Raw genomic sequence first — 72,089 nt, forward strand, 5'->3', positions numbered from 1 at the left:
GATATTTTCCAGGGAATGCCTTACTGCTAAATGATGAACTAGCAATTGGCTGAGCCCTCAAGGGTTAACTCTCACAGTCTACAAGGCAGCAGGAATGGAGGGAGGGGAGACAGCATCGCAGACAGAGACACACTGTGTGTGTGTGAGACAGATTCGCATTTCCCCTTTAAGTACACTGCCTTGTTAATTAGATCAGCTTGCTGAGACCCCAGCTGCTGCTGCTGCCAGCAAGCTCCCTCTGTCCTGAGCCCTGTCATGTGTCCCCCCTGCTCTATGGAAGATGGGGTAAGCGGGGTGCAGGAGCAGGGGGGAGGGGGACACCCGACATTAGCCCCCTTCTTCCTCCCCTCCCCCCTGCACAGCAAGCAGGAGTCTCAGGGAGCAGCTCCAAGGCAGAGGGCAGGAGCAGCACATGGCAGTTGGGGGAGGGACAGCTGCAATTGCTAGCCTGCTGGGCAGCTGCTGCACAGGGAACTTGGGGGAGCTGATAGGGGGGCTGCCGGTCCACCCTGGTTCCAAGCCCCCACCAGCTAGCTGCAACGGGCTGCTCTTCCTGCAAGCGGTGGACAAATCAGGCGGCTGCCAAACGACGTTAGAAGGGAATATTGCACAACTTTAAACTAGCATGTTCCCTAATTGATCAGCAATGAAACAACGTTAACCGGGACGACTTTAAGTGAAGTGTTACTGTACATTGCTTTTAAAACAGTTGCCAAGGTCCTGCAATTCTGGCAGTTTCCCCTATTTCCAGATTAACTGGTCTCGCCACCTTTTATTTAATCTTATTTATGCTTCTGACTTAATAATAGCAATGAGCCTGATTCTCTTTCAGATAGGGTCTGATCCAGTGCCCATTGATATCAATGGAAGGGCTTCCACTGATTTAACTGGGCTTTGGATCAGACTCCTATAGTGGTTTAACCTCATTGAGATTACTTTGGATTTATGCCAGTTTAAGGGAGAGGAGGATCAGGCTCAATGCTGTGCCAGTCCACTCAGCCTAACATTCATACCCTGTTCAAATATCTCTGGAAGCAGTTTTTCTACTATCACTCACCATCTACTAATATGAAACAACCCAAGTCAGGGGTCTCAAACTCAATTTACCTTAGGGCCAGTACCAGTCCTCAAATCCTCCCGGGGCCAATAGTGTCACTCATGCTGCCCAGAACTCGGCCCCCCAAAAAACTCTGCCCCCCCAAATTCTGCCCCCCACCTGCCTAAGGCTCTGGGAGGGAGTTTGGGTGGGGGAGGAGGTCTGGGGTAGAGGATTGGGGTGCAGGCTCTGGGATGGAGTTTGGGTGCTGGGTGCAGGTCTGGGCTGGGGCAAGGGGTGGGGATGCAGGAGGAGGGGGTGGGGGTGCAGGCTCTGGGAGGGAGTTTGGAGGCCAGAGGGGGTGTATGAGAAGGGGGAGAGAGTTTGCGGGCTGGGGGAGTGTGGGGAGGGGGTGCAGGCTCTGGGAGGGAATTGGCACTTACCTGGGGCTCAAAGGCAGGGTGGGGTGGGCTGGGGGGACCCCCGCCCCCTGCCGCCCCCGCGCACCGCCCCCGCAGCTTTCCATTGGTCGCAGGGGCACTCAGGGCGGAGGCAGCACGCGGAGGCAGAGCCCCACCCTGCCCCGGGGCCGCAGGGAGGGGCCGGCAGACACGTGGAACGAGCAGGCAGACGCTGCTCAGTTCTGCTGCGCTGCAGGTGGTGGTGGGGCCCTGGGCCATTGTAAATCGCCCGGGGGGAGCACCCGGGGTCCGCAGGCGGGGCTAAGGGGAAGACCGGCCCCAAAATTGCTGGAGCTCCCCGGGCCACATTGCGGAGGTTCTCGGGCCGGGAGTTTGAGACCCCTGACCTAAGTCTATCTTGTCATCTCTTTGTAATGGCACTATTATTAATGTGCATATTATTTTCCTTTATTGCAAAGTGGCATTTTTTCCCCCTACTTCTCTTTTAAGGGGAGAGCACTTATACCTATTCTATCCAGAAGTAAACATCTCACATTTCTGTAAACTTCATCCCTGTGCTGCTGACAGGTCAGCTCAGGCTGGCTGGCATATTTCCTCCTCACATTGACTGCACAGATGCAAATACCACTCATAGGCTGAATTCTGAGTCTCATCCCATTGTTCCCTTTGCCCTGCCACTGTCCTGCTTTGTCAGAGGCCAACCGTGTTATCCTCCATGACAGGAGATGCTGCTGAGACCTTCCCTTTACCTTGAACTCCTCATGACTCCTGTACCACAGTGCTTGAATTGCTGCTGTTCTCTTGCAGGCTGATTTTCTTTGATTTCCCCCCCCCCCCCCGCTTAGTGTTTACTGTCAAGATTTTCATAGACAGTGATGTTTCCTTTGTAGAAGTTCCTTTGTTTGCCTTATTTATTATTAAATAACACTCTTTAGAGAGCAGAAAATAGTTTCTTAGTCACTGTGGCTCCTATTCCTTTGGTTGTACTTTGTCAACTGCTAGTACATTTTCACAGCTAGAGTGTTAGGCTATTATATTGTAGTCATCTAAACTCAGGATTACTACATCTTTGTAATACCCAAGTCTCAGTGATTTATTTTCTCTAAATGAGGTCGTATAATAGACAAAAGTAACATATTGAATATTTTTACTTTGGGGTAGAAAATAATTTTCATGCTGTCAGCCCAGGCCAGCTTGACTCTTCTTAATCCTTTGTGTGCCTCAGGGTATACATGAAAGGCAGGCCAGTTTTAGCTATCATTCAATACATTTAAAAAAAAAAAAAGCCAGATATGATTTTGTGTCCTAGAATATCTCCATTTAGTCTTGATAAAAGCCTCTTTATTATAAACTGGGCTATCCATGCAATGCATTTGAAATAGCCCTGTAGTTACACATTTTTCCTGTGCTGTGTGTTAACATTAAATTAGATTTATATATTAAATACATTTTATTGAGTTTACTGATTAAATTAAGTGATTATTTTTGAAGGAAACAATTAACCCACCTGACTCATACAAAGAGACCCAGGGTTTCAACATTTTTCCTTATCTTTCTACATTTTCACTGTCCTCATGGTCTGCCTCATGCTTTGCTTCTTCCCGAGTTAGAGATTCACTAATCCATCATTTCATTTGATTTTATTAAATGTTTTTCACTGTAAGTGAAGACATTTCATAACTCAGAAGTCAGGTTTTCTTTTTCATTTCTTTTAAATGGACTGGTTATGCAGAACAACCTAACCAGGCCTGAAACCATCCTTTGGCAAAATATTCTAATGAAACAAGCTCATCTCTGTTAATTTTTGCCTTTTGAAAGATTATAAAACTAATGATGAAACAGTGATGAAACCGAATTCTCCAAGCATTGGATTTTCAAAAGAGCTCCGTGTTGCCTTAGCACCCTTCTAATTGAAGTTGATGGGAATTTAACCATTGACTTCAGAGGGACCAGAGTTAGACCAATGCTGAGTACTTCGGAAAACACTACCTTGAAACTATCACATGTGGATAAAAGGCTACCATTTTGGTTATATGGACTTTAAAACATTGGCTAGGCTTGTGATCATCTACAAACAAGTTAAATTGCTGTGATTACTAATTTATGAAAATGCACCTACCTCTGCCATTATGTTCCCATTTCCCTTCTCTCATTTTATTGTTTAGTCACCTTTTGCATATTGTCTGAATCCTGAATTGTGAGTTGTCTGGGAAAGAGACTATCTTTGTATTATTTGTTTGTTCTGTGCCTAGTACAGTGGGCTCCTGTTCTGTGATTGAAGTCCTTAGTTGCTACAGTAGTAAAAATAAATAATAGTATGAAGTTATTCTAAAATTGTTATCTTCGTTGCTCAAATTTAAACTAGCTATAGGGGTAATGTCTGGAGCAGTTTATGAGAAATTAAGCAAACAATTACTCTTTGATTATTGAACACCAGACTATGCCGGAAGATTGACATGCTGCTTCCACAACTGCAGACCACACACACTAACAGGCAGAAATTTGCCTACAGTTAAAAATATAACTATCAAAATGATTTAGTGGAGATATCAGAGCCAATTTTTCTTCTCAGCTACAGTACTGCAATCCCACTGAAATATGTGCTGTAGCTTATTAGAATCCTGCCATATTGCTGGGGAATGAACTAGCTGGTATTCCAGTGGGGCCTCATCCAGCCCAAAATATTCGATAGTAGCGGGAGTGGAGTAAGTGATCTTACAGCGTACATATAACCAGGCCAATTAATATACAATACTTATTTTCATTTGTTTTTGGTTTCAGTATTAAAGTTGCAGATAAGTAGACTTGTGGAAAATAGATTCCACCCAAAAAGACATTTCATTTATTGGAAGGAAAGGAAAACCGGTAGCAGCAGCTGTGGTACAGCAGGGCGATGCCCATCTAACTGTAGAGAGTGACCGATATATACTTGGTAATCAGCATTCATATGCTTGACAGAAAGGAAGTTCTAGAAGTAAAAACTATGCTATGCTGGCGATGCTCTCAATCTCTCTAGTGGGGCCAGCTGTCCTATTAGCATGTCATTTGGGCAGCCAGCAGTATAATTTTAAACCTCCCTTCCCTGGTACCATTTGCTTCAAAGGTATTTTCCTCATCAGGCAAATTGGTTCATAGTCACTTACCCAGGAAAATTACTCCTAAATGAATATGAAGTGGTGAGGATTTAGGAAGTAGCCACAGTTCATGGCATCTTCCATCAGTTATTCAGACCTCCTAATCTGAAGCTTTATTTTACTTTATTCTGCCTTTTCCAAGCAATTGATTAATGGGACACTGTCAAAGTTGTTGGGCCTAGAACCTCTTTTTTTGCTTTGACAATTGTCACACTAATGTGGCTTTAGTTTATATATCCATGAGAAAAATCAAACACCCTTCTTTACGTGTGCCTGACTATTAAGTAGTCAGGGTGATTTGTGTCTGTATATCCATTGCCAAGGCAGAGTTCAGGATATGGTGGGACTGGCACTGACTGAACATAAGAACATAAGAATGGCCAGACTGGGTCAGACCAAAGGTCCATCCAGCCCAGTATCCTGTCTACCGACAGTGGCCAATGCTAGGTGCCCCAGAGGAAGTGAACCTAACAGGCAATGATCAAGTGATCTCTCTCCTGCTATCTATCTCCACCTTCTGACAAACAGAGGCTAGGGACACCATTCCTTACCCATCCTGGCTAATAGCCATTAATGGACTTAACCTCCATGAATTTATCTAGTTCTCTTTTAAACCCTGTATAGTCCTAGCCTTCACAACCTCCTCAGGCAAGGAGTTCCACAGGTTGACTGTGCACTGTGTGAAGAACTTCCTTTTTTTTGCTTTGTTTTAAACCTGCTGTCCATTAATTTCATTTGGTGGTCCCTAGTTCTTATATTATGGGAACAAGTAAATAACTTTTCCTTATTCACTTTCTCCACACCACTCATGATTTTATGCGCCTCTATCATATCCCTCCTTAGTCTCCTCTTTCCCAAGCTGAAAAGTCCTAGCCTCTTTAATCTCTCCTCATATGGGACCCGTTCCAAACCCCTAATCATTTTAGTTGCCCTTCTCTGAACCTTTTCTAATGCCAGTATATCTTTTTTGAGATGAGGAGACCACATCTGTACGCAGTATTCAAGATGTGGGCGTACCATGGATTTATATAAGGGCAATAAGATATTCTCTGTCTTATTCTCTATCCCTTTTTTAATGATTCCTAACATCCTGTTCGCTCTTTTGACTGTTGCTGCACACTGCATGGACGGCTTCAGAGAACTATTCATGATGACTCCAAGATCTCTTTCCTGATTAGTTGTACCTAAATTAGCCCCCATCATATTGTATGTATAGTTGGGGTTATTTTTTCCAATGTGCATTACTTTACATTTATCCACATTAAATCTCATTTGCCATTTTGCTGTCGAATCACTTAGTTTTGTGAGATCTTTTTGAAGTTCTTCACAGTCTGCTTTGGTCTTAACTATCTTGAGCAGTTTAGTATCATCTGCAGACTTTGCTACCTCACTGTTTACCCCTTTCTCCCAATTGGTATGCACTGACTAGAGAAGGGACAAAGGTCTGGCAAGTTAGAAAACATCACCACGAAACAGAGCTCAGTTTGATTTTTGAACAAAGGAGTATGGCTGAATATTTATTGTGGACATTCTCCACTGTTAAAAGTGCTTGAGTGACTTCAATGGCTTTGCACCAGGATAATAAATAGATAAATTTGGCTCATTTTTCTGAGCCCATACAGCCTTATTTAGTAGATCCTTGCAAGCTGGACTCAAAATCAACCGTCTGGCTTGTATTAGCACAGCTATTATGTCAACACTTCCCCTGCGGTCAAACGGAATAATAAAACCATTATCTGTCAAGCATAAGAATGACCAAAACATAGAATAGATTGTATGAGTCTGTTACATTCTGGTTGCGGTGCAACCCAGACCAGTGAGGAATCGTCACTGCCTGCCCTGTAACCCTAGCTGCCTCTGCTTTGCTGCTGTAGCTCCCAATCTGGGCCACTCACAACCAACCTACCAGCACAAGTGCTAAACAACCATGATGCAGCAGCTCTGACACCAGCAGCGCCACTCTGGCTATCACTAGTGTTGGTTACTACTTGCAAAGTGACCCCAACACACTCTCAGTCCCAAATTTCCACAAAACCATGTGCCCAGCCCTCCCTTGGACAGCTCAGAGAAGTAATAAGGTTCAATTGTTCCTTTTAAAAACTGATCACAGCTTATTAAGCTAACTGGGGGGTAAATACATCCTTCCCTTTAAATACAGCACTGAGTTGGTTTATGGTAAAAATGAAATAAATCTATTAACAAAATATATATAGTAAGTGAGATCAAGTATAAAGAATGAAAATAGTTACATGTAAAACAAAACAAAAACCACTCTTCTAAAAGTCTAAAGTTTAATCTGGCAAGATACAGGCTTTATTCAATATGGTTTCTGACACCAGTCACTCTTCTTCCCAATCATGACTGACTTTCCCTCCATCAGGACCTTCCACAAAAGTACAAGGTGCTGGCTTTCTTGTTTTCCTAGGTGAAAGATCTTTGCCTAAGCAGGTTTCTCACCTATATTCAGTTCCAGAGATTTCAAATCTCCCTTGGTTGAAGGACACAAATTTCTCAGCTTGCTCTGGCCTCTTGTGTCTGTCTAGTGGTGGATGACAAAGATAGCTTCTGTTTTTACTTATATCTTCCAAAATTCAATGAACTTGTTTCAAGAGGTGATTTTCCCCTTCCTGCTGTGGGCTTCCCATCCCCCTGTATGATTTCTATGTAAATTAGGCTTCTATTGTTTATCATTCCGTCATGCTTAATTTACATAGGAGACAGGTAGATAGCTGTGACATTCCCTCCTGTCTGGACAATTTGTATAGCCTAATACCAATGAGTATCTACAATGCCTAGGTATCAGTAGTTTGGTGTCAAACTGGGAGACATATCTAGTGGGTTCTTGCAGGGGTTAGTCCTGGGTCCAGTACTATTACATATTTTCATTAATGAAATGGATAATGGAATGGAGAGTATGCTTATAAAATTGTTAGCTGACACCAAGCTGGGAGGGTTTGCAAGTATTTTGGAGGACAGGATTAGAATTCAAAATGACTTTGACAAATTGGAAAATTGGTATGAATTCAACAAGATGAAATTCAATAAAGACAAGTGTAAAGTACTATACTTAGGCATGAAAAAGCAAATGCATAACCACAAAATTGGGAATAACTGGCTAGGTGGTGGTGCTGCTGAAAAGGATCTGGGGTTATAGTGACTAATTCAATTTGTGATCCAACATTGTGATGCAGCTGCAAAAAAGGCTAATATTCTGGGATATATTAACAGGAGTGTTGTATGTAAGACAGGCGGTAATTGTCCTGCTCTCCTGGGCACTGGGGGGAGACCTCAGCTGGATTACTGTGTCCATTTCTGGGCACCACACTTTAGGAAAGATGTGGACAAATTGGAGAGAGTTTAGAGGAGAGCAACAAAAATGGTAAAGATTTAGAAAACCTGATCTATGAGGAAAGGTTAAAAAAATTGGGCTGAGAGGGACCTAATAGTCTTCAGATATAATCAGGCTGCTGTAGGGAGGACTGTGATCAATTGTTCTGTATGCCTGCTGAAGATAGGACAAGAAGTAATGGGCTCAATCTGCAGCAAAGCAGATTTAGGTTAGATATTCGGAAACACTTTCTAACTATAAGGGAAGTTAAGCTCTGGAATAGCGAGGTTATGGAATCCCCATCATTTGAGGATTTTAAAAACAGGTTGGAGAACCACCTGTCGGGTTTACTTGGACTTGCCACTGTGCATGGAGTTGGAGTTGGTAAGTTTGAGGTCCTTCCCAGCCCTACATTTTTCTGATTCTGTGAAAGGCAGTGTGGCAGTCCAACAGCCCTCGTGCATTTGAGACATCTAATGGTCAATGTACACAATATCTCCTGCATCTTCCTATTGACTGGGGCAGCTCCGTGCCTTCCCAAACATAGGGCACAATCCAATCTTAATGCAATTTAGTAGCTATTTTCTTGTTTTGTTTTTTTATCTCATAACATAAAAATACAAGGGGAAGTGAATTCAAAACTAATATTGAAGCGGGACAACATTAAATCTGAGGTATAAAACACTTAGAAATCAAGCAGTTCCAAAACATCAATTTGGCCACATTGCACATATGTAGTTTTTCTACATGAATGTTACTTCATTAGTGCCTTCAAATATCTAGGATGTTTGAAACTTGGTTGAGTTATTGTTGTGTCCGAAACCTTCCAATGTCAATAGGAGTTCTGTCCTTGACTCAAATTAGACTAGGATCTGGACTCTTAACATTTTGGAATGATGGTATCTCTGTTTTATTTCCCAATTTTCATGGTATGCTATTGTTTTTGCATTCACTTATCTTAAAAGAACTGAGCGTATTAAACAGTTGGGAAGCTATGATTAAAAGAAAAACCTCAGAGGATTAACAAAGAAATGTGCAGAAGCTAGAGTTGGCATTTTACTATTAATATTTGATCAATCTCAGAATTAATACAGAGTACCAGCAGGGAGTTGTTTTATAAAAATACTATGTTTGTGTTTAGCTGGAGGCTCCGTATGGGTAAGAAGCTGGTATCTCTAAATATCACAAATGCCTAAGATAAGGAAATGTGTCCTAACAGTGGGAGATAACCATTGGGTCCAAACAGAATCCTGGGAAGGGCTAAATGACTACTGAAAATGTTGTTTCTGATCTAGATATTGCCCCTTGTGAATTCAAAAGGATGTGGGAAGTCCAAGAGCACAGCAGTTTAAACAAGCCGCCTATCATCATCTCTATCCACTGTGTTTACCTGATCTCCTCTCTTTTGTATATCTCCACTAACTCCCCATGACATTCCAAACAGCCAGAATTAAAAACAAACCCTAAAACCAGGGAGACAAATATAAATCGTAGACATAGCTCACACTCCTAGTAATAACTTGGCAGGACTCCTTATCTCTTGCTTTACTGATTTAGAGAATAAATGTTTTTCAAAATTGAAAAGTTCAAAAGGGATACTTAATGAGGGGGAACAATAGCTCAATTAGTTCTGACAGGTGGAAATGACTGCCTAATACAAATACATGAAACCCAGTTTCAGCTGGACTACAAAAATGGCACAGGACATTATTCTCTGAATTGATTTTATTTAAAATGCTGCCTGAAGCAATTATTCAATGAGCTGTTTTCTGCTGAAGGTCTTTATCTCCCACCATCTACCCCAGATAGAACAGCAAAGAATATAAATCCTTCCACTGAAGAATGCTATCATGTTCTTCTCTTTTGGACTACTAAGGACTAACATCTCTCTAAATCTGTATAGTGTAAAAATACCAATATTTTCTAAGTGTAATTTAGGGTTGGCATTTTTAAAAAAATCTGTAGAGCCATTACTGAGGGAAAGTAACAAAGGATTATTATTGCACTCATTGTTTTCCAGAGACAGTAAAGGAAATTGCAAGAGCAGAATAAACTGAGCACTCAACGGGATAAGCCTTTTCTTGAAAACAAATTTCAGCATTATCACTGCATGTTGGAAAGCCTTGCTTTACTGAGCCTGGTATTTCGGAAAGTAATTTTACAAAACAAATATGATTTCTATTTATCAATTCTGGGCGCTTGCACCGTCAAAATGCATAGGTACACTAGAGGTCTCTCCTTTGGCCCATACCAGGTTGTACACAAACTACTGCAGAGTTTTGGAGATGCAAGTAAAAGTGTTAGTCAATTGTGAAACAAAGGCTCATTAAAGAACTCATTTACAGAAATAGGCATCTTTAGTCTATTATGCACAAATTGCTGCCAGGCATTCAAGAACTCTCTGAGAAAAGAAGGCAAGTCATGTTGATTTTACAACCATGATTATTTGTCATTAGTTGTTTAGTACAATTAGGCAAACCAGAAAGGCTACCCTACTTAAGATGAATGACATGAAAAATATCCATTGATTCTTCTGTTTCACACATTGATTTGTTTCTAACTGGAAATGGCTGGACAAAATGTCATGCCATCCGTATGGGACCACTTGTCCACGTTTTTAGCCAATACTGGTCTTCTTGCCTCCTAAAATGAGCCTTCCTTACCTTTGGTATATCTAGCTAGGTTTATAGCTGACACCCTTTATATTATCAGCAAGAAGTACTTAAATGAATACAAGGTCCATTTCATTTTTTTAAATCTTTGCCTTTTGAATTTGGTTAATTTTTCATACTATATTAATTCCTCCTTTAAGACATGAAAGTGGCTTTGGACACTCAGGTCTTAACAACATACAACAAGTAAAACAATTATTAAGGACCTAATCTTCTTAACAGAACTAAAAATAGGTATAAAATATTTTAGAAAATGGCAAAAAGTCTAGTTGTGTATGCTTCTGAGTTCTAATATGGAGTATAAACAACAAGGAGTCCTTGTGCACCTTAGAGACTAACAAATTTATTTAGCCCACGAAAGCTTATACCCAAATAAATGTATTAGTCTCTAAAGTGCCACAAGGACTCCTCATTGTTTTTGCGGATACAGACTAACACAGCTAAGGCAATAGCTTCAATAAGGACTGACCCTGAAAAAGAAAACAGAAGAAGCCATTAAATATAAACAAAAAATAACTTCTGTTATATTTCTGAGATTTATTTCATGTTGGTAATCCATGGCAGAGGAGATGATAGGTAACTAGGATCTCTCTCTCTCTCTCTCTCACTCACTCACTCACTCACTCACTCACACACACACACACACACACACACACACACACACACACACACACAAAATTTGCAGTGACAATGCTTTGCTGGTACAGATGAAATATATGGACTTAATCTGAATCGTTTATCTCTAGCTTTACTTTATTTGTTCATAAATAGCCAATCAAATAAAAGTTGAAGGAGAAGGATCATGGGAAGCCAAAAAAGGGGGGGGGAAGGATTGGGGGGTATATGGGAAGCTATCAGAGGATCATGGGGCTGAGGGGAACATAGTGAAGCATCACATATTAGCCCATATGGCCTGAATAAGTACATAGCAAATATACTATACTGTAATACTTTTATGTTACAGGAATATCTAAAGTTTTAAACAACTGAATATATAAGTTAACCTTATAGTTCAAACCTGCTTTAGGTCAGAATTAAAAGTGACTATGATAGTCTCATCATAGCCACCAATAGGCATTTCTTTGGCACCACAAAAATCATTATACAGTTGAACACCACTGACATGGTCTGCTATAGAGTGATCCAACTCTAGAATAAATGGGAGTTCTGCATGTCAGAACTAGGTGGTGGTAGTAAAGCTGTCTCTTCATGAGTGAAACCCTTCTATAAATAGTAGAACTGATTGAAAATTTGACAAAAATGAATATTTTATTGAAAAAAATTCCCATTTTTCAACCAGTTCTATCATTACCCTGCCAACATGCCCTCAACATTTCCTGAAATAACTAATAGGAGAGTGAGGGTGGTTTAATCTTCATGTCATACTGACTCTTTGCCTTTACTTAGCTCTTCTACCTGACCCTATTTTCTCGCATCTCAGCTCTCTTTGATCTTTTACTCTGTCCCTCACCTTCAATCACTCCCTCATCTTCAGTCCTTTCTCTCAGCATTCAAGTACACACATGCTCATGATCCCAGAGACCCTCACTTGAACCTGTTTGACTTGCATACTACTATATTAATCCCTCCTTATATTTACCTCCTAGCTTCTTGAGCAAACTATCTATTCCTGATTTCTTAAATTCCTGTCCTCTAGTTCTTTTTCCTCAGTCCACTTCAATCTAGCTTCTTCTTTCTCTGTTCTACTAAAAACAATGTCACTAAGAGCAATAGTTCTGACAATGCATTTGGCCACTTTTAACTCTACCCTTTTTTTCCTCTAGGTCTCTGGAGCATAACTTGAGCATTTGAGCTTCCATGGAAGAACATGATTAGACACCAATATCTCATTTACAATTGCTTCCACATTATGAAGATTAGCAGATGTCATGTCCACTTTCATTTGAAACATTTATTACTGAAAAATAGTGAATCTTCCTTGTGAGGTATTGAGTGATTAATGGTGATCTTTCTTTGTTAAATTATGTCTACCAGAACCCATTTCTGGCATCCAATATGCTGAAGTCAACGTACTTACTCATTAGATCCTCAAACAGAAGCATCTTATAATGGTTTCCCTCAGTTACCTTGTTAAACACTTATAGATCTTGGCACAGACTCTGCCCTATGTTTCTTCCATGGACATTATCCATTTCTTGGATCATTCATTTTTAATCATGCTCTAGTCTTTCAATCTGAAAATCACTTTAGCCAATTGGTCTAAAGTGTAACTAGGATTTCCATGGATCATGAACTATAAGCTTATAGTAGTATCCAATTTAAATCTTGTATTCACCAGGAAGCCACCCTAATTCATGAAATGCATCTCTATATTTTTTTCCAATAGGCCATGCACTTTAGTGTGTATTAGAGGCACTAGAACTGGGATATCTCTGATTGTCATTACTAGTTTAATCAATTTAAGATCCAGGATTGCTCTGAGACCAAGCGCTATTGGTGCCTCTCTGCTTATAAGATAAAACTTGTAAACCTTTTGAATTCTCTTTGTGCTTGTACTTTGCGGTGCAAATATCTTGTACATCCTAACTATCACCACCAAACCCAAATAATTTTTAGTTGGTATCTATACAGGGTTATGAGAGCATTAACTGTTTATACACTTTTGAGGTTATTGCATTGACTTGTATGTCATTATGTAATTTAAATTAAACCTGTGCCATTACGCTCCAGTGATAACTTGTGTGATCAAATGGTTGGGTTGGGCTGTAGTAGCTGCTGTTGCAATTCCTGATAAGTCCCCTTTCCCTGTTTATGGCATATCTAGCTTTTTTGCTGGATACTTACCTATATCCATTTTCCCCATATGTGCCCCAGACTCTCCTTTTCACGCCTACCATCTAGGTTTATAGCCTGCCTGCATGCTTCAGACTGTGTGATTGTGACAATCCGTGTGTTCAAACAATGTCTACTGCTTTATTTGGGAAGCTTTCTTACTTGAGTTATAAAATTTTCATTGACTTTGGAAGAGTTTGTTCTCAATGCTATCTTCCCCAAATCATTTAAACCATATTGGCAAATTCAGTCTCCAGCCTGCAATTTTAATTTGGCCACAAACTGTTTTATGGGTCCTGTTCGACCTTCTACTTTGTTGTAAAATATATTGCAGTGAACGGTGGGTTACCTTTTTGAATGACACATTCAAATCTGTTATATACACCCCAGCTCTGTCTCTTGAGCTGTCATGTCTATCCCAGTATTATAAATATTTATATTAATATTATAAGTGTTATAATCCAGCCAGGAATTAGCAGGTTTCAGCATTTTTCTTTTTGTCTTTGGATTTCAGGGCATCCTTGAAAATTAGTTTGAAATTCTTCCTCTCCTCAGAAGGTTTATCCTTTTCCAGTTCATAATAGGCTGCTGGATTCCAGCAAACTCCATAAACCTAGCCAATCATTTTTTCCCCCTAGGCTGCTTTGTAATGGCTTTGTTTGCTTGTCTGGGTTCAATCTACTGGCAATTTTGCCATGAAGAAATCACTAAGTCAGAGACTAAGTATGGAACAGATATTTTACAGATGATATGGTCAGATTCTAATAAAAACCACATTACAACTTACAATAGCACTTTTAGAATATCTAATAATGGATACGATCAGTTAACCAGATCGTGAAAGGCCATCTGTACTATCACGTGATCCCCAATACCATTACATAAGGGAGTTTGCACTGGCGCCACTTATATCTCAGTATACCCTTCTGTTACTTGCTTTTGTGGTTACTCGCCTCTCTCAGGGGTATAGTTTATACAAACATCCAGATGCAGTAGGCCAAATTCAGAGATGATGTGTAAGGAGGATTGAGTAAAATTGTGTGTGCCTAAGAGTCAGTCTAAGACTATGTAAGTTGGTGTAATATACATGTTGGGGGCTGGAATATGTTGTAAATTACATCAATTTAGATTTTCTCTAGAATTACTTATGCTTAGACTTGTCTCTGGATTTGGCCTATCATGTCTAAAGACTGTGAAGGTAAAACTAGATACGATCAACTCAGGATTGAATAAGGACTGGGAATGGCTGAGCCATTACAAACATTGAATCTGTCTCCCCTTGTAAGTATTCTCACACTTCTTATCAAACTGTCTGTACTGAGCTATCTTGATTATCACTTCAAAAGTTTTTTCACTTACTTAATTGGCCTCTCAGAGTTGGTAAGACAACTCCCACCTGTTCATGCTCTCTGTATGTGTGTATATATATCTCCTCAATATGTTTCACTCTATATGCATCCGAAGAAGTGGGCTGTAGCCCACGAAAGCTTATGCTCTAATAAATTTGTTAGTCTCTAAGGTGCCACAAGTACTCCTGTTCTTTTGCCATACTGATTCAGTCATCAGCTTATCTGCCAATTCTAATATAATGTTGACAATTAATATAGTTACATGTGTGAATATGTATTTTTCTGATGTTGATAACCATCTACAATATGAGGAATTATTTTAAAGTTTTGTCTATTAAGAGTTCAGTATTTCCTGAGGCTTATTCTGCACGCAGCATAATAATCTTTTGTTTGTCCTAAATAGTGCTTAAGAGATGGTTTATGATGTCACAGCTGATTTTGATGTCAAACAGAGGTTTGATATAACTTCAACTGTAGAATAATCAACAGAAACAGATGAAAAAATCTCTTGAAACAAAGATTATAAAAAAAAGTCCTTTAAATAAAGAATAAAGGACAGGAAAATGAAAGTAATTAAAAGCAGAGATATTTCCAAATAGAATGCTTTCAAAGTTTACCATTAAGCATTAGCTTGACATACAGTATACTTGTAGATATTCTTAAATCCTGAATGTTGTGGAATTGCTTTGATCAGAGTGCAATATTGGACAGGAGCTCCTTGTTTAAGAAATTAGTTAATGATTCTTTTGCTATGATTCCCTAACTCATTCTTAAGAGTTCTCTCTATCTGTCTCCTCTTTCGTCTTGAAAATTATTTTGTAATTAAATTACCAGATGTAAATTTAAATCAGCAAATTGCTTTCTATCAAGCATCCAGCACTTCTTATTATAAAGCATGACCGTTAACATATCAAAAGTAATTGTGATCTATGAAGCCCCGGTGATCACTAAAATTAAAAGTAGTAGTATTTGATTTCCCTTTGACATCTGTAAATCAGGCCATAAAATACATGCTAAACTAAATCTGCCTACATACTGTCACATAACCATTCATTTTTCACGTTAGAGAGACTTAATACCATGCAGGCTATGCACCCATTGAGTGTCTTGAAAAAATAAGTTATTCTTGATCTTATCAAAGTCTGTATATTGAATAATGCTGACAAACAGCTATTAGACAATAAGTGAGTTTATTATAATTAATTATATCATTATCTTGTTGATTTCTTCCCTTATTAGAAAACTGATTTCAGGCTAATGCAGTGTTTTATTGAGATTAAAGGCAAGAAGCCAAATTCTGCTCTCAGTTGCACCATTGTAAATCTGGAATATCACCATTGACTTCAATGGAGAAGTTATTCTCAGAGCAGAAGAGGCCCTGGATTTTAAAAAAGTATATTTAGTGCATACAAGTCACACATGGTGAAAATGAATTTGTTTGACTGTTTAGTCACTTAGTTTTGGATTAATAGATTCTAAGGTGAGGCGAGACGATTATGATCATCTAGTCTGATCTCTTGCCACAGAGCAACAGAATTTCACTAAGTGGTTTCTACATTCCCGCAGCTCCCATTGGCCGGGAACAGTGAACCATGGCCACTGGGAACTGCAGGGGGGGGGCCATGCCTGTGGATGGTCAATGTCAGCAAAATGTCTTGTGGCCTGCAATCAGATTACTCCGATGGGCCGTGTGAGCTAGAACATATTTTTTAGCAATACATCCAGGCTTGATTGAAAGACTTTAAGGGATTGAGAATCTACCATATTCCTTTCTAAATTATTCCAATGGATAAATACCCCCACTGAAAAAAATAATATATATATTCCTTTTAACATGAACTTGTTAAGCTTCAGCTTCCAGCCACTGGATCTTGTTATACCTTTGTCTGTTGTTTATCAGAAATCTTCTCCCCAGATAGGTACTTTTACACCAGGTTTAAGTCACCAATCTTATATATGTTACAGGCTGTCACAAGGTGCTCCGCTCACCACTGGAGCACCTTCTCCTAGCCGCTCTGGGGATTAGCTTTTTCCAGGTCCGTCACCCCTTCCTGCTGCTTGCTGTATGCCTTGCTGCTGCTCTCTCTCTCTAACTCTCTGTGACTCAGGGTGCTCTGTCTTCCTGGCTTTGTCCTCTGGCCAGGTCAATGTGTGTTCCCCTTCTGGGGTATCAAAGTCTCTTCCTCTTTCACTGCCCAAACCATGTCTCTTCTGCAGTGAGAGGTAGGGGAACCCAGTCTACTCTACTCTGGGTTCCAGCTCAGGAACCCGCAGACAAGGTCTGAGCCATCTTAAACCTTGCCTTTTCCCTGAGCCTATTCCATCACCCTCTATCTAGTTTCCCTTCTTTCCCTCTCTACTGTCCAGGAAGTGGCTACAGGATCCTTCACTACAACCCGATTCTACTGCCAGGTTCCTGTTCCTTCCCAGTTGAGTTCTATCATTATTCAGGGTTTACTTAGGCCAGCTAATTGCCCTCAGCTGTGGCCTATCCAGCTAATTGGCCTCTCCTCAGTCTCATTACACCCTTCTAGGCTGGTGTGGAGTGAACACCCCATCACATAGGCATATTAAGATGTTTTGTGCATTGCATGTTGATGTTCATCCACTTAAAATGGAGCAACTGCAAACCCAGTGAAGTCAATAGAATTGTAATTCTGTTCAAGGTTTCCTAAAACCATTGTATTCTCACAATCTTTGAGTACTATGAGGATTTAACATTTTTCCAATTTTCCATTGAATCACACTTTTTCTTCTTTTCTACTATTTTCTAAATTAACTTGCAGAACATGGAGCAGTTCCATTATATTTCTCCCTTTCCTTTCTGTGGTCCAGTGTTGCAAGTGAAAGCCCAAGTAATGATGCAAATATTGCCAGTATTCAGTTATTATAAATATGGAATAGCTTTGTTGTGGAAGCTACTCCTTGCAGAACTATGATTGCTGGAATGTATGTATGTGTGATAAATGTAAGTTAAAAATAGAACCATACATTTAGTAGTTCACTGGTTGCTTAAACTATGGTGAGAAACAAAGCAACTTCTGCTGATAAATATGAGTAGTAAATAAAATGTCAGCAACCACACCACATCATAATTCAACTTTGTTTCTCTTCTTTGTTACAATTAATTGATTGAGGGAAAGGCACATTTATTTTACTGTACTATAATTTGTAGCATGGTCATTAAAAAAAAAAATTCTGCAGGCTCCACAGCTATTTGGCGCTTCATTTTGATGATAGAAACCCAGTTGACAAAAATGTTTACATTAAGGCTGAACCACAGAGTACTTTTTCTCAATTATTTCCTTGGCAAGATAAATATGTTTTTGTATGCAAAACTTGATGTTGTATTTAATTATCTCTGTAGATATGGTACATCAATAAGATTTTAATTAAGAAGTTCTTTGGTTATGTCTTCAGCAATCTGTTTTGGAAGAGGACTGTAACTGCTAGATATTGAAGACTCTTGTTTGTGATATTTCAACTCTAATTTAAAGTTAATTGCCCCCTCCCAGTCTCCTCTCCCTGAAGTTACCATCAGAAACCTCACAACAAAGTCCTTAGGTGAAGTTATTTGGACTTGTTTCTGGTAATATTAACCCCTAAGACTAGATTCTATGCAGGGCCGGCTCCAGGGTTTTGGCCGCCCCAAGCAGCCAAAAAAAAAATAGCCGCGATCGCGATCTGCGGCGGCAATTCGGCGGGAGGTCCTTCGCTCCCAAGCGGAGTGAGGGACCGTCCGCCGAATTGCCGCCGAATACCTGGACGTGCCGCCCCTCTCCGGAGCCGCCGCCCCAAGCACCTGCTTGACAAGCTGGTGCCTGGAGCCGGCCCTGATTCTATGAGATGACATCACAACATTAGAAAAGACTGATGCTCCAATGTTACTCTTGGAGAACACTCTGTATTAAGTAACAACATGTACACAAAGCATTGTCAGTGAGTTCAGAATCAGGGTCTGAAAGGGAACTCTGGTTACCACATTCTATGCTATTTTTAGTGCAAATGTAGTTTTAAGATTTTTATGTCAAGGCAGGTCCATTTTTATCGTTAAGAGCTTTCCTATTTCCTTTTTGAAAGGTTAGATGAAGTATTATTGATTAAAATTAATAACTTTCTATTTACTATTTGTTAAGCATTGACTATGTGCTCTGGACCGTACAGAACAGCACTGGGAAAAAGAGACTATCCCTTGCCCAGGGAGCTTTAGATCTTTAAAAAACAAAACAAAAGAAAAAAAACTTGCTGTCCAAAAACATCAAAAACAGCACTAAAGCAGAGCCAATGACATTGAAACTACCAACCAGATGAATTCCATAACCATTTTGGATCTCTCCTACTTATACCATAACAATGATCTGCAATGCTTTTATAAATCCTGTTACCTGTGCTACTAACAATGACGCATACTGATGAGGTCACCAATTAAAAAGTAGTTGAATTTCTGCTTTTAGCTTTGACATCATTCAAAATCCAGGCTAATCACCGTATCTCTCCTGACCTCATTTTTTTGAACGCTGAATGAAAAGAGCTTTTCTCCACTCTCTTGTAACTAAACTCTGCACAGCCCACAAAACCATTTAAATGTTCAGCAGTCCGAATGATGACTATTCACCTTACTGAGAGATGGTGACTTTGGTTAGAAAATTTTAAAATCAAACAGTGGTGTTTCTTTCCTAACCTCTTCTCGGTCCAATCCACTCAAAAACAACAATAGTGCTTAGCAGACATCAGGAAGATTATATATTTTTAAATGTAAAAAAGACTGCATAAATATGTATTTACACATAAAGTTCACAGAGCAGGTTCTCAGCTGCAGTAAATTGTCACAGCTCTATTGACTTCAATCAGTGAAGCTATTATTTGAAGTCCGTGGTGCTATGACAGTTTACATAAGCTGAGGATTTTCCCCCATATATGAAATGCATTACTGAAGCACAATTTTATTCATTTTAGGCCCTGATCCAGCAAAGCACTTCAATGCGTGCTTGGCTAAAGGATAGGACAATAAACTGGGTATCAAGATCTAATCCTGGCTCTACCATTAATGTGTCATCTTGGTTAGGTCACTTCATGTTTCTGTGTCTCTGCTTCTCCTGGTCTCTTAAGAATGCAAGCTCTTTGAGGGACTGTCTTTAAAGCTTTGTTTACACTACGCACCTTTTAGTGACATGGCTGTGCCGCTACAGCCATGCCATTAAAAGGCACACAGTGAAGCCGCTGTTTGTTGGCAGGACAGAGCTCTCCCGCTGACCAAAAAAAAAAAAAACTTCCACCCCCACTGAGCAGCGTTAGCACTCCTGCCGACAAAGTGCTGTTCACACCGGCACTTTTTGTTGGCAAAACTTTTTGTTTTTTTCACACCCCTGAACGACAAAAGTTTTGTCGTTCACTTTCCAGTGTAGACAAAGCCTAACTGTTGTTTGTACAGTGTCTAGCACAATGGGGTTTCAAACTTGGATCGGCATTACTGTAATATAAATAATAGTATTCTCACTGGCTTCAATGGAATGTTTTTAAGTACTTTTTTGGTTCGGGGCCTTAGGCAGTTGTTCTCAAAGTTCTTCCTTTTGTGAACCATTATGTAAGAACAAGATCCTCTGATGGGCCATTTCACCTCCCAACACTCCATCTCCCATGGTTTTGTTCTCAATAATAATATAATACTGTTTTTCTCATGTTTATTTAAACAACTCTGTGGAAGTGCCTCTTTTCCAAAACGTTGTCTTTTATGTCTTTGAGCAAGAGAGAAATCTCTGAAATAACTGCAGCACAGTAATGCCGCCTTGATTATTTAATATGCCAGGGAAGAACTCTGTCTTTGCAATGAACATATTCCTATCATTACCAGTAATGATGTGAAAACAATCACTTGGTTTCTCATGGAAGAATGTTACTAGATGAAAGCATTCCTTAATTTTTCTTGCACATTTTAGTAACTGCCTAATGTTGCTGTACCTCAGAATAAATATTTCTTTAACTAATGGAAATGCTGACAAAAGTTCACTCAGTTCCTCTGAATCAAATTGCTCAAATCAGTCCTTTTAAATTATGCACTGAATTCCTCCTCATATAAGAAACTTCCCCATGAAGGTAAAATATAAATGTCTTGCTCTCATTAACCAAGGGTCTGATCCTGTCGGATGCTGGGCACCTTCTGCAATGTGCTGAGTACCGCCATCTCCACAGCATGGTCAGGGGAGCTAAAGGTGCTCAGAATGATTAAATATTGCTAGCAGTTTACAGGATATTCCATAAAAAATATATTCTCCTGCAGTTCTCAATGACACAAGTGGGAATTCAATCTGAGTCTGAAGGGACGAATGTGAAAATGTGCTGTCATAAATATGCCCTATTGTCCAGTATATTTCCCTTGATTTCAAACTCTCTGAAGCCCCTGGCTCACAAGACAGATTCAAAGCAGCAATAAAGAGTCAAAAACCCTGCTTGCTCTACTCATGCAAGTAGTGCCACTAAGTCAAGGTACTACTGGTGTGAGTATGACAAGCGGGATTTGGCCTAGAATTAGGACATGAAACTTCTTGTTTGTTGACGTATGTGCCTGGTTAATATCACCAAGCCAATGTGTATTTTGTATGAATATACTGTAGCTTACAGAGAAATTGTAGGAGAATTATAGCAGCAGTGCCTACCAGGGATTCTACATTGTTCTATCATTACAAGCTCTGATTTTGTAGGGAAGGTGACAGTTATATATTGGTATCTAGGAAAAAACAGTCCCTTAGCTCCTAAGTATGTTTTACACTAACTGTACTTTAAATTGGTTCTGCCGGTGTTGCAGGAGGGCAAAAATTCACTTTTCTATAATACTGTGTTTCAACTCAGTATCTTCATTCTTTTAAGAATAATACTTTACAGGCCACTAGTCTATAATGTACACTTCTGCCTTTTGGTAACTGGGGGAGGACAAATAATTATGTACAGATCTATTTTAAAGAGTTCATAAGGCTACTTAGCAGCCAGATTTTCATTATAGATATGACATCAAAAGACCCATTACTGTCTTTTGGGTTGATGATGTAGATACAACAATCATTCCATTACAAAGCCTTCTTTGGCCCAGTAGACCATGTCCTCACTAATGGAGCCATACAGCCAGTTGTGTAAAGAGCAGAGAATCCAAGAATCAGTTAAAATAGGAACTGACTCAGATCTTTATTCAGCTTTTGAATCAAACTTTGAGTTGAGTCTCAACTTCCTTAACACCTAGGGTGACTAGCTGTCCCTAATTTTAAGGGACATTTTTAAATACAGGACACACTTTGTCCTGCGTTTCATCACTAATCATGCAAAGGATAAACATGTTTGATTTTGTATCACAAATAGAACTTTGTGGGGTGATGTTCATGAAAATAAGCAGTTGTCTTCTCTCCTTGAAATGTTAACTGTGATCACAAACCCTATCTCTTGTTTTCTTTGGTAGGTGCCCCTTGTAGATCCAATACCTGGGTATCTCCAAAATTAGCAGATTTTAGAATTTCCCAAGCATGCTGTGCATTCTGGGGCATCATCAAGAATGCTTCAAAGCATGACAAAATTAAAAAAAAGAAGCCATGAATCTGGCAATGCCACTTCTGCTACATGCGTGAGGAACTTCCTCCACCACACCCAAGATTCCTCCTATTGGAAGAAGAGGGTAGGATATGGAACCCATCCATGAATATTCCTCCAACTGGATGAATTGCTTCAAAGCCTTTGAGAGAGAGGCCAGTTCTTGGGAGATTAAGTGGTGATAAAAAGGAGATTCCAATGATGTAAAGATAAAGATAGGCACACAAAATGGAGGCACTCAAACTTAGAGGCCACTTTTGAAAATTTGAGCCATAACTTCTGTGGATGTTAGTTTATTCTTCTCTAACATAGCTCAGTAAATCATAAAGTGCCATGAAAAATGGACCTGGATACATGCAAATAATTAGTAATTAATATTTATAACTATTTTTCACCAATCCTGTATAATTCTTCATCTCTGATGACATCAAGATTTAATGTAAGCCAAATTCATAAATTATATATATTTTCTTTCATGATTCCATCATTGAGCTTTTACCATTATCAATTAAGTTTCATTTATCCAGTACCATACCAAACATGTATGTAACTGAAGGGATGGATGAAAGGGTAAGATGAAACATAGCGGGAGAATAGACCCACTACATGAAATAAGAAAAACAGGATGTTAAAAGTACAGATTTTGTAAGAGAAAGAAAGAAAGAAAAACTAGTATCAACATGTAAGAAATCAGGAGAATAAAATACATGAAGTTCTGAGAGTGCATGAAAATCGTGAAATGTTAATTGCTCATGGCTAAGAATAGAAGAGAAGTGAACAGGAAAGAAGAAGCAGGCAGGAAAAGAAACGAATAACAATAGAAATATGAATAGTTAGTCAGAAATGGTCTATGAATTGTGGATGTTCATCATCCCCTTAATAAGGAGGTATGTCTCATATTCCAAAGGTGATGTTGAACTTAGAATTGTTTACCAATAAAGTGAATGTGCAATGTATCTTTGTATTTACATTAGTTGCTGTAATTTGTGCTGCTTTTTTGATTAAATACTGTTGCAGATCTCATACTGGCAATTCATGAAAAGTGATGGAAGAGGGAAGTATTACTAAAGTATCTTTCCCAAATAACAAAGCAGCAGGTGAGGATAATCCATCCATCATTTTCAATGCCATGTCTAATGGTATTGTCCAGCTTTTCAAGTGGTTTGACAAGCAAACAATATATCAGTTTCTCAGAAAAGCAGCTAAGACACTTTAAAAGCAAATTTTCTAACCCTATAAGCAATTTCCTTGGTGGAAAATCTATAGAATCAGAAACATTGCGATGATTTTGAATCAACTGGAGTTTCAGAAAAGTCTCTTAGTCTAGCCTTTGCAAATGGTCTTTTTATAAAAAAAAAAACATGTAAAATGCAATAATTCTTTTTTATAATGAAAATCACACATTGAAAGCAGACCAGCTTTATATTGAAAAGGGTACATAATTTTTTTCCTCTTCAGAGTTGAGGAAAAATAGTTTAGTTTTGTTTTTTATAACATCAAGAGTATATAGCAAATGCTGTTACTTCGGAAGAACACACACTGACACAGTATTACTAGAGCAATCAATGAACCACTACAAAGGTTGTTGCATTGACAAGTTTAAATTGGCTGCTGATATTGATTTGTAAAAGGAGATGAGCCTTACAAATGGTATATAATAATGTCAACTGTATTGACAAAAAGAGCAGTACAACAACTAGCTCGTTGATCCTGTGCAATTTAGGGGCTACTAAAGTATGATTTCTGGCCCGTTAAATGGTAGGTTGCATTGAAGCACTATTTTAAATAAACTTTTGAAATTCAGCCTTGCACACTTAGTCTTTGAACACATGAATTCAAGAATGAATGTTACATTTTCAGCAATCCAGGACATTCAGGGAAGAAGTGGGGGGGGATTTATTTGCCATCTATTTTGATTAATTACCTATTTATATAAATGATAATGCTTGAAAAATGGCATTGCAACTGAGAATAACCAGAGAAGCATCAGTTATGTGTAACTTGTGGTCTTAGCTTCTCTGCTTATAATATCTCAATTAGAGAAGGGGAAACCTTGAAAGATGTGTTGCCATGTTGTTGTGAACAAAAGGACTAGTCCTCCTGAATACTAATCCTTTCTCTGCCACTGATTTCCTGTGCAGTCTTGGGCAAGTCACTTAGGAGTAGATGTTTCAGAGAGTCACAGTCTACTTCCCAGTTCCCATCCTGCTCCAACGATAGAGAGAATAATCTTGCATGAGTCCTATTTCTGGAGGTGAGTACATACTTCAGCATGCCAGACATGCACACAGGACACTAAATGGATACTGCCTACTCCCCATTGCTGAAACTTTTCTGTGATTGTGTCATTTACACTAGTGTTACAATGAAGTTAATCCTGAGGCATGCTATTGAGAGAGGTAAAGGAGACACAATTTATCTAAGACAAACTTTTTAGGAAGAGGGAATTTCTCACTGAGAAATAGACCTTCATTAAGACGATTGTCTAGTGGCAAAACACACCATAATATGAACATCAATAAACTGAGTACTCTGTTTGGGCCAGATTCTGATAACCTTACTTACAGTAAGTCATTTTATTCTCTGAGCAGGCCCATTGACATACCTGAGGGTGCTTGAGGCATAAGGTGCTACTCATTGTGAGAACAGGTGGCATAATCTGGCCCTTTAATTAGTGAACATTTTCAAAAGCAACAGCAATATTGAACTCACTAAATACCTTTGAATTATTGTGGAAATATATGGTCAAAAAACAAATCTAGAGTTTGGCCACTTCATTTTGAGTTAACAATAATTTACTGTTTACATCTTGAATATTGATAAATATTCATATAATTTGTGATTTTCTATTTCATATATTGAATGTCTCGATTTTGGAAACCAAAAAAGCTACCTGTTAATTTGAATAAATATGGAAATATTTTTACATCACTAAACTAGATCTTAGGATGCAAAAAAAAAAAAAAAAAAAAAAAAAAAAAACCCATAGGGCAATAATGAAACACAGACTTCTGGGTTTAAAATTCAGCAATATGAAATCCTAGAGGTGTAATCTCTTCTTGTTATATGTTTCCTGTAAATGTATGATCCTTGAAGCTGGATTTTTTTTTTATTCTTCAAGTAGTTTCAGAATGCAGAATCAGTAAGAGATGTCTTGTTTATTGTGGAAGCCAAGCTAACCAGGGAGAACAAAGATAACATCTGATGCATCTGTGACTATTGCTGTCTTTCTATATTGTTGAAAGCTGTATTGTTTGCGGGATTATCTAGTACTGTCGCATTATTCGCATTTCATCTGTCGCCAGCAAGAATGCATTCCTACCTTTTCCATTGAAGTTTCCTCCTCAGGATGCAAATGGAGAGATTCACTTTGAGGTGAGGACCACTAGAAAATTCATAATTTATTAACGAGACTTGCTAAATGTGTTCAATCTTCAGACTTAGTATTTGATCACATGTCATAAAATATCATTTTAAAGGATTTAGGAGATGGAGTAAGCTGCATTTCTAAAGTGTGGGAAGGCAGGGAATCATTTTTTGTAGTTGGTTAGTAGTTAGCAAAACCACATTTCTTTTATTTATGCTTCACTCTTTAACTTTTCCTTCACTTCACAAAAGGTTTGAAGACTAACAAATTCACAGGATTCACCTGATTATTCATGAATCTGTGATGCCTTTTAATTAAAACTGACAGGAACATCTTAAAAGATGAATACATCTTTCATGCACAACCCACACAGTTAACTGCACCCTTCATTTCCTTCATATGTGCTTGTCTGCAAACCTTCATTCCGGAGCCCCCTTCCTTCTTGAACCATCTCATTGATGTGACCTACTCTGCTTTTGCTTCCTCCTCTTTCAAATTCTTCCTGAATACACATTTCTTCTAGGGAGGAGGTGGAGGGAGTTAAATATACTAATTCCTTAAAAAGAAAGGGAACAAAGATCTCACTTTCTCCTGGAGCTAACAAGGCACATACTCATCTTCAGTTCTCAGTCCTATATTTGTGTCTCCTTCCTTCATCTGCAATGTCTGCTGTTGAAAAAACATTTATCCACCATCACTGCATCTTAATGTAAGAATCAAAGATTAATTAGGTGTTGCTAGTCAGGGTTTTATTTGACTGGCTGGTATCCACCCAGATCCCCAAAGGTTCTGGTTCCCCATTGCTTATTGAAATAAATGTGACTCAGTCTCTTTTTATAAGTTTTATTAAAACACAGACAAAAAATAAAATCAAGAAAACATAGTACCAAAGCCAATTTACTGTAGTATTAAACTAAACTAAAAAACCATTACAACTGTCAACTCAAAACCAAATCAAGAACAAATCAGACAAGTTAGATTCATCAGGGAGGTCTAGGTTGGACATTAGGAAAAAGTTCCTAACTGTCAGGGTAGTTAAACACTGGAATAAATTGCCTAGGGAGGTTGTGGAATCTCCATCTCTGGAGATATTTAAGAGTAGGTTAGATAAATGTCTATCAGGGATGGTCTAGACAGTATTTGGTCCTGCCATGCGGGCAGGGGACTGGACTCGATGACCTCTCGAGGTCCCTTCCAGTCCTAGAATCTATGAATCTATGAATTATTAAATCATCATATTAGTTAAATCATCAAGGTAATGCGAAAAGTAATACATCTTATACAAATTCTAGGAAAGTGGCTGGCTGTTTGGTTATAAATATCAACTGAAGAATTTGATCGAAGTCAATCAAATCTATAATCTGAATGGTTAAATATCTTAATACCAAAGTCAAATTACTATATAATGTCTGAACCATAATCTCGGAGCCAATTATAAAGCTTCCTTCTTAGAATTCAATTCTTATGTGGTGGCTAACCCTTTCCCCTCTCTCCAACAGAGAATTTTTTCACTTCAAGGTCCCAGAAGCAAAGACAATGTTTTCATCTCAAGGCCAAAAGACCAAAAACATCAAGACACTTGATCACGGCCTTGGATAGACCAAGAGACTACCTACACTTGACCAGAGCTCGGTAATACAGACCTTAATAGAACACTCTTGATCAGCAGAAATATAACAACTCTTATTGACCAGAAATTAGATGACAATCTGAAGTCACTCATGACTTTTAGACATAGAACAAATTTTAATTAATACCTTTGAGATAATATTTAGGACTGTTTAAATGTGGGGTACTTTTCTATCAATTGCCTTTCCCATGTGGACTGTATGGGTACTCTCACGCATGCACACACTTTCACTTCCACATGCTAAAAATAATGGAGGCTAGAATCTCCCCTTATAAATACAGAGCAAAAGACAAAAAAGAAAGACAAGAACAATCAGATACTTAAGATAACAGCATTGTTGTATTAATATAACTACAACTTAGATGCCAAAGATGTTAATATAAACCAGTCATGAACCAACATTAAACAGTTTTAAACAAGGTTCAGAGTTTGGTATACAGAGACCTCAGCCTGCTTAAGTACCATGGCTAGCACACCATTAAAAATTCTTTTAACCTTTTATTAAAGATAAAGAAAAGAAGGAGAAAGTATTTGAAATATAACATTAAATAAGGCTTTGATTTTAACAGCATCCCTTGTTCCTTTCTCTTCAGCTGGAGAGAGTTTTTAGAGAAAAAATCTCCTTGTTTGACAGCCTCTGAGATGGTATCTAAGATGGTAATTGTCCTTTTTGAGGAAAAGAGAAGATGTGAGTTGACTTGAGATGTTGCTGCTGCTGTTTAAATACAATCCCATTTTCCAGATGGTGGTTGGGCTTCAGCTGGAGCCAGTGGAGGTAGTGATGTCATCTGGGTCCCTCTCTCAGGTCCGGTCTGGTCAGGACATTTCTCAGGGTCAGGATGACAAAGGCCTGGGTTCCAGGAGACCATTGGGGTGTCAGCCATGATGGCAGAGATCGCTCCAGTAGCCAATTTTTCTCACCAAAGTCTCTTTCCCGTCCCCTCTTTGTTTTGTCTACCAATTAGGCCTTGTTTCTGATATGCCAATTTTGGTTCACTGATTTCTGGTTCCATGCTTTTCTTGTTTATCAAGCATGATTCAATGGAAACGGATGCATATATTCTCTATGTAGATAGTAGGGGCTATGTCTATATAATTACTTGTAGAAGACTGAGTTTTCCTCTTTCTATAGCTCCCATGTAGATCTCTCTATTTCTTCATCATTTATATGATGATCAGCAGCATACCATCTGAGCATCTCTGAAATATTTCAAAGTAATAATCATTGTCATAATCATAAACATCACCTCACATCCTAGCTCCCTTCACACATCAACTCACAGCTCTCCTGATTCTTTTTCCTGCACTGAATATATAAACAATATGGGTGAAATTTTCAAAAGCATCTAAGAAAGTTAGGAACCGAAAACCTATTTTGAAAAGTAACTTAGGCCCAGATTTTTAAAGTTATTTAAACATGTTCCACTCAGCACTGTAAGATCTGAGTCCCATTTTCAGAAGGGTCTTGGGGTCTTAAGTCTCACTGACTTTCAATAAGTCTTAGGCTGTTAAGTGCCTAAATCACATTTGAAAATGAGGCATGGGCTCCTACATCACTTAGGTGCTTTTGAAAATGCTACCTTATAGCTTAATTGTACGGTTTGACACATTTAAATGAGATATTTCATTCTGATTGGATAAAAGAAACTCCTAAAATTTCAACAGGAACATCCCTATAAGTCTCCAAGTTAGTTTCCCTTTTATATTATGTAATTTCCTCAATATGACTGTACATTTAATTCTTTTTTTGTGAATGTGTAGGAAAAGGTCTCTCTTTAAGACACTACATGAAACAGGTAAACAATGACTAAAATGCCATTTAGCTCTCTGAGTATATACTTCAGGTATCATTTTGTTTTGTAAAAAGCAAATAATGTAACTTTTGTCATAGAGATAAAAGCTTATGGTCTGAGCACATTCAAAGTGACACCATATGAAGTTGAGATTAATCTAAGAAAATTCAAGGATGACTGACTACCTAAATATACAAGTAATAGCAACTCACACACTGTTGTTAATTTGTAGATATAACTGACCTTTTTTTTAGCTATGTTGGGATACATACACAAGTGTATGGGTAAGAGCTTTTCAAGACAACATGCCTGAAGAAATAGGAAATAAAATGCAGCTATAGAAATAAGAGATGGAGAAGTAGTTAATGAAATAACAGAACCCTTTTAGGACCTAATCTTGCTCATCTTCCTTGGGTGAATAGTCCCACTGAAGTAATCTCAGGCTTCCTTAGGGCTCAAACTTCACCACAAATCCTGAAGAAGCGTATAATTGCAGTGTCCCAGTGGCAGACCATAGACAAAACTGTGTTGTGGGGAGAAGTAATAGCACCCACTCTATACATGGCTCAGATTATTTTTCCCTCCAAGCCAGTTCTGCTGACTGGTGCTTTGGGTGGAGGGAGGAAGCCAAAGCCTTTCCTATTTTTCACCTCTGGCTTGCCCACTCCCTGCATGTGAGGCAGAGTAGCTGCCCTGTGTATGCTGTTTCCATCTCTTTATATCTTGTGGCATTATAGGTAGCCTGCACAGGGGACTAACACGTCTTACTTCCCATAGCCAGGGTCACAACTGTTTCTTTTGTGATTTGTAATAAATAAAACCCTATTGCTTACCTATGCCACTTGACTCATGGGTAAGGCAAGAAGTATTTGGTCCTTAAAGAAGAGTTAGGCTGTGAAGGAACCAGAATGGGATACCACAATGATTTTGTCGAACAGTTCCAAGATTGCTTTGTAAATGAGATCTTTCTAACTAGGGACTTATGTGGCTTCCCTAGTGCTTCCAAGTATCTACACATAAAAATACTAAGTCAGCTTAAATTGATTTGACTTGCCACACAATACCTGTAGCGCCAATATGTTATAAATGAGATTTCAGTCTATACGCATGTAACTCTTTTAAGCAGCCTTAGTGGTAACAATAAGCTCTCTTTCTCTTCCCCAACGTAACCAGGTTGTAGAGAAAGTACCTTGATTAGTTTGTAGTTTGGGGAGGCTGAGGTGTCTGTATGAAGATGATATTGTGGAAAAGGGATGTTAAAATGGGGAGTGTTGCATTTGATGGTGAGGTTAATAATCATTCATCTCCCACAAGGCAATGAATTCCATAGTCTAGACCCAGCTCTTGTGAAAGTGCTGTGTTCTGTACTGAGGAACCTCCCTCTTAATATTTTCATGTGACTTTTTTTCAGATGAATCTCTGGGGTATAATGGGACTGAAATATGTGTTTTTACCATGCTAAGCATAATTGAGCCTCAGTCTTGGTCAGGGCTTCAACGCATAACCGTAATACAAATAATTAATAACAGTAATTTAGAATAGGAAAGTAAAATTAGAAACTTGAAGAAAAGTACAAGTATTATATGTGACAGATATGGCAATTTCCTGCATATCCTGGAGAGACCATATTAAATTATTTTTAAGTATCTTTGGTGTCTTTGTATTAAATGCAATGTTTGTACATTATTATGGGCTGGGACTTTAGGTAACCTCTTGAGGGGGGGGGGGGGGGGGGGGAGATGTGAGGTGAGACCTGGAACTGCATTGAAAAAGTGGCAGATAATAATGGACTTTTGGGAGAATAAATGTTAAGTGGATTTCCTGGGGGATAACTAGGGAGTGGTTAATACAAATTCCCCTACCCCTGGTTATGGAAAAACCCATGCTTTTGAAGCCACTACCTGAGTGGGTCATTGTCTGCTGATTACCTGTTCCTGGAGACAAGATCAAGGCCTGAGCTCTATAAAGAAATAGGCTGAACTACCAAGTCTGGGTTCTGGTTCTGAATCTGAGGCAGTAATGAACTAGTAACAGCAGAGAAAATCTAGTTGAGGCCTGACCTCTACCCGAGCCCATGATTGGAGCTGGGGTGACCTCTGGTAATCTTTTTTGCATGTGTGTAGGTTCTTTTGTTCTGAAATGTTTTCTCTGTAATGCTTTCACCTTGAGAATAAATGTGCTTGCTAATAGGAGCTGTGTGGCAACTTAAAACTTCTGGCAATACACGGGGCATAACCTCCAAAGAGAAAACAAAGTACAGACGCTGGCCTTTTAGGCAGTCTGACTTGTTGGGAATATCACAATGTGGGTAGGGAACTGTGCAGCCTGGAAAATACTTGGTCAGGCTGGAGACAGACATGGCTGGTGAGAGATAACGCTTGAGGAGCCAGGACTGTAGGGTGGGTGCCCTTGGTGGACTGGGGGTGCAGTTACGCTGAAACTGTAATGCTAAAGGAGTCAAATTTTAGTAGCATCCTGAAAGCCAAATGTTTCATTTCATATTTATTTTTTGTAAACATTGCTCTACTTTTTTTGCTTGGATAAAGTCCATATAAAAGGATTCAACGCATTAAGGAATACCAAAAATTATTAGGTTATTATAAAACAGATTAAAAAAATCAGTCCTAGACCCCCCCAATATATTTATCTCCTTTAATCAATCTCTCTCTCTCATTTTTTTTAAATAAAAGTAATACTTTTAGCTTGGTTACAAATGCTCAACTAGAATGACAAATGTACTCAAATCAACCTGGGTTTGAGGTTGAGTTTGATTGTATTACATTTTATGCCAATAAACTCCCTGTGGAGTTTTATGCAAATTGTTTCCAGTGTCTGGATATCAATTAACTTTGGCATGCTGCTGTTCATAGTGAATTTTAAGTTTGAGCTTACTGAGCTGACATTAAAACTTAAACATTTACCCACAGTTACCATACAGTGATAAATGAGAAACCTGTGAGTTTCCCTATGCTTACCTCAGAAAGCTCTTGAGTGCAAGTACATTAAAACTTTTAATGGTGACACTAGAGTTCACCTGTAAAGGTAACTCATATGGAAGTCACTTGGTATTTTTCCTCTTTCTGACTGGCTCAGACGATTCATGTGATCAAGAAAGAACCATGCTCAAGAGAAGTAATTTTCAGGTAGTTTTGCAGAGATATCAGATGTATTTTATCTATGCTGTCTCATCCAGCTGGAAAAAATAACATAGTCCTAGCACCTATGTCCATTTCATTCTAGCCATATGTTAGAAGGTGACTTCCCTTTATTATCCACTGTAAATATTTTGTGAACCCTTAGTTTATATTTGAGCTGATGCTATTTTCAGTACTTCCTAGTTTATATGGGGGAAATTGTATGTGTTTCACTGATATCTGAGTGTTCTGGTGTTGGTTCAGCCTGAAGTATAGTGTGTAATTATTGGAAAAAGACCTGTACCCCTTGATTGTCTTACTGCCACATGTTGGATGTAGACAGGCCCATATGGTGACAAAGTTTGGATTTTTGGTGCACACTTCAGCTTTGCAGGTGGACCCCCAGGGACAGACCAAAACAACCCTTTCCCCCCAAAACTCTGGGGAAGTTTATTTAAAGATCTGAACGTTGAGATTACTTGTCTCTACTACGCACAAGATACAGCCCTTTGGTAACTTCCCATAAGTAAGAAGTATCTTAACATTACTACACTCTTTCAGATTCCTTAGCATTTTCTGTAGAAGGTCATACAGCTTTAATTTCCAACATGGCGCTGTACAAACCTCATCGGCAAAGGTGACTGAGTGCATGCACTGAGTCAGCACATCCTTAGTCACTCTGACCATGTCCCCTTTCTCAGCCAGTGCAGCACCCTTATTGGGTTGCACTTAACCTTATGAGCTAAGCAATGATCTCCCAGGAGGAGGAGAGGTTACACCTACTTTCCATGACCACTCTTGTCAATTCTGGTGGACTTTCAGGCACTGAGCCTTGCACCTGACTTAAAGCTATTATTAATCTAGCCCAAAATATAGAACATAACAGGCCCGATTCTCTCCTGTAACAGAGCTCTGCTCAGTGCAGGAGAAGGGTATATTTTGGCCACAGAAGACATGGCTATTACTCTCTGATTCTGAGGACTGACTCCAGGCATGACAGCAGTTCTAAGCCGTGCCACTGACATAAAGCCCTTAATACGGCTGACCGAAAAATTTCAAATTTTAAAAATTTCTGATGAAAACGTACGTATTTTTCCTGATCAGCGTTCCCTTTATTTGATCATCACTATTCCTTAAGCAACCCAATGCCAGTAGAGGACAGGTGTAGCATAGTATAGCTGCATCATGCCTTTTTCAATGTGTAAATGCACACATAGGTGCAGACCCAAATACGGCATATGTCTGTAGGCAGGCATTTTTCTTGCACCAGGGGAATTCTTTTCTGGGTATTTGAGGCTGAATTACAGGTCCTGTGTGCCACTGTAGTGACCGATCACCTGTAAAAAAAGATAATCTGGCCAAATGTCATCAACAGCTGATATACCATCTCTAGTGTCCTGTCCAGATATGGACACTTTTTTTAGTGTATGAGTATGTGTGGACATAGAATTGGAGGTCCAAAGATTTTTCCTCATTTTCAAAATAAAGTTGTTAAAATGATTTAGCTTTGCCCCCACCCTGTTTATATAGAATTATACCAGTACAGAGCCCTTATAAGTACAAGAACACACATTGTAACAATATACTATTTAGTGAACCAAAATTGCAACAGCTAGAAAATATTGCATACTTACTAAGTAAAATTATGATAAAAACAAATTGTCCCCATATCTGTTTTCTCATGATAAAGTGTGATCTAAATTAGGATCACCATTAAAAATACATAATCAGTGCAACAATTAGAAAGGAGAACAGATGGCGTATTACTTAAAATCCTATTTCACAAATGAAACTGTGTGCATTAAAAGACACTAATTGCAACACTTTAATAATATTTGGCTGTAAAATTTGTTTATAGTCACAATCTTGTTAACAGAATCTATAGAGATGAATATGATTAAAAGGAGAAAAATGAAAGATTTTCTGATTGCTTCCCCATACTACCTTCTGTTCATTAAGGCCTTGTCCACACTGTGGTGGCTATAGTGGCCTAGATAATGGCACGATAGCTACACCAGAATAACCCCATATTGTAGACCACTGGGAGCTGCGGGCACCTGTGCCTGTGGACTGTCAATGTAAACAAGGTATCTCACAGCCCGCCACTGGATTACCCTGATGGGCCGCGTGCGGCCTACAGGCCACAGGTTGCCCACCACTGTAGCCAACAGCAAATGAAGGGTTTTTTTCCATTGCCATGGTTACGCCACCTCTCCAAGTGATAGTAGCTAGGTTGATGGCAGCATTCTTCTGTCAACCTAGCTGAGTCAATACTGAGGGCTAAGCTAGAATAGCTACTGCATTCAGAGAAGTGGATTTTTCATAGGGTAACCAGAAAGCAAGTGTGAAAAATTGGGACGGGGTGGGGGGTAATGGGCACCTATATAAGACAAAGCCCTAAATATTGGGACTGTCTCTATAAAATTGGGACACCCTAATTTTCACAACCCTTAGAGCCACAGCTATCCCAACCTAAGTTTTAGTTGAAGACCAGTATCTTTGTGATGAGCAGGCCAGAATTAAGATAAACCCTTTATTATGAACAGGAACTATATACAGAAATGAGGTAACAAAATTTCTACTTCTCTGTGTAGCTGTAGCCTATGACTGCATTGTACTGGGCTGCTTTGTTTCTCCATGATTGTCTTTCACAGATGCTTTTGACTCTTCCACTTGTAAGTGCTCTTTACGCAGTGCATGCAGCTGGAATGTTCTCACTTAGTACCTGACCATAAGCCCATTGAATCAAATATGTTTAGAAAGGTTCTCTTTAAGAAACTCTGAAGGTTTTATTAAATCTCTTTCTTACTTCCTTGCCTTCAAGTGTCCTCAGGATCTTAGACTCCACATTTAAATTCTTAGACCAAAAGGGTTTAGGAACCCTTTGGAGGGGGGAAGAGCACTGACACAAGAGATGGGCCAAACCAAAGTTTGAGGATATTCAGAGCCAGGGTTTTGGTGGTTCTTACTATAGAAAGAAAGTCCAATAGCAAAGGGATCTGAAATGCCTTAAAGTTTGGATTTGTTCATTTCTGGGATTCTTTGACTGAAACCAACCCAATGGACAGTTTTGACATCTCATTTGCCTCTTCTATTATCAAAGGGGAAAACGTGTTGTATCTCCAAGGTACAATATAAATCATGCTTAGAAACAGCTGTGTGGTAACTCGTAACTGGGGGCATTTATAGCCTCTGAGGAGAAAGCAAAATGCAGACACAGGCCCAGTTACGCAGTCTGGTTTGCTGGGGAGCTCTGTGTGGTCAGGGAACTATGCAGCCTGGAAAAACCCTGGTTAGAAGGGAGGTCTCTGCCAAAGAGAGGTGACAGCTGGGAGTCAGAAGCCTAAAAGCGGATGCCCTTGTTGGACCACATGGGCAATACAGGTGCAGTTGCCCTGAACTGTGACTAGTTGTCTAGAGGAATGAGCACAGTACTGGAGTCAGGATCTCTTGAATTCAGCTCCGAGCTCTGCGGTGGACTTGTGGTATGTGCTGTAAGCAAGCTGTCTCCCTCGGTTTTGCTTTTGATAAAGTAACACTTGGAATATAAACCTTACAATTGAGGTGTGATGATTACAGGGTGAAAGTACGTGACTATACATTTAAAGACCTGTGTAAGGGTGAAGTGTTTGTTCTAATGTCTTATACAAAAAAATGGACATTTAACTGAAGAAGAAATCTATCTATATATGTGGAAATCTTCTGTGTATAAACAATTGGGATGTTACAAATATTTATTGTCGTTTTATACAGAATCTCACATTGCAAACAAAAATAATTGTAATGGGCATTCTATGTATGCAGAAATATACACACACACAAGTGGAAAAAGACTTTTGTTTGCTGAAGCTGAATAACATATGGTAAATGTAGTCTTATTTCCATGAAATTATATTTGCATATGGAGCCTGGCATGATCTACAGAAATCTGTTCTGTAGCCTTTCCATAAAATTTGTACTCATTTTTCACTGTTAATTTCCATATGCTTCTATTGTATTCAGGGAATCCATGGACTCCATCTGGTGGCTAACTAAATACCTGAAAGTTCTTGTTACTTGGTAATTAAAGATTCTTTGTAGTCTAATCAATAAGGTGTCTGACTTTAAAAGAATGTGGATTCAAATCCAATTGAGGTTAGCTTTTCAGTAAATGTGCTATTATTGACATATTTGTTCAATTGTGGTGATATGGATCAATGAATTCTCACCACTAAATTAATTTTCTAAATAAAACTAAAAAAAAAAAAAAAAAAAAGTGAGACTGTATCTGATCAAAAGAAAAGAGAGCACAACCCGAATCATTTATGAGAAGAAGCAAGACATTTAGGAAAAGAATAGTGTTTCCAAAATAAAATACCCTAATTTTGTTTATGTAATTAGGATATCTTCCACCAGCCCAGGATACATAAACCCAAGAATTGTGGGAAGACGAAGTTAGTTTTGACTTGTTTTGAAGCATCAGTAGATGGGGAATTCCAGTCAGCGGATGAAAGCTGATATATATATATATTTCTAATTGTGGTATTTTGTTCTGAGTGACTTCATGATCCTCTAGCTCCTGTTCACTAGCATAACAGTAATGCTGGAATAAAAGTTACTATACATAGCTTTCAAATGAAACTGGACACAGAACTGAATGATCTGGACTGATTTTATGGTTTCAATAATTGCACATTTTGACATAGTTTTGACATGAACAGGTGAAACTTGATGGTTTTTACGCTAGCATAATCTTCCATCATATGTTTGAAAGGATCGGGGAAAGCAAGCTTATTGCTGTACTATAAATATCCCCTTGTCATTGACAGTGTTGAAGGCTGCTGACAGAACCAGCAGTATAAGCATGGTTACAGAACCAAAAGTACTTTACAAGCATAGATATTTGTCTTCTGCCCCTGGCCATGAAAACATCTACCAGTGCCACCAGAGTTGTCTCCATCATATAATTCTCTGTCTGAAACTGATTATGGAAGGTATACAAAATGGGGTGAAAACAGATGTTGCTGGAATTTGCTAGCCACCACTTTCACAACATTATGGGCAGGGAAGGGAAAGTTGATGACAGGATGGCACAATCATTGACTTCAAGTTACTCTTTTTTGGCAATTTATTGACATGCTATAGGGTAGCTTGCAGATTGCATTTATGATCGTAGTCAGTAGTAAGTCTGAGGCCAAGTGCTGCTGTTCTTTTACTAACCAACAGTGGCAAGGCTCTGTTTAATAGGGTGACACAGCTATCCACCTGTACTTTTAGAACTGCTGATTGTGTTATTGGGCTAAACTCTGCCAAGGAAGGTGGAATGGTTGCTGCTTTCTGCCCTAATTTTGTTTCCTAAGGACTGGGAGGGCAATTTCTATGTAGGGACTCTCTTCTCAGTGAGGCAGCAAGGTCCTTATGGGGAAAATCCCAGTGATTTTTCAGGGGGAAGAAGTTTAGAAGAATGAGTCTCTGCAGTTTTAGGGTAAGCAGGGAGGGAGCAGAGACCAGGAGAATCAAACTCATGGAGCTCACATGAGTGGGCCTTCTGTAAAAGTGAATTGGGATTGGAAATAGAATGTGCATATTAACATGAAAACACATTATTACTTCTTAATTATTACTATTTATTCTGTCTATTTTAAAACATCTAATCAATTAGAATGCTACAAAAATCATTAACTATGGAGAATCTGCTTTTGCTAAAGCTATTAAAAGTAACTGAGCAATTTTGTCTATACCAGTTCTAGATACATTTTATTACTTTTTAAAAATAGATTTAACTACCCATTTTATTTACATCTTAGATTTAATCCTACAGAAAAAGCAGTGATATCCATTAGTTCTTGGAACTTAGTCTGGTAAATGTTCCCTGGTTTCATTAAGCAGGAATAACTTAACTGAGTATTGTTTGTAGTTTAATTACATTTAAATGTATACAAGAACTGCTAATATAGTTAGAATTTTTTAGTGATCGTTCTATGTCTGTCACAACCTGCTCTTGTCACACGATCTGAATGGACACAGTCTTTTGTGAGGGGGATCCCACTGCAGTTGGATGACCATCCACAAAGGGGAACTCAACCAGAGCAGTAACAATGACAATATATAAGGTGTGTCTACACTGCACACTCCTTTTGGCGTGTGTAGAATACATACTCTACATGCTTCCCAAGCCTGGGTATAATGAACAGTGTAGTTGGCAATGCTCTGCTTAGGCAAGTAAAGACCAATCTGAACCCTGTGGATATGCACGCTACACTGTTCTCTACTTGCCCAAGCAGTGCCTTCCCCATCTAGGCTGCTATTTTCAGTGGTATAGTATCCCATAGCTTCCTCCCTGCTGCTGAGTCTTTCACTGCTGCCTCCCTTGTGCCAGAGCCATTCACTGACGTGTAGCTACACACTGCAGTGTGGATGCAGGCTGTTTTCCACTGCGGCATGTAGTTACACATACCCTACTCATCGCTGCAAATGGTAGGCAGTGTAGATGTAGCCATAGTGGAACTCAATAAGAATTATTCAAGAAACAGACTCTTGACAGAACAAACTCAATGTCCTCAACCATAAATCCAAAAAATTAACAGGGGATGAGGTGGGAGAAAAGACTTTTTGCAGGGTTAGAAGATAAATATTCCTACGTGGCAGTAAAAAAAAAAATGTAATGTAAAATTGTAAGTTATTTACCTTAATCAGAGAGTTCTAGGAGTGATCTCATGGACTTTGGAGTCAGGACTTCTGAATTTTATTCCCACTCTTTAACTAAGATTGGGCCTGATCCAAAACTCACTGACAACCGTGGGAGATCTTCCATTGGCATCAGTGGTCTTTAGATAAGACTAACATAGGGTTGCCAATTTTGGTTGGATGTATTCCTGGAGATTTCATCACATGACATAATCTTTAATTCCTGAAGACTAAAAAATCCCCCAAATTTGATTCAGAATTGTCTACCCCATACATATCTATTCTATATAACCAGCATGGCTCTGCCACTGTTACGCTTGCCCTCTCTCCTCCATTTCTTCCATCAGTTTGTTACACCCCCTTATTGCATTTTGTCTTAAATCAGTTTGCCAGATTTTCCGAACAGGGACTTTTTCTTTTTATAGCTACTGTGCCTAACAAAATGGGACCTCAATCCTGATTGGAGCGTTTGGGTGGTTATTGTAATACAAATAATAATTGAATGTGAAATTTTTTTTCTAGCCAACGAATCCAAGTTTATAACAATGTAAAAGGACCCCCTGCCATAAAAATACATGGGGTAATTTTAATGCAAATAATATAATAAAGTGAATATTTTATTACATTTCATGTTTAGTCAGTAGCAGCAATATTTCTTACTCATTATTACGTTCCAGGATGGATATTTTTTAATTGCTAGCAAACTATTGGAATGCATTTCAATCTGTTTAATTTCTTATTTTTGCTAGCTGGTGTTGTGTAATTTAATTCTTTCTGAATGTCAACAGAAATATTCCATGCTGAGAGTGAAATTGATGGCACATGAGGAATACATGATATTTTCTTGCCTTACTTCATTGCTGATGTGCAGAAATACTTAGCATATATAGTATGGATGGGAATAAAGATTTTTTTGATCAGATGCACTTTTGCAGTCATGTGCAATGAAGACACGATAAAACTTGTAGTGGCAGAAAATATTTTTCTTCATCATGTTTTGGAGATGCATTTTGCCATCCTGGGTTTTTAAATTTAACATTAAATAAAGCATCAATGACAGTGTGCTAGAGAAATATTTTGTCAAGCAAATAAAAAGCTGTAAATAAAGGACAGAGATATTTTGAGTGTATTTAGTACTGTGACACCATTAATATTTAGAAAATTAAATATAGGAATCCTTAAACCAACAGATTTTGGGGGGCAAGCTTTTCAAAAGCAATAAGTGATTTGGGGAACCTCCATTTTTGAGTACCCAATATGAGACATTTTAAAGGGGCCTTGTTATCCAAAGGTGGGTGCTCAGTACTCTCTGAAAATCAGGTCTTTTTAAACTGTCTCAGAGGAGGCAGTGAAAAATGGAGGTCCCCCAAATCACTGGTCACTTCTGAATTTCATGGTCATGGTCTTGTATTTTATTTGGGATTAGTTCAAGTATTATTACTGGAATTTAGCCAAAGACTTTCTGAACAAAGTATTTTGGCTTATATGCGGTTTCCTCCTTTAGTCTATTAGAAAACAACTCTATCAAATTGAAGCTTGAGTCTTTTTTGTTTGGAAATAGACCAGAGCAGTTAGTTGATGTAATCATCCAGGCTAGTAAGAAAGGCTTCCCTTCAAGAAGACTTGAAAATCCTCGGGGGGGAAAAGGTAAATTAAAAAACCCCAAAACACTCAAATGTCTTGTAGAGCACAGCTCACAGGAGTGTAATGATGCTTGAATTATCAAAAAAGTTTTCTGCTTTAAATATTCAGCACAATGGCTGTGTGCAACACTTCCTGAAGAAGAAGGCTGGGCGGGGGAGAGTAAGTGAGTGAGGTGAGTGTCAGGAAGGTAAATATCTTGCAAGATGTGAGAAACTGACACTGTTGTGACTTCTCAGCTGAATGTAATTCAAAGAAAATTAATCCTCTCTAGCTCTTCTATCTTTTATGAAGCTTACAACAGCAGGAAGAAAAGTGGATAAGTTAAAAAATTGATAAACATTAAAAATTCAGGCTGCAAATGAGCACAGATAGTAGTAGCAGCAGATGCTCAACTCCTGGTCAACAGCCAGTCAGTTCTGATCTTTGTCTTTCTGAGTGCCTGTATCTGTTCCTAGTAATTTATACTTTGTGTTCTTTTCCATTTAGTGCCATTTGAATGTTACACAGTTTCACTCTGTTACATGAAAAGTTAAAAGGGATAGTTAAAGATGGATTTTGTTGTTATTCCTTACAGTTCCTCCTTCATTTAGCTGCACAGCATCAATGTTTTATATATCAGCCTCGCTAAGACACATTTTTGAGTAACCGAATGACTTCTTGGATGTTTCCTTGTTCCTTAATCTTGATCCCCCCCGATGGAATTAAGTTGTTTCTGAGAAGCCTAATCCTGCTTGGTGCTGAACTCCCTTAACTCCCCAAGAAGGATCAACTCCCCAGGCTAGCATTGATACATTTGAGCAGAGATTAAACTGACTTTGACAGGAATGTTATTTTAAATAACATACTGTAATTGAATGTAGCTTGCAGTGCTGACCAGAAGATTGTGCTTCATCAGACATTAGCCCTAGCTAGGATGATCCACACATTTGTGATCTCCAGGCTTAATTGCTGCAACTCATATCTAAGAATGAAGCCACATACGCTGTAAAAGCTCCAACTCGTTCAAAATGCAGTAGCCTGTCTCCTTGGTAGCACAGGTATCATTAACCATTCAACTTAGTGTTGCATTGTCTGCACTGGGCTCTCCACCAACTAAATAGTTCAGATCCTGATATCAAAGCCCTCCATGTAAGTGGCCATAGCTACCTGAAACATAGCCTCTGCATCTGTGACTTCCAGTGACAACTGCAGTCCACTGGTGCAATGACCAACAAAGGAAGGCTTATGAATGCAGGAGAAAAGGTTCACAGGAGATGGAATTCTGTGGTACACGAGATAAGATAAGTTATTTATCTCAGCACATTCCATGCTAACTGAAAAATTTATCTCCTTGACCTAGCTTTTGCTTAGTTAAAAATAAATAAACCGAAGGATTAACTCTAATCTAGTACACCTCTACCTCGATATAACGCTGTCCTTGGGAGCCAAAAAATCTTACCGCATTATAGGTGAAACCGCATTATATCGAACTTGCTTTGATCCTCCGGAGTGTGCAGCCCCACCCCCCCTGGAGCGCTGCTTTACTGTGTTATATCCGAATTCGTGTTCTATCGGGTCGCGTTATATCGGGGTAGAGGTGTATTTTCTTTTATCTACAGGTGATGGGCACCAAGATAAGCACCTAGATAGAATTTGAAAATTTAAAACTTACTGTACTTAATACCTGTATAATTAAAAGGATTGAAAATAAATATAAAAAATCAGTTATTCTGAGTTGCTCAAGTGAGAATTTCTTCCTGTTGCTATGCTCATGCTTTCAAATTACTAACTTGAAATATACACAGTCATGATAGCATATAATATGTGTATATATTGTTATAGAAGATAAATGCCTAGATAAAATATTTGCATTCAAAAATGTGCACATTATCCAAATGTGGGGAAAGATTGTGTATGTACAGACACACCCACATTACATATTTTTCCAGACAAAAATATGTTAATGGTGAGTGTATCAGTAATTTAGGGTAAAATGTATTACAGAGATGTTCTAAGTATCCCAAAAACAAACAAGATCAATGCAGGAAATTCAGAGTTAAGGATAAACTTAAAAGGAGTCAAATGTGTTAATGAGTCCAAACAACCTTAACTCAGTTCATAGTGACACTAAGCAATAATCATATGATTATGGTTAAGACATTTTAGTGTTTTGTGGTTCTATACCACAAGATAACTGATTTTTAAAGGTACAGATTTTTTTTCTCATGGTGTCACTATTGAGCAGATGTAAGGTTGTTTGGCTGACCTAACTTCATATCCATATTTTAGCAATTTTGAATTTCAGGACACTTGTTATTTGGTGCCCAAATATATATTTAGGCATCTAGTTTTAGGTATGCAAGTCTTAGGGACCATGACATGGTCAATCAGGTGTAGTGGTCAGAGCAGGAGTCAGGGAAGGCAAGAGCAGGGCTGGAACAAGGCAGGAGCTAGCACAGTCACAAACAAATGCTTTGAGCAGCCACCATGCTACTGCTGGTCTTAAGAGCAGGTCTGCTGATCCCCTCAGGCAATGGGGTGATTGGGCCAATCAGGAGACTCAACTGGTGCCCACTTGCACTCATTAGACTGCCTATGGGTAGGGTGGGGATTAGGCTAGCTGGTAAGCAGGCTAGCTGGAGGTCCTTATTTCTGATGGGGAGTTTGAAAGTTTTGACGTAGTTCAACTATACATATCTGTGCTTTATTTAAGGGGTAGCTGATATGACTGTTGAGGTGAATAAAACAGAAAGAAGAAGTGAAGCAGCACATGAGAAATCTGAGGAAAAAAAGGCCCAGGACTGTTTGCCCACTCAGAAATGATAAAGAGGAGCACAGCGAAGTCTGTCAACAGAACATCAAACAAAGGGCTAGTCTACACTATCCTCCCGGATCGGCGGGTAGAAATCGATCTCTTGGGGATCGATTTATCGCATCTCATCTAGACGGATAAATCGATCCCCGAATCGACGCCCTTACTCCCACCTCATCAGGAGGAGTAAGCGCCGTCGACGGGGGAGCCGCGGCGGTCGATTTGCTGCCGTCCTCACAGCGGGGTAAGTCGAATAGGATACGCCGAATTCAGGTATGCTATTCGCATAGCTGAATTTGCGTATCTTAAATCGACCCCCCCCCCCTTAGTGTAGACCTAGCCAAATATTTAAAGACTTGGAGCCAAATTGTGCTTTCAGTTACAGGTACACAACCACAGTACAGTAAAGGGGTTGCACCTGTGAGTCAAAGGTTGCACCCATCAAGTCAAAAATTCTAGTCTTAAATCCACACTGTAGTCTTCCCACCTAGGCCCTAATCCTGCAAATATGTATGTGTATAGATTTACTTATATAAGCTGTACTTTATGCTTGTTTGCACAATTGGGGGGCTAGAAGATTAGTATTAGGATTCCTTCTGAGACCTTTTCCACTCAGCTTATCCAGAACACCTTTTCCAGTTCTGAGAGAACACTTCATCCAGTTCTCTGGGATCCAGAAAATGCAGGTTGACTCTGGATTTTGTCACTCAGGTTCCTTTATTTGGCATACAGCAAAGCTAAGCTGAGTTGATCCAACTCAAGCAGAGGGGGAGGATATAGGGTGTATATCACATCCAAAGTTACAGAGACCACTTCTTCCTTTATATACTTATACTGTATACACATTACATAGCATTTGCTATACGTTAAATCACACATTTTTGGATTAGTTTGGTTATTTTGCAGCCGCCGGTCCCTGTACAGCGTGCTCTGTCCATGTACTGTTCACATGGAACCTGATCTTTACTTTCCAGGTTTGTCTTGTCCATAGTCCCTAAAATCAGGGTGTTGCTGCTTATTTTAGTTAGTACAGACATCCTGACTCCAGCATACTCTTTGTCATGTCCCTATTTACAATTTAAACTTCCATTCACCTTCCCAATTATACCCACTAAGAAATGAGGCAAGTTACTTATGTCAAGCCAGGCCTACAGTTAGTTATATTGTAATGACAGAATTTGGTGTATGCAGTTGGTGTAAATGGGCATAGCTGCATTGAAATAAATCAAGTTATGCTGATTTACATCAGCTGAGTGTCTGACAATCTATATTTAATAAAAATGAGAGAGAATTTTTCAGTTACTTTAGTGTCTGTGAATTAAATGGAGAGGATATTACATGAGGGAATTACCTTCACATTTATGCTTTTGACCCAAATAGAATATGCCAGGGAATTGAATAACATTGAAGCATTTTAGGTCAGTTTGTGATTAAAAAACTAATTATAAAGATCTATATACTAGACAGTTCAATGTCGATAAAATGCACAATACTGTTGTTAATTATTGAAATCATGGAGAAAAATTTTCATAAAACAAAATAATGCACATCTGGAAAAAAATTCTACTGTCTTAGAAATTTCAGACCTGTAGATGTTGCTGCTGTGTTATATCACGGGGGCAAGAGAGAGGCCATAGCACTGAATTTCCTTTGCTAGCTCAACAGGAATGAATAATTTAGTGCATCTGACAAATACAAGACTTTACCTTCGGATCCCACTGTGATATAAACTTCATCTAAAAGCCATCATCTTAATTTTTTCCTGTTAGATAAAAAATGAGATTCTTGGCCTTTTAGCTATTATCAGGTATAATATCTGTTTATATCTGTTATGTCCTCTATTGGGATTTGCACAGGGATGCACTCAATAGATCTAATAAGTCTTTTCCATCTCTGACTAGTAAGCTTCTATCTTGATTGTTATGGGGGAGAGGGGGGGAAATGGTTCCTGTCTAATGGGCACTACTTGCCATCAGCTTTCTGGTTGTTAAAAGAATACTTGCTCTCCTAGTGTCCAATGCTGTGAAACCAGGGGAGACTGGCTGCTCACAAGGGGAATATCTATCCCCTGAAGTGCTTGCTTGAGTTCATTTATGAAGTCCTGCTAGATTTTGTTTTATTTCATTCAATATTAAGCCAACCTCTCATCCCAAGGTATTCTTGGAAGGAAACCAAGATGATAATTTAAGAGGTATTTAAAAACGGAATAAATTGGAGGTAAAGAAATAATTCACAACTTGCCTGCTTTCAATCAGTGCTCAGTGTGGGCTTGTTACCACGCAGAACAAAAATTATTTTAGTTTTAAAAAGACATCCTTTATTGCAGAAAGATAAGCTTTATAAAAGATTAACATGGCTCTAAATTCCATACACTATCTTAAATACATCATTCATCATCCAAATGAGTGTTGAAAGCTCTTGTGAGCTCCCAAATGCCAGGTGTACAGGTTTCTGGAAAAACTGCAACAAATCCAGTCTCGTTGTTCAGTACTTTTTAAGTCAGAACTGCAGCCTGCTTGAAATGTGGGTTTTGGTTACTACCAGTCACAGAAATGTAAACTGTAATGGCTCCAAAGGAACATTTAAGTTCATTTGAATTTTAAAAGAAAATCTACAACTATGTATTTAAAAGCATAGAAATACTTAGCCCCCAGTCCAGCAAGCAGGTAGGCATATGAGTAACATTTATTCACGCAAGTAATCCCGTTAAATTCAATGGCACTACTCACATGCATAATATTACTCATGTAAGTATTTGTAGGATTGGGGCCTTGTTTAGTATATACTAGGGCTATCAAGCGATTAAAAATTAATCGTGATTAATCACACTGTTAAAGAATAATAGAATACCATTTATTTCAATTTTTTGGGATGTTTTCTACATTTTCAAATATATTGATTTCAATTATAACACAATACAAAGTGTACAGTGCTCACTTTATATTTATTTTTTATTACAAATATTTGCACTGTAAAAAACAAAAGAAATAATATTTTTCAATTCACCTAATACAAGTACTGTATTGCAATCTCTTTATCATGGAAGTTGAACTTACAAATGTAGAATTATGTACAAAACCCCCTACATTCAAAAATAAAACAATGTAAAACTTTAGACCCTACAAGTCCAATCAGTCCTACTTCTTGTTTAGCCAATCGCTCAGAAAAACAAGTTTGTTTACATTTGCAGAAGATAATGCTGCCTGCTTCTTGTTTACAATGTCACCTGAAAATGAGAACAGGTGTTTGCATGGCAATGTTGTAGCCGCTGTCACAAGATATTTACATGTGTCATATGTCCCTTCATGCTTCAACCACCATTCCAGAGGACATGCATCCATGCTGATGATGGGTTCTGCTCGATAACAACCCACAGCAGTGCAGACCGACACATATTCATTTTCATCATCTGAGTCAGATGCCACCTGCAGCAGGTTGATTTTCTTTTTTGGTGGTTTGCATTCTGTAATTTCCGCACAGGAGTGTTGCTCTTTTAAGACTTCTGAAAGCATGCTCCACACCTTGTCCCGCTCAGATTTTGGAAGGCACTTCAGATTCTTAAATCTTCGGTCAAGTACTATAGCTATCTTTAGAAATTGCACATTAGTATCTTCTTTGCATTTTGTCAAATTTGCAGTGAAAGTGTTCTTAAAACGAACAACATGTGCTGGGTCATCATCCGAGACTGTTATACATGAAATATATGGCAAAATGTGGGTAAAACGGAGCAGGAGACATACAATTCTCCCCCAGTGAGTTCAGTCACAAGTTTGTTTAATGCATGAAGAAGCATATGAATCTTTAGTGCATCTGGCACGTAAATATCTTGCGATGCCAGTTACAACAATGCCATGCGAATGCCTGTTCTCACTTTTTCAGGTGACATTGTAATTAAGAAGTGGGCAGCATAATCTTCCATAAATGTGAACAAACTTGTTTCTCTTAGTGATTGGTTGAACAAGAAATAGGACTGAGTGGACTTGTAGGATCTAAAGTTTTACATTGTTTTGTTTTTGAGTGAAGTAATGTAACACACAAAACTACATTTGTAAGTTGCACTTTTATGATAGAGATTGCACTACAGTACTTGTATGAGGTGAATTGAAAAATACTGTTTCTTTTGTTTATCATTTTTACAGTGTGAATATTTGTAATAAAAATAATATAAAGTGAGCACTATACTGTTTGTATTCTGTGTTGTAATTGAAATCAATATATTTGAAAATGTAGAAAAACATCCAAAAATATTAAATAAATTTCAATTGGTATTCTATTGTTTAACAGTGCGATTAATCACGATTAATGTTTTTAATCACAATTAATTTTTTGAGTTAATTGTGTGAGTTAACTGCGATTAATCAACAGCCCTAGTATATACTACACTATATCTGAACCTCATAGAGGATTATTTTCAAAGTGATGTTATGGGATTCATGCAAAAGACTCCCAGTGACATTAACTTGAACCAAGCATCTAAGCCACCATTTAGCTTTGATAATTTGCCCCAAAGAGGTGTATATGATTTTACTTTATTAAAAACAAAAATAAATCAAAAGCACAGGATGTTAAAACATTCAAAATTTGAAGCATTACATAAGAGTAACAAAAAAATCAGCAAGAAAAAAACAATTAAAGATGACAATAATATTTAACTCTTTCTGTGCCAAATTCTCAGCTGGTATAAATGGGCTAAATTGTGATCAGTGGTAGTGATGGTGCAAAGATGTGTCATAGCAGCAACATAGCACCTCCTGAAGCACTGGGGGAGTACAGCCGCACCACGGTAGAGAATGCACTTCTTCCCAACATATTTGAAATATTTCACCCAGTTCTACTCACTACCATTTAGGTCAAGTTTAGAAACAAAATAGAACTTGAGAATCACTATCTCTTTCACCTGTGCTCAGGCCATTAGAATAGGCCCCTTTCTTCAAATGTTAACTTACCACATTTTATCTCAGTACTGCAGAGTTTTCAACACATATGCAATATTATAAATGGCAAATTCTGCAACATGCTTAGACAGAACAAGAATAATGAAAAATGGAGAGTCAACCTTACTCTCTGATTTCCTTATTTTTGTAGGTTTGACTCACACATTTTGTTTCTTTTCAGAAAAAGGATATCACCCGTGAATTATTTTTAAAAATTGTGCCCATATGCTGAGTTTGTCAATAAAATGTTGCTGTCTCATTTCTAACACATATTATGAGAGAGATTTGGGATTTTCCTGACATGATTCTGCTCTCTCTGTAGCAAAATAATACTAACCCAGAAAATCCTCCACGATTCCACTGATATTGTATATAGGGACCACAGAGTTCAAATGAAGTCTACATTATGTCTTAATTCATACCAAGTTCTCCATATAGGCAAAGTTTCATGAGAGTAATATTTAATTTAATATGCCACTCTTCAACAATTTCTTGAAATGTTTGAGTTAGGTTCAGCAATTTGGAGGATAATTAAATGGTAAGAATACAATTATTCATAGCAGGCAAAGAGGAAAATACTTGAAATGTGCAGAATGTTTAATTCTAAAAAATCTCCATAATAGCATTTTAACATGCATCCTTTTGGAAAGCAAAGACTTTATCTTTTCAGGATAAAAATGGAGTAATTATAAGCAAATGTGCTCCATATTTCATGTATGTTAAAAGTAAACTTTAAAATGTGTGGTTTTAGGTCTTGATCCTGCAAAGCCTTAACTTGTATGCACTCTGAATGAAATCCCAGTGCGGATATCACTCCAGGGGTCAGGATTTAGCTCACTGAACAGCCTGTTTACTTTAGTAGTCTCTTTAGGATTGAGGCCTTTGATTGCAAGTGTCTGAGGACAAGAACCATGGGATTGATTCTGTTCTCACTCATACTGGTTTTAGATTGGTGTAAGTCCATTGGCCTGAATTGTGTCTGACCGAGTGGCACAAGTGCAGTATTAAATGAGATGAGCAAAAATGGATGTATGTTGCCTTTGCACTTTCCCAATCCTTGCTGAAATTCAGCCCCTTCCACTAATTAGGATAGCCTCAGCCCTGCTCTAAATTGTGCTCAGTTGCAACCATAGCCAAGGATCATTAGAACATATCATCTGTCCATGCCCTTTTCCCTCAGTCTGGCCTCTGGCATGCATCTATGCTGAAGGCTGTGAGGGCAGTTGGATACTTCCTTTGAACCAAGGCATAGGTCTAAAATCAGTTTGAAAGGAATTAAGAAAATCTGAGGACATCACAGTTGCCTCACCATCTCCTTTTCAAAAACCTTACTCATAAATGGGCAATAGTTTGTAAGATCATCAATATTGAGAGAGTTTTGTGAGCAATGGTCTATTTTTGAGAGAAGCAGGTACCCTGCTATCCTGTACACAAGTAACAATTTCCACCAACCATATTTGAGAATATAAAAACAGCCATGCTGGGTCAGACCAATGATTCGTTGAGCCCAACGTTGCCCAATATCAGGGCTTCAGGAGGAGTGTACAGCACAGGGCAGTTGGCGTGATCCACCCCATCTTCCTTTCCTGGTTTCTGGCAGTCTGAGGTTTAGGGTCACCCCAGCCATGGGGTTGCATCCTTGACCATTTTGGCTATTAGCCATTCATGGAATTATCCTCCATGAATTTATCTAATTCTTGTTTGAACCCAGTTATACTTTTGGCCATTATAGCAGCCCATTGCAATGAGTTCCACATGTTAATTATGTGTTATATAAAAAAAAATTACTTATTTGTATTAAACCTGATGCGTATTAATTTAATAGGGTGACCCCTGTTTTTTGTATTATGTAAAAGGGTAAATAATGCTTTTCTTCCACACCATGCATAATTTTTTCAACTTTTATCATATGCCCTCTTAGCTGTCTCTTTTCTAAGCTGACAAGCCCTAATTTTTTTTAATCTTTTCTTTTATGGAAGCAGTTCCATACACTTGATTATTTTTGTTGCCCTTCTCTGAACCTTTTCCTGTTCCAATATATCCCTTTTGAGATGGGGTGACCAGAACTGGACACAGAATTCACCATGGATTTATATAATGGCATTGTGATATTTCATGTCTTATTTTCTCTCCCTTTCCTTATAGTTCCAAATAATCTGTTAGCCTTTTTGACTGCTGCTATTTATTAAGCTGAAGTTTACAGAGAACTATCTAGAGAGACTCCAAGATCTCTTTCTTGAGTGGTAACAGCTAATTTAGAATCCATCATTTTGTATGTATAGTTGGGATTACTTTTTTCAATGTTTATTACTTTGCACTTATCAGTGTTGAATTTCATCTGTTATTTTGTCACCCAGTTTTGTGAGATTCTCCTTTATTCACAGTCAGCTTTGGACTTAACTGTCTTGAATAATTTTGTATCATCTGCAAACTTTGCCACTTCACTGTTCACTCTCTTTTTCAGATCATTAATGAATATGTTGAACAGCGTAGTTCCCAATACAGATTCTTGGGGAACCCCACTCTTTACTTTTCTCCATTGTGAAAACCGACCATTTATTCCTACCCTTTGTTTCCTATCTTTTAAGCAGTTATTAATCGATAGGACCTTCGCTGTTATCCGATGACTACTTAGTTTCCTTAAGAGCCTTTGTTGAGGGACCTTGTCCAGCCTGTAATTGACAGGATCACCTCTGGTGCCCTTTTCAAATATCAGTGTTAAATTAGCTACTTTCCAGTCATCTGGTACAGAGGCTTGTTTCAGCAATAGGCTACGTATTACAATTAGTAATTCTGCAGTTTTGTATTTGAGTTTCTTCAGAACTCTGGAGTGAATACCATCTGGTCCTGGTGACTTATTACTGTTTAATTTATTAGTTTCTTCTAAAACCTCTTCTAATGACACATCAGCGTGGGACAGATTTATTGCCCCAAAAAGATAGCTGTGGATTCCAATTCCAATTGGTTGTACCAATGAAGGATAGTAGCCTGAAGCTTTGTCAGTCACTCCAGAAATGCATTGAGGTCAAAACTTATCCAGAATGGATATGGCATTTGCCCAGAACTATCACGCTGAAACAGACAGTCCAGTCTACAGAATAGGTGTATGCGAAAAATCCAGACATGGATAATGCTCAAGTACTTGCTACTATGATTGCAAAGATGATGTTTCCTGTCATTTTTAATTCGGTATAAGGAATGCCAGTAGGCTGTCTTCTTTCTCCAAAACTTGAGCATGGTACTATTGTGATTCAGTGCGAAAACAGAACTGATCTAGGCATATTCTTCATAAAGCCCAGGTCATGATAAGTTGGAATTCAAAACACATGATTCTAGGAGAAAATAGAGAGCTTAATCTATCCTATATTATGCAATGAGCAAAAAACATTTGTTACAAAATACCTAGCTGGTCCATTGAATGTAAAAAAAGGTAAATCGAGGACTAGATGAGTTTCAAACAAAGAAATGATAAATCGCTATAAGGAGAAGGCAGGAGAGCTAAGATAAGAGAGAGAAAAGGAACAAGTGTGGTGGACAAAGTAATATTTTTTTTCTTTTTGTAAGATTATCTTTACTCATGGTTTCTTTCAGAAAGAGGGGTGAATGCTGGCTGCTAGAAGGCAGAAAATGTCTAGGGAAAGTTACACACATGTAACCTGCCTTTATAAGTTTGTCACCTTCCAAAATAACATGCTACTTAGTTTCATTTGTTGGGTTGATTTTTTTTAAAAAACAACAACCCAATACTCAAACATAATGGGCCAAATTCACCCCTGGTGTAAGCTCATGGGCCAGAGCTGAATTTAGTCCATTGCGTCCACTTCCAAAATCCTTACTCAGTTCTTTCTTAGGCAAAGTTCCTTTAGGATCTCAGAAACTCAATCGCCAGGGCCCAATGCTTGATGCAGTGCATTGGACATAATGTGTAGAATACTTTGTATTTATGCAATCAACTAGCTGAAAGTCACTATTTAATCCTTAATTTTAACGCATTTGCTGCTGCTGGATTTTCCATGGAACTTCCTTTGGGAGATAAAAAGAAAGTAAGGTCAATACCTACTGGGCTCAATTCTTCACTGCCTTGCTCCTTGTGGAATCATTTAAACCAGTACAAAGTGGGTGCAAAATGCTATCTAATCAAACTAGTAGAGGTTTACACCTTCTTTGCACAGACACAAGTCAGTGAAATGCCTCAACTGGTGGGGAAACTTGATGGGGCTAGTGGTGAAAGGGGGACAATGCCAGTAGCAAGGGAAGGAGACACTCACCAAGGGATAATAGGTAGCTCATCCCCCTAGGAGTCTCTGACACCCATCGGCCAGCTGGTGGAAAGGGGTGCTGACTGGCCAGCATTTCCCAGCTCCCAGGATTTAGCCCAGCACAGGGGCCATGCAGAGCATCTTTTTGGCTCTATTCCAGCAGCAACAACAGCAGTCCTCAAGACTCAGAGGAAAGAGCTGGTAAGGATTCTGGGACTTCTTTCCCTAGTGGCACAGGGTCTGCCCTGATGGGGGCAGATTAGGGAGGGATTCCATGCTGACTCCCCACCCCCTTCCTTTCTTGAGGGGGGCAGGCTGGGAGCCGCATGCAGGGGATGCTGGAGCAGTGCAGCCCTATTCAGGCCTGAAATTGTGGCCTCTCCCCACCTGATTGTAGGGGGAGCCCAGGGGCCATATGATACCACTACAATGGCTGGGAATGAACCTGCTGGAGCCGGGTTTGTTGCCACACTCCTCCCATCCCTGCTCGAGGGGAGGGGTATGAGGGTCATGTGCTGCCACTACAGCAGCTGGAAGTGGGGGCTGTGTCCCAGGCAGCCCTGTTGGAGCAGGGTCTGTTGCCTTGGCCCCCCACCTCTGTCCCTGCACACAGGAGGAGGGGCTGCAGGCACACACACTGCCTTGTTTCTGGCTGCACCCCCAGCTTTTGGTGGTGGGGCTTCAGCCAAGGGTATGGCCTGCAGGTAAGGAGCTGCTCTGAAGGACCCAGACAGAACACACCATCCCTTTCCCCCTGCTCCCTGGAGCAGAGGCCACAGAAATTGGGGTGTAGGTAGTAGGGGTGCCCTCCTGCAGGCACTAGAGGGACCCAGCCATGCCCTAATGGAGACACTGAGAGTCGTGGCCTCAAAGGTTCATTTGGGCAGCTTTCTCAGGGAATCATGGGCTTGGGAGCAAAGATCCCGTGTGGGAGGATGTTGTCAGTTTTCACAGGAAGGGAGACCAGGCAAGGATCAATGGCCTGAAACAGGGACAGAAAGAGTGTAACAAGAGGAGCAGAGCAACTGGACAGGAGCTGGGACCTCAGCAGGGGCTGTTCACTTTGAAGATGGTGGTGAGTCACAGGAGTGCATTCCTCCTGAATGGGGTCCTGGGCCCTCATACAGGAAGTCCACAGGATGGATTCATACTCTGAGTTTGAGCATAGTGAGGGCCCAAGCCTCACTGAGGTGGACGAGGATGGCGAGGAGTGGGTGAGAGGGCCTGACTCCCATAACCCACCAAGAGTCCAGCAGGCATCTTCAGGATGTGGCGGTGGGTTCTCAATTGGTCCATAGATACTGACAGAGAGGATTGCCAATCTTTGCACTCAGGGGAAAGGGTGGCAGCCCAGGTCACTCTTTTCTTGGTCTCCCAGAGGGATATGGGGTGACCTGGTAAAATCACTGGCACTAGTGGTCAATAGGGTAGCCTGCCTGACAGGAGAGGGTCCCCCTCAGATGAGGGGGTGACACTCACAGGTTTGGGATTTGACTGATGTCTCACAAAGGAAAAATGGAGCAATTAGGGAGCCCACACCCTTTGCTAGGTGGCCTCATTCCTAACAAAACACAGGCAGGAGACACAGCAGCTAACTCTCCTAGAGATTATGTGGGATCTGATCACCCACGTGGGAATCATTTGTCTAAAAGGCTTAAAGAAAATAGAATTAAAAAAATGAGGACAAGTTCTGCTGATCTAAGGTGACTCAAACTGTTGAACTGGTCTGCAGCCTTTTGCATAGATGAGACTATATTTTGCATGAGGAGCCCCGAGAAGTGTATTTCCTTCCTCAAGTATGAGGACTTAAGAGTGAGGGCTTATGCTACCTATGGTGGGGTAGCATGGTGAAGGTATTACAGAGAATTTAGACAGAGGGCGGTAGAGGAGCCTGATTTACCCTGAGGTAAAATAGACCAGGAACTTTGGCTGGAAGTATGACTCCTTACTACCTCGCCTGGCTGGCATTCACAGATGGCGAGCTGGCAGTGCCAAAACCTCCTTTTCAAAAGACAGATATAAAAGCCAATGTGTGCATTTCATTAATGATGGGAAACATTTTCGTACCCAAGACAGGTACAAACACTGCTGTAGGATGTATGTGGGTCAGCGTAGTGCACTCTCCTATTATTGGTCCAACAGAGCTGTAAGAATGGGGTCTGCAAGGTCTCTCTGCTTCAGGAGATGCTACAGGGAGAGGAGGTAACCATGGAAAAGGCTCCTCCAATTAAGATACAGGGTTATGGAATTTGTTATTGGACTACCCCCAATAAAGAAAACATAGCTTATTTATGGAACAGATTTTTGGCCTGTTTTCAAATCCTGTACAAGGGTGTGAGGTGGCATCTTGGGTAGGGAACTTGAAGTCCACTAAATGCTTTGAGCATATTGAAATGGCAGAGATCACCTTGGAGGTGGCAGCAGGGAGATTGCATATATTGCAATGCCAGATTTCGGCTTATATCCCCTGAGTGTGGTACTGAAGAAGGCAAAGGGAGAATATAGACTTATCCATCACCTGTCCTACCCCCCAGGGCTCATTGGTAACTAATTATATTGATGCCCAGCTGCGTTCAGTTAGATACTCATCATTTTATGCTGCAGTAGCCATGGTTAGGGAATGTGGCCCTGGGGCAATGTTGGCAAAATGCTACATCAAGTCTTTCCGATTGCTTCCAGTGCATCCCAGGGACAGTAACTTGCTTGGATTTCAATTTGAAGGCCATCACTATTTTGATAAAGCCATGCCCATGGGGTACTTAGTATTATGTGCCGCTTTCAGAAGATGCAGCTCCATGTGGGAGTGGGCGATAGTGCGCTGTGATATACAGGACAGTCCTATGCACAATCTTGATGCCATCTTATCTCCAGGAAAATTAGGGTCAGGGAACTGTGAGCACATCCTAAGGCTTTCAGAAGCTAGCCAAGTGTCTTGGAATCCCCCTTGCCACAGAAAAATCAGAAGGCCCTGCTGACAGTTTAACATATCAGGGCATTAAAACCCCAAACTGAGTCCAGTTCTAGGGTACCTACAGAGAAGTTGGAATTGGTCAGGAAACTGATAGGGCTCTCAAAGGGGCAAAGAAAATTATTCTGAGGAAACTACAGATGGTCATGGAGCATTTAAACTTTGCATGCTGGATAGTGGCTCCCGTTCAGGCATTTTGTGCTCATCTGGTGTCTGCTTCCTCTGGAATGCAAAAACGGCTCCACTTTATTAGACTGAAGAAAGACTTAGGCCTGGTCTACACTATGGGGTTAGGTCGAATTTAGCTGTGTTAGGTCGATTTAAAAATGAATATGTCCACACAACCAACCCCGTTCTGTCGACCTAAAGGGCTCTTAAAATCGACTTTTGTACTCCTCCCCAGCAAGGGGAGTAGCGCTAAAATCGACTTTGCTGGGTCGAATTTGGGTTAGTGCGGACGCAATTCGACGGTATTGGCCTCCAGGAGCTATCCCAGAGTGCTCCATTGTGACTGCTCTGGACAGCACTTTGAACTCCGATGCGCTAACCAGGTACACAGGAAAAGCCCCGGGAACTTTTGAATTTAATTTCCTGTTTGGTCAGCATGGCGAACTCAGCAGCACAGGTGACCATACAGTCCCCCCAGAATCATAGCGCGTAGAATGTTTCTACGCTCCCCGTATCATCTCCGTCCCTGAGGTTATCGCAGATTAGAAGAAAAAAACGCACTCGCAATGACATGTTTTCCGAGCTCATGCAGTCCTCTCGCACTGATAAGGCACAGTTTAATGCAGGGGTAGGCAACCTATGGCACGCGTGCCAAAGGTGGCATGCAAGCTGATTTTCAGTGGCACTGACACTGCCTGGGTCCTGGCCACCGGTCCGGGGGGCTCTGCATTTTAATTTAATTTTAAATGAAGCTTCTTAAACATTTTTAAAAACTTATTTACTTTACATACAACAGTAGTTTAGTTATATATTATACACTTATAGAAAGAGACCTTCTAAAAACGTTAAAATGTATTACTGGCACGCAAAACCTTAAACCAGAGTGAATAAATAAAGACTCGGCACACCACTTCTGAAAGATTTCCGACCCCTGGCTTAATGCATGGAGGCATTCAGTGGCAGAGGCCAGGAAAGAATTAAGTGAGGGCGAAGAGCGGAGGCAGGACGCGATGCTGAGGCTAATGGGGGAGCAAACGGACATGATGAAGCGTCTGTTGGGGGAGCAAACGGACATGATGAAGCATCTGTTGGAGCTGCAGGAAAGCCAACAAGAGCACAGACCCCTGCTGCATCCACTGTATAACCACCTACCCTCCTCCCCATGTTCCATAGCCTTCTCACCCAGACGCCCAAGAACGTGGGGGGGGGAGGAGGGGAGGCTCCGGGCACCCAGCCACTCCACTCCAGAGGATGGCCCAAGCAACAAAAGGCTGTCATTCAAACAGTTTGATTTTTAGTGTGGCTACAATAAGCAATGTGGCCTTGTCCTTCCCTCCTCCCTCACCCCACCCAGGCTACCTTGTCCGTTCTGTCATTTTTTTTAATTAATAAAGAAAGAATGCATGGTTTCAAAACAATAGTTACTTTATTTCAAAGGGTGGGAGGGTGGTTGGCTTACAGGGAATTAAAATCAACAAAGGGGGCGGGTTTGCATCAAGGAGAAACACCGAAGCCTGGCCAGTCATGAAACTGCTTTTCAAAGCCTCTCTGATGCGCAGCGCAACTTGCTGTGCTCTTCTAATCACCCTGGTGTCTAGCTGCTCAAAATTTGACGCCAAGCGATTTGCCTCAACCTCCCACCCCGCCATAAATGTCTGTCTCCCCCTTACTCCCACAGATATTATGGTGCACAAGCAAGCAGCAATAACAATGGGAATGTTGGTTGTGCTGAGGTCTGACCAACAGCGCCAGTGAGCTTTTAAACGTCCAAAGGCACATTCTGCACTTGCTCAGCCTATAGTTGAACTGCTCCTTACTACTGTCCAGGCTTCATGAACGGATCCCCCGACCTTGTCGCTGGGGAGCAGAAGAGCAGAGTTGCAGGGGAAGTGATGGAGCCATACACCGTGCCCTGGAGGTTGCTAGGAGCCGGGCAGGGAAGACGTTCCCAGAACCCCCGGCCAAGCTACATGTCCGAGGACGGTTACCAGTCCTACTGCACCATCTGCTGCCAGCAGCACCCAGGAGGACCAGTACGGATCCCCCGAGCTCGTCGCTGGGAAGCAGGAGAGCAGAATTGCAGCAGAAGCGATGGATGATGACGGTTAGCAGTCCTACTGCATCATCTGCTGCGAAGGCAAGGAGCTGCTGCTGTGTAACAATGCCAGCTGCTGCAGGTGCTTCTGTGGCGAATGCTTGGAGGTCTGGGTAGGGCAAGGTTCCTCGGCCAAGGCAAAAGAGCAAGAGCCCTGGAGCTGTTACATGTGTCAACCACAGAAGTGCTAAAAAGGCCCACACATTGCCCAGATAAGAGAACGTCAATGATTGCATTGGCTACTTGGATCACAGCAGCCCCCACAGACTTTCCCACAACAGCAGCGGTGACGGTGAGCTAAGCGGGCTCCATGGTTGCCGTGGTATGGCATCTGGATGGGTAACCCAGGAAAAAAGGTGCGAAACGATTGTCTGCCATTGTTTTCACGGAGGGAGGGACAACTGACAATATGTACCCAAAACCACCCGCAATAATGTTTTTGCCCCATCAGGCATTGGGAGCTTAACCCAGAATTCCAATGGGCGGCGGAGACTGTGGGAACTGTGGGATAGCTACCCACTGTGCACCGCTCTGTAAGTCGATGCTAGCCACGGTAGTGAGGATGCACTCCACCGACTTAATGCGCTTAGTGTGGACATACGCAATTGACTGTATAAAATCGATTTCTAAAAATTGACTTCTATAAAATTGACCTAATTTCGTTGTATAGACATACCCTTAGAAGTGTGGGAAAGATTCTTGGAAGAGTTAGACGAGAGTTTCAATATGGTGTTCAGACTGGTAGCTCAACACTGAGCTGTAGGTACAATCTGATGCCTTAGGAGGTGTAGGTTTTGGGTTTACTTTCAAGGTGAGTGGTGTGCACAGAGGTGGCCAGAAAGATGCTTGGCTCGGGGTATTACAGGGGATATCAACCTTCATCGAGTTTTTCCTATACTGGTGGTAGTCATTAATTGGGGGAAAAACTTTGAGAAAAAGAAATCCGTTTCTGGTGTAGCAACCAACCTGTGGTCCATATTGTAAATAGACAGTAAGTTAAGACTGTTTGGGTAATGAGGCTGGTGAAGGCCTTCGTTTTACATTGCCTGCAATTTAACATCATTTTTCATGCAGCACATGTCCCAGCAGCAGATAATGGTTTTGCTAATGCTGTCCTAATATCAGGATGACAGATTCCGGCAACTAATCCCGCTGGCCAGCAGAGATCCATGGGCAATGCCCCAACAACTCTGGGACCTTGGCTTATGACAGTAGAGGGACTAGTCAGGGACTTGGTTGCCTTGGTTGACGTTGAGGGCCTATAAGGCCAGCCATTCAGAGTTTGCAGAATTTAGGGCACAGGAAGGGCTTCATTTTGGATGGCTCATACCCACACTCCAGGTGGCACAATATGTGGTGCCTTTGACCCACCGCAGGTGGGCTCCCTCCACTCTCTGGCCAGTTAGCAGGCCTGTCCTCCTGGAGTAGGTTGGTGGGATTCCCAGAATCTGTGGGCATTTCATAGTAAGGAAACTCTTAGAAGGGTAGCCCGGGGGGTGGGCACTGGAGGGACGATGGGTTATCCATAACACTGGAAACCCTGTTGGAGTTATCAAAAGCTCTGCCTAGGGCTGCAGCCATGGGTAGGAAGCCACTTTATTTAAGGCAGCATTTGTTGTTGCCTTCTCTGGCAGTTTGAGAGTAAGTGAGATGGTGCTTATGGCAGCTGCAGACAGATCCCAGTGTGTGTTAAACATAACAGATGTGCAACTATCTGCAGGAGTAGTGTCTCTGTGCTTAAGGTACTCAAAAACAGACCAGAAGAGAAGAGGGGCTTATCTGCTGTTGAAGAAATGGGCAGATGACTGCTGGTGCCTTGTAAAGGCAATAAGAGCCTCACTAAAAATCTGGGGCCTGCAGCCAGGCCGGTTGTGGTGATGGTAGTTTCCTGACAAGGTATCAATTCAGCGTGATACTGGGAAAACCTTGCGCTACTGTGGTCTTGGCTGGGTAAATGTGGTACTCATTCTTTCAGGATCATGGCATCAGCAGCTGCAGAGGGTTTTGGCTTGCGCAGGTGATAGGGCACTGAAAATCAAGGTGCTTAACTACCCTGACAGTTAGGAAGTTTTTTTTCTAATATCCAACCTAAACCTGCCTTGCTGCAATTTAAGCCCATTGCTTCTTGTCCTATCTTTCTCCCTTCTCCTTGTAACAATCTTCTATGTACTTCAGATCATTTCTCCAGTTTGTCCAGATCATTTTGAATTTTAATCCTATCCTCCAAAGCATGTGCAAACCTTCCCAACTTGGTATCCTCCACAAATTTTGTAAGTGTCCTCTCTATGCTATTATCTAAATCACTGATGAAGATATTGAACAGAACTGGACCCAGGACTGATCCCTGTGGGACCCACTCGTTATGCCCTTCTAGCTTGACTGTGAACCCCTGATGATTACTCTCTGGGAATGGTTTTCCACCTTATAGTACCTCCATCTAGGTTGTATCCCTAGTTTTGTTTATGAGAAGGTCATGTGAGACAGTATCAAAATCCTTACTAAAAACAAGATATACCACATCTACCGCTTCCCCCCTCCCCCCCAATCCACTAGGCTCGTTACCCAGTCAAAGAAAGCGACTAGATTGGTTTGATATAATTTGTTCTTGACAAATCCATGCTGATTGTTACTTATCACCTTATTATCTTCTAGGTGTTTGTAAATGGATTGCTTAATTATTTGCTCCATTATTTTTCTGGCTACTGAAGTTAAGCTGACTGGTCTGTAATTCCCTGGGTTGTCCTTATTGCCCTTTTAAATGATTGGCACTATATTTGCCCTTTTCCAGTCCACTGGGATCTCTCCTGTCTTCCATGATTCTTTGAAGATAATCGCTAATGGCTCAGATATTTCCTTAGTCAGCTTCTTGAGTATTCTAGGATGCATTTCATCAGGCCCTGGTGATTTGAAGACATCTAACTGAGCATAGGCGTGGAAACTAGTGGTGCGTAAGGGGTGCTGCAGCACCCCCCAGTTTCATGCGGGGTCCTGGCCACTGACTCCACCCCCAAGGTCCTGGTGCTCCTGGCCAAGCACCAGGGGTCCTGGCTGCCACCGGCCCCACTCCTGGGGCTCTGCTCCCAGCCCTGTGCCCGGGATCCCGGCTGCAGGACCCACATCCAGGGCTCTGCTCCTGCTCCCAGCCTCAGCCCTCTTACCCCCCCAGGCGGCGTGGACAGGGGCAAGGGGGGTGTGAAGTAAAAAGTTTGGGGACCACTGGCTTTCAGCATCCCCCACTGCAAAAAGTGTTCCAGTGCCACTGTGACTGAGTAATTTTTAACTTGTTCTTTCTCTATTTTAGCCTCAGGTCCTACCTCATTTTCACTGGCATTCACTATGTTAAACGTCGAATTGCTACTAAATCAATCTGGACATTGCATCTGGTTGTTCACTATAGGCCTGATCCTGCAAGATACTGAGTGCTGGGAATTTGCAGCACTCAGCACTTCTCATGGTTGGATCCATATAGATCCATAGAACAATATTCCCCAAATCAGATATGCTCAGCTAAGTAACCAAGACAAATCTATTAACTTATTGTAGAGTCGCATTATTTGGTTCACAGTTAAGGTTTTAACATAGTTGGCAAAATTAAGTTCAGGTTCAACCTCCTTTCTACAGAATATTCCGTGTATGTTGTCCCATCCCTGAGAAGAATTTGTATATTTGTTAAATTTGAGGTTAATTGTATAAACTGGTTTTGAAGTATAAGACTTTGTGAAAGCATTCATCATAGCCTATATGGCCCTTCATAATTTCAAAAATATAACTCTAATTGCATATGTTAGCTGGTGAGTTTCTCAGACTTTCCTTGAAGCCAGAAAGCTGGTGAATATCTGAGTTAAGGATGGTGCTGGAATCTCAGTTAAATCTCCTGATTTACTAGCAGTTGTTTGTGTGTGTTTTCCTTTTAACTAAAACATCAGCAATGATACTTTATGAAGAACAATATATCCTCATCCTGAATTCTATCTTAACAAAGTTTTTGTCTGGAAATAATAGTCTCCATTTTACCAAGCTGTAACATTCTTTATCTGCTTCTCACTGACTTTAAAAAATTGCAGAATTCTTTATTGCTTTAGAACATCACACCCAATGATTTCTATTTTGATCCTTACAGCCAAAAGCCCCACTGAATACTGTCTTTTGGAAGTAAGATTTGATCCAAATTCAGTATCCAAATGATCACTACAAGTAGTGAGTAGTACAACTGTAATCCAGTTTACTCTTGAATAGATAGGAATGCAGTTGGAATCTCATTTGACATCAATTTGCAGGAGTTTAATAAATATTTTCACACTCAACATAGCAAATAATTGTTAGCATTTCCCCTCTGAATCATGGCATATTGGATTATATAATACAAAAACTTAATTTGTGCTTAATCTTGTCACATGTTTGGTACTGGCATTTATTTTGTTTGGAGATGGTGTTATTAATCAGACAAGAAGAATCTAGGAAGAAGATTTACAGATGGTATTACAAATGAAAGCAGTTACAACAAACAGCACTTGCTCTGAATTCTATAATTACTCACCCTCTGGGACAAAATAATTTTAAATCTGTGCAACATTCTCCCTGTAGTATTGTATGGACAATTTTATTGATAATGTCAAATCACTGTTGTTAAAGCAAAAAAAGGAGAGAGATATTAATTTGTATGTGGCTTGTTTTCTATGAATAGCTCATTATATCACTGTAGAGGATTGAGACAACAGAGAGTGCAGGTATTAGCAAGGGAATAAATCTGGTACAAAGTATCTGCAACAATTTACTTTTTAATTTACAGAACATAATGACTTAGTTTGAGGTTTAAAGTCACACAGGACAGAGTGCAACTTGTGTCATTCTCATTTTGATAAGAAACTGTCTGGCATTTTGAAAAATGACTTACTTTCTAATCACAATCAGAATATATAGGAGCTATGTGATATAGAAATGTTTTCCTCTTCAAAATAAACTCGTATTCATAAGATATTAAGTGAGCTGTCAATTTCAACCGATAAAGTCAGATGGAGTTTATTCTTTGTGAACTTGTCCTGGGATATTGTTGACAGTGGTATGGGCAGGATATCCAGGTGCACAAAGCAGCTATAAAATGGATGTCATTATATTTTTCCTATGACAAACTATTTCCAAGGGTGATATAGCCATTTGATTTTCTCTGAAGTATTTAAAGTTACCGTAACCTTGAAAGCAACATTTTACAATAAAAATATAGCTGCAGTATGTCTGTGAACAACAAAAGATACAACTGAAGTATACGTCAGATGAGCACTAAGTCTTAGTGAATAGGCAGAAAAAATCAAGCAAAATGTGTTTCTGACACCAGTTAAAAATATGCTGTTGGACCCTCATCCAAAGTCCACTGGAATCATTGGAAGTCTTTCCACTAGCTTCAATGGACTTTGAATCGGGCCTTTGTTTCCTAAATGACTGCAATTTTTTATATCTGAAATTGTTTAGGTTACTGTCATTTACTAAGGGATAAGTTATGGGTACTTGGATGGATGGTGAGTAGAGCCTCAAAGGTGATGTAATGAGGCATTATGCTTATTTAAAATATACAGCCTCTGGGAGCTCTAGAAGTGAGAGTTCTTGGTAGCAGCACTTTTTACATCTGAATAAAAAGATGTAGCATCAGTTCCACTCTGTATTGCTTTTCCCATGTTAGTGGGTGGAGAAGGTGCCAGTGTAACCCAAACACCTCCTGGGTGTGGTGTTCTGTCCCATCTAGTGGCACTGAGGGAGAAGAGAGAGAGAGAGAGAGACACACACACACACAGAGACAGACAGAGACTGCTCTACAGCCTTAGCTAACAGACAATTGGCTTTTAGCTCATGCAGTAGAGGCTCATGCACTAAGCTTCAGGGGTCCCAGGTTTGATCCTGCCCGACGACGACCGGGGTCTGTCAGTGTTACACCAGCTCCCTGCCAATGCTCCAAACTGCAGACGCACACCTCTTTTGGGATATGCAGCACTTTTGGCTGTGCTAACAGACTCCTCTTGTTCTCAGGGAGTGTTAGTAGCTGCATTATGGCTGCTTCTTGCATTGGTGCACAGGCACATGGGTAAGGATCCTCACACCCCACCAGTGCATTTTCACAGGGCCTGTTGCTCTGGATTTTGGGGGGGGGGGGTGTATACCCCAGAATATGATCAAGTTAATTGCAATCATATTATGTGCACGCAGACGCTATGAATTAATGAAATAGAACACCACATAGTTAAGGGTTAATTTGGAGACAGGCTTTCAGAAGCAAGGTCAAAATCTAGCTGTCAGTTTCTGCTAATCAGAATGGGTGGAGGGGACAGACTAGTAAACAAGTGAGACTGAAAACTTTGGTGGTTGGAAAACCTTGAGTCTGGATGCCTCTGATGTTAGAAGTTTATTGAAAGTTATGAAAAGTGATGATCTAGTAGGGGTCATTATGACCTATGCATTTTGTAGAAGTCAGCTATAAAAGATTAGCTAATAGAATGTACTTTGGAGCAGTCCTCTGAAGCCATCTTGAGAGACATTTTTCCTGACACCTTTTCTCCCCAGTGGGTGAGCAACTGGCCACTGCAAACCTGCTGTTAATTACTCAATACCATTCAGATGTTAGGTAAATATCTGGGATGTTCTAAACCTATTGCTTATGCTTGTGTATTCTTAAATCTAATAAACTGCAATGTTAGACAGGAGCATGCTTACTTGCATTTAATTCTTGATCAGACAGAATTGCTGTATTCCTATTGATATATTCCTGACACCATCTGGAGTGAAATAGTGAAGTTGCCCCTGCTGTGGGTTCTGAAAACCCTGGGTAACTGGCCAACCATAATTTGTCCCTACACTGAGTTTAGTTACAGCCATTTCATCCTCTTGCTTTCATGTCATTGCTAAAATGGTATTCTTTAGATCAACATTATATTCATTAGCATCCCTTTTAATTTCTTAACTGCTTTTTTAAAATGCAGCTTTCTACCTTATGAACAGTAGAGCTTGCAGATCTATTCATTGCAATTTAGCCAAACAATCTTGTCACTTTGAAAAATTCATTTGTGAACATGTTTTCTTTATTCAAGCAGTTCTATTGTTATATATTTTCATTAATTTTGAATAAATCATTCAAGAATTAACTTTAACATTATTAAACCAGCTTCCTTAATGAGCATTTTAAGCAACAGTACTCAAACAAGTGAGCTGTATCAGCATCTGAATGCAGAAATCAATCCTGGCATCAGTAGTTTGCTTATTCAGTAGGATTTCATGCTGAATAGGTTATTTAAGCATTGCCTAATATGACCCAGAAGGACAATTAGACAATTTCTTTGATCTAAATGAAAGATATGCAATGGCTCCTTTAACTGGAAAATTGCTTCAGATTAAGGTTGTGTGAACTAAGTAGGCTTTTAAAAATATAATGCTGTCATCCTCTTTGTAAAAGGTTTAGTTTAATTGCAATATCAAAGAAAAGAAGTTTTCATATTATAATAAAATCATTATGTATTTACAAAGGGTAGGCTTTTCAGAAGAACCAATGGAAGTTGGGTGCCTAACTCCCTTAGGCACTTTTGAAAATTGTACCTAAATGTCTGCTCCTCAGTCTGCAGATAGAAGACATGGTTATTTCTTATCCCCCTCTTTCCTCCTCTGCAAAAAGTAAATTTATGTTTGTGAAAAATGCCTGATTCGCAGCCTTAAAGACTGAAGACTTAGCCACAGAACAGGCCCAGCATAAGCAGTTTTGATTGGGAGTCTGCACAAGGGTGTATTTCACCCTTTCTAAGGGTATGTCTACACTACGAAATTAGGTCGAATTAATAGAAGCCGGTTTTATAGAAATCGGTTGTATACAGCCGATTGTGTGTGTCCCCACATAAAATGCTCTAAGTGCTCTAGTCGGCGGACCGCGTCCACAGTACCGAGGCTAACGTCGACTTCTGGAGCATTGCACTATGGGTAGCTATCCCACAGTTCCCGCAGTCTCCGCCGCCCATTGGAATTCTGGGTTGAGATCCCAATGCCCGAATGATGCAAAACAGTGTCGCGGGGGGTTCTGGGTACATGTCGTCAGGCCCCTCCCCCTCCGTCAGAGCAACGGCAGACAATAGATTCGCGCCTTTTTACCTGGGTTACCTGTGCAGACAACATACAACGGCAAGCATGGAGCCCGCTCAGCTCAGCTCACCGTCACCATATGTCATTGGGTTCCGGCAGACGTGGGACTGCATTGCTACACAGCAGCAGCAGCTAACTGCCTTTTGGCGGTAGACGGGGCAGCATGACTGGTAGCCTTCATCGGCGATCTGGGTGCTGGCAGCCATAGGGCTGCATTGCACCAGCCCTTGCCTTTTGCCTTTTGGCAGTAGATGGTTTATTACGACTGGTATCCGTCGTCATTGTACTGCAGTGGCTGTCAATCATGGGCACCTGGGCAGACATGCTCAGTCCTATCGAACTGTCTTGACAATGATGGCTATCAGTTGTAGTATGCTATTTTCTGCCAAGCGCCCAGTATTTGCTGCCAAGCACCCAGAAGATGCCGAGGGCTATCAGTCATGCTGCACCGTCGTCTTAAGATGTAAAAAATAGATTTGTTCTGTATTCATTTGCGTCCCCCTCCCTCCGTCAAATCAACGGCCTGCTAAACCCAGGCTTTTGAGTTCAATCTTTGGGGGGGGGGCCATTCTGTGTGACAGTTGTTTGTGTTTCTCCCTGATGCACAGCCACCTTTGTTGATTTTAATTCCCTGTACCTGTACGCCATGTCGTCACTCGCCCCTCCCTCCCTCCTTCCCCTGGTCCGTCAGATACTAGTTTCGCGCCTTTTTTCAGACCAGACGCCATAGCTAGCACTGGGATCATGGAGCCTGCTCAGATCACTGCGGCAATTATGAGCACTATGAACACCACACGCATTGTCCTGGAGTATATGCAGAGCCAGAACATGCCAAAGCAAAACCAGGACCAGCCGAGGAGGCAATTGCAGCGCGGCGACGAGAGTGATGAGGAAATTGACATGGACATAGACCTCTCACAAGGCACAGGCCCCAGCAATGTGGAAATCATGGTGTTACTGGGGCAGGTTCATGCTGTGGAACGCCGATTCTGGGCCCGGGAAACAAGCACAGACTGGTGGGACCGCATCGTGCTGCAGGTGTGGGACGATTCCCAGTGGCTGCGAAACTTTCGCATGCATAAGTGCACTTTCATGGAACTTTGTGACTTGCTTTCCCCTGCCCTGAAGCGCCAGAATACCAGGATGAGAGCAGCCCTCACAGTTGAGAAGCGAGTGGCAATAGCCCTGTGGAAGCTTGCAACGCCAGACAGCTACCGGTCAGTCGGGAATCAATTTGGAGTGGGCAAATCTACTGTGGGGGCTGCTGTGATCCAAGTTGCCAGGGCAATGAAAGACCTGGTGATATCAAGGGTAGTGACTCTGGGAAACGTGCAGGCCATAGTGGATGGCTTTGCTGCAATGGGATTCCCAAACTGTGGTGGGGCCATAGACGGAACCCATATCCCTATCTTGGCACCGGAGCACCAAGCCACCGAGTACATAAACCGCAAGGGGTACTTTTCAATGCTGCTGCAAGCCCTGGTGGATCACAAGGGACGTTTCACCAACATCAACGTGGGATGGCTGGGAAAGATACATGATGCTCGTGTCTTCAGGCACTCTGCTCTGTTTCGAAAGCTGGAGGAAGGGACTTTCTTCCCGGACCAGAAAATAACCGTTGGGGTGTTGAAATGCCTATCGTGATCCTTGGGGACCCAGCCTACCTCTTAATGCCATGGCTCATGAAGCCGTACACAGGCAGCCTGGACAGGAGTCAGGACCTGTTCAACTACAGGCTGAGCAAGTGCCGAATGGTGGTGGAATGTGCATTTGGACATTTAAAAGCGCGCTGGCGCAGCTTACTGACTCGCTCAGACCTCAGCGAAAAGAATATCCCCACTGTTATTGCTGCTTGCTGTGCGCTCCACAATATCTGTGAGAGTAAGGGGGAGACATTTATGGCGGGGTGGGAGGTTGAGGCAAATCGCCTGGCCGCTGATTACGTGCAGCCAGACACCAGGGCGGTTAGAGGAGCACAGTAGGGCGCGGTGCGCATCAGAGAAGCTTTGAAAACCAGTTTTGTGACTGGCCAGGCTACGGTGTGAAACTTCTGTTTGTTTCTCCTTGATGAACCCTCTGCCCCCCCCCCACCCGGTTTAATCTACTTCCCTGTACACCAAACACCCCACCCTCCCCTCCCCCCTTCGAGCACCGCTTGCAGAGGCAATAAAGTCATTGTTACTTCACATTCATGCATTCTTTATTAATTCATCACACAACTAAGGGGATAATTGCCAAGGTAGCCCAGGATGGGTGGGGGAGGAGGGAAGGAAAAGGACACACTGCAGTTTAAAACTTTAACTCTTATTGAAGCCCAGCCTTCTGATGCTCGGGCAATCATCTGGGGTGGAGTGACTGGGTGGCTGGAGGCCCCCCCACCGTGTTCTTGGGCGTCTGGGTGAGGAGGCTATGGAACTTGCGGAGGAGGGCTGTTGGTTACACAGGGGCTGTAGTGGCGGTCTCTGCTCCTGCTGCCTTTCCTGCAGCTCAACCATACGCTGGAGCATATCAGTTTGATGCTCCAGCAGCCGGAGCATTGACTCTTGCCTTCTGTCTGCAAGCTGACGCCACCTATCATCTTCAGCCCGCAACTTGCTCTGTTCATCCCGCGATTCAGCCCACCACCTCTCCTCTCATTCATATTGTGCTTTTCTGTAGTCTGACATTGACTGCCTCCACACATTCTGCTGTGCTCTGTCAGCGTGGGAGGACATCTGGAGTTCCGTGAACATATCGTCCCGCGTCCTCCGTTTTCTCTTTCTAATCTTGACTAGCCTCTGTGAAGGAGAAACATTTGCAGCTGGTGGAGGAGAAGGGAGAGGTGGTTAAAAAAGACATATTTTAGAGAACAATGGGTACACTCTTTCACGGGTACTTTTGCTGTTCACATTACACAGCACATGTGCTTTCGTTACAAGGTCGCATTTCTCCTCTTATATTGAGGGCCTGCCGGTTTGGTGTGAGAGATCACTCACGCAGTGCCAGGCAACAGATTTCGGCTTGCAGGCAGCCATGGTAAGCCACAGTCATTTGGCTTTTTTAACCCTCATAACATGTGGGAATGGTTTCAAACAGCAGCGCCCTCATTTCCCAGATCAAGCACCCATTGGGTTGGCCATTTAAAATGAGTTTGCAATGTAAAAGGAGGGGCTGCGGTTTCCGGGTTAACATGCAGCACAAACCCAACTAATCCCCCTTCCCCCCCCCCCAATTCTCTGGGATGATCACTTCACCCCTCCCCCCACCGCGTGGCTAACAGCGGGGAACATTTCTGTTCAGCAGAGCAGGAACGGGCACCTCTGAGTGTCCCCTTAATAAAATCACCCCATTTCAACCAGGTGACCATGAATGATATCACTCTCCTGAGGATAACAAAGAGCAATAAGGAATGGATGTTGTCTGCATGCCAGCAAACACCGGGACCATACGCTGCCATGCTTTGTTATGCAATGATTCCAGACTACGTGCTACTGGCCTGGCGTGGTAAAGTGTCCTACCATGGCGGACGGGATAAGGCAGCCCTCCCCAGAAACCTTTTGCAAAGGCTTTGGGAGTACATGAAGGAGAGCTTTCTGGAGATATCCCTGGAGGATTTCCGCTCCATCCCCATACACGTTAACAGACTTTTCCAGTAGCTGTACTGGCCGCGATTGCTAGGGCAAATTAATCATTAATCATTAAACACGCTTGCTTTTAAACCATGTGTAATATTTACAAAGGTACACTCACCAGAGGTCCCCTGTGTGCCCTCAGGGTCTGGGAGCACGCCTTGGCTGAGTTCGGGGGTTACTGGTTCCAGGTCCAGGGTGATAAACACATCCTGGCTGTTGGGGAAACCGGTTTCTCCGCTTCCTTGCTGCTGTGAGCTATCTACATTATCTCCATCCTCATCTTCCTCGTACCCCGAACCCGCTTCCCTGTATGTTTCTCCAGTGAGGGAGTCATAGCACACGGTTGGGGTAGTGGTGGCTGCACCCCCTAGAATGGCATGCGGCTCTGCGTAGAAGCGGCATGTTTGCGGCTCTGCCCCGGACCTTCCGTTTGCTTCTCTGGCTTTGTGGTAGGCTTGCCTTAGCGCCTTAATTTTCACGCGGCACTGCTGTGCGTCCCTGTTATGGCCTCTGTCCTTCATGGCCTTGGAGACCTTTTCTAATATTTTGCCATTTCATTTACTGCTATGGAGTTCAGCTAGCACTGATTCATCTCCCCATATGGCGAGCAGATCCCGTACCTCCCGTTCGGTCCATGATGGAGCTCTTTTGCGATCCTGGGACTCCATCACGGTTACCTGTGCTGATGAGCTCTGCGTGGTCACCTGTGCTCTCCACGCTGAGCAAACAGGAAATGAAATTCAAACGTTCGTGGGGCTTTTCCTGTCTACCTGGTCAGTGCATCTGAGTTGAGAGTGCTGTCCAGAGCGGTCACAATGAAGCACTGTGGGATAGCTCCCGGAGGCCAATAACGTCGAATTCCGTCCACACTACCCCAATTCCGACCCGCTAAGGCCGATTTTATCGCTAATCCCCTCGTCGGAGGTGGAGTAAAGAAACCGGTTTAAAGGGCCCTTTAAGTCGAAAGAAAGGGCTTCGTCGTGTGAACGTGTCCAGGCTTAATTCGATTTAACGCTGCTAAAGTCGACCTAAACTCGTAGTGTAGACCAGGGCTAAGATGAAAAAACAAGATGTCCAACATTCCATATTTTCTCATCTGGTATCTGTCATGTAATAGACCCCTCCCCCTGCCCACCTAAAGAGGGTTAATACAGTTTGACTGTGCTGAGGTTATTCTTGAATGGTCTGGGTTTTCATATTCTTCTTAGAATGAGCCAGGCTGCAGTTCTGGATATTTGGCATTATGGTAGCCACCCATGTACCCATTTATTTTTATCTTGATTTTGTCATGCTGCTTTGCTGAACTGTTTTATGTCTTTTTATCAGATGTGGCCTTCTGGAAAACATCAACATTTAACCTTGTCTGCATATTCCTCCCATGTGATAATTATTGTTTTTGTTTTATTTTGTTTTTTGTTTTCTTGACAATTTATGCAGTAGCTCTGAAGAAATCTCTGGCAAATGATTTCCAGGGCTCTCCTTGGTCAGCAGTTTGCAAACAGTTATTCAAAACTCAATTAAAATGATCTATATCCCCATTGGCCTGGAGAAGATAATTGGAAGAATGTCTGTGCTTAATAGTTCTCTCCTTCAAAAATTCTTCAGATCCCACAGTTATAAATCAAAGTCCATTGTTGGAGACTTTTTCCCTCGGATTTCCTTCCTGACTGAAAATTATTAACAAGAATATGATTACCGTTCTGGAGGTAACCTCGGAAAAAAGGGGGCATCTCTAGCAGCTGATTGATGTAATTGATTACAGTAGTAGTATATCGGCACTTGTGTTATTTCAAAAGTTCCTAAAGTATCAACAGCAATCTGTGCCTACGTAGAATCAGGTAAAGGAACTGGCTATAATGGCAGCACATGTTTATCGTGCATCTGACAAGTAACTTGGAATTTTATAGTATACTAAACTTTTGAATCCTTCATATGTGTCTAGTAAAAATCAAGTCTTTGTTTGGTTAAGACATTTTTAAAGAAAACACTGGTCTACAATTTTTGAGACGTCGTCTGCTTCAGAGATAAAATGTGCTATTTATTATGTATTTTGATGTGCTGAATTCAAATATGACAATTAAAACAACTGATTGGCTACTGTTTCTAAGATATTTAAGTTTTTACATTTTATGTCTATGTATATTGTGTAGATAGTAGAGTTTTAATCATAAATTGTAAACCTAGGTCTTTTCATGTGTTTATGGTTGCTTTACATGATAATATTTCACCTGTCCTGTTTATGTAACACTTTAAAAATCAGCAAAAGGGTTATATAAATAAAATTTATTATGAAACAAAAGGCAAAAAACTATTCTGTACATAGTTTAGTCCTATTCAGTGTCTACTCGGCGCTTCTTGCCTTGTCTCTTGTATTCATTAAATGGAGCCTCTTTTGTCACTGTCCAGCAATAGTCTGCAAGCATTGATGGGCTCCATTTGCCCTGATAGCGTTTCTCCATTGTTGCAATGTCCTGGTGAAATCGCTCGCCGTGCTCGTCGCTCACTGCTCCGCAGTTCGGTGGAAAAAAATCTAGATGAGAGTGCAAAAAATGTATCTTTAGTGACATGTTGCAACCAAGGCTTTTGTATGCCTTGAGGAGGTTTTCCACCAACA

Source organism: Terrapene carolina, unplaced genomic scaffold, assembly GCF_002925995.2.
Source record: "Terrapene carolina triunguis isolate 2854851 unplaced genomic scaffold, T_m_triunguis-2.0 Scaffold66, whole genome shotgun sequence".
In the NCBI taxonomy this organism is placed as follows: domain Eukaryota; kingdom Metazoa; phylum Chordata; order Testudines; family Emydidae; genus Terrapene; species Terrapene triunguis.